General features: G+C 49.6%; 4 protein-coding genes across 4 annotated transcripts in view; 2 read left to right on the top strand and 2 right to left on the bottom strand.

Annotated features, from left to right (window-relative positions):
• Positions 1 to 597: 597 nt before the first annotated feature.
• chm (CHM Rab escort protein) lies at positions 598 to 24,624 on the bottom strand (the record flags this gene model as incomplete). The annotated part of the gene is made up of 14 exons (XM_079566746.1): positions 24,559 to 24,624; positions 22,457 to 22,523; positions 22,295 to 22,367; positions 8,763 to 8,879; positions 8,072 to 8,500; positions 7,862 to 7,978; positions 6,901 to 7,012; positions 6,073 to 6,367; positions 5,355 to 5,462; positions 5,223 to 5,286; positions 1,499 to 1,577; positions 1,282 to 1,380; positions 1,065 to 1,201; positions 598 to 987 (listed from the first exon to the last, which is right to left on the bottom strand). The coding sequence occupies exons 1-14, from the start codon at positions 24,608 to 24,610 to the stop codon at positions 598 to 600; spliced, it is 2,139 nt and encodes a 712-aa protein (XP_079422872.1). The 5' UTR covers positions 24,611 to 24,624.
• A 7,817-nt stretch (positions 24,625 to 32,441) lies between these two features.
• On the top strand, positions 32,442 to 45,087 carry LOC306970209 (deoxycytidine kinase 2-like). The gene is made up of 8 exons (XM_079566088.1): positions 32,442 to 32,645; positions 33,678 to 33,796; positions 34,602 to 34,685; positions 36,338 to 36,447; positions 41,846 to 41,993; positions 42,300 to 42,415; positions 43,565 to 43,664; positions 45,008 to 45,087. Exons 1-8 carry the CDS (start codon positions 32,567 to 32,569, stop codon positions 45,032 to 45,034), a joined length of 783 nt encoding a protein of 260 aa, XP_079422214.1. The 5' UTR covers positions 32,442 to 32,566; the 3' UTR covers positions 45,035 to 45,087.
• Positions 45,088 to 47,935: 2,848 nt separating this feature from the next.
• ncoa4 (nuclear receptor coactivator 4) lies at positions 47,936 to 59,642 on the top strand. The gene is made up of 11 exons (XM_079566747.1): positions 47,936 to 48,054; positions 51,339 to 51,447; positions 54,970 to 55,110; positions 55,244 to 55,344; positions 56,703 to 56,838; positions 56,903 to 57,010; positions 57,242 to 57,904; positions 58,072 to 58,413; positions 58,530 to 58,775; positions 58,844 to 58,933; positions 59,234 to 59,642. Exons 1-11 carry the CDS (start codon positions 48,005 to 48,007, stop codon positions 59,237 to 59,239), a joined length of 1,992 nt encoding a protein of 663 aa, XP_079422873.1. The 5' UTR covers positions 47,936 to 48,004; the 3' UTR covers positions 59,240 to 59,642.
• A 6,685-nt stretch (positions 59,643 to 66,327) lies between these two features.
• The window catches only part of LOC306970721 (A disintegrin and metalloproteinase with thrombospondin motifs 2-like), a gene marked incomplete at both ends in the record, with an annotated part of 62,748 nt that continues 57,419 nt past the window's right edge, over positions 66,328 to 71,656 (bottom strand). The window contains 5 exons of the mRNA XM_079566748.1: positions 66,328 to 67,123; positions 67,894 to 68,290; positions 68,439 to 68,513; positions 70,326 to 70,455; positions 71,130 to 71,337. Of these exons, the coding sequence (XP_079422874.1) occupies positions 66,328 to 67,123; positions 67,894 to 68,290; positions 68,439 to 68,513; positions 70,326 to 70,455; positions 71,130 to 71,337 (1,606 nt within the window). The remainder of the gene's footprint in view (positions 67,124 to 67,893; positions 68,291 to 68,438; positions 68,514 to 70,325; positions 70,456 to 71,129; positions 71,338 to 71,656) is intronic.

Consider the following 71,656-nt stretch of genomic DNA (forward strand, 5'->3'; position numbering starts at 1 on the left):
TCCTCCAAACCGTCTGCACTGCTTTATGTTAAAGTGATGATGTGATGGATCGACTCATGTTTATACGTTTGTTAAGTGTGATGTCGCGACTTCCGCTTCCGGGTCCTGGCAAACATTATGCGAGAAAAAAACATAAAAAACTCTTAAAAACATCCATCAATATGTGTGAAACTCACAGAGTTACGGAACCGACTTATTTCTCAGACTCATGAGCCAAACATGCCGCACCTGCTGCTACAAAAGTCATATTTACTAAAGTGCTTCCGGGGTTAGCGTAGCTGCTGCGTTAGCATTATCTCGCTAACCTGGATGTAGCGATGTCGGTAAATCTGACTTTTACAGCAGCAGGTTCATGTTTGGCTCATGAGTCTCTCTGTGAGTTTCACACATATTGATCGTGGTTTTAAAGAGTTTCTCGAACATCTGTGAACCAGGAAGTAGAGCTGTGACGTCACCACTTCACAAACGTATGTTAAAGTGATGATGTGATGGAGCGACTCGTGCTAGGACTGAGTCACTGAGGGTGATTTAAAGGTGACATTTACAGAATCATTTGTGGTTTTCAGTCCAGGAAATAAACATGAACCTCTTCATAAACTACTCCTCAGCTCTGAGCGTCGGGTCTGCTTCAGCCTCAGGTGTGAGGTTCTCCATGTCCTTCACGCTCTCGTCTACAGCGTCCACGTCGCTGGGGCTCTTGTTATCAGTCTCAGTGGCGGCGTTCTCTGGCTCCGCCCTCTCGTCTGCGGCGTTCTCTGGCTCCGCCCTCTTGTCTGCGGCGTTCTCTGGCTCCGCCCTCTCGTCTGCAGCGTCCTCTGGCTCCGCCCTCTCGTCTGCAGCGTTCTCTGGCTCCGCCCTCTCGTCTGCAGCGAGCTCTGGCTCCGCCCTCTCGGCGTTCTCCGGCTCTCCGTAGATGATGTCCTCGGGGTTTGGCGCTGGAGGACAGAACTCTTCTCCAGGGACGATGTTGTTGAAAATGCGCTCGGCCTGAAACGGAGACGCTCGAGTGGTTTAGTTTAGTCTCGTGGTTTGTCGACATGTGTTTCATGTTGTGAACGTCTCACCTGAGCGACTGTGGCGTCGTGGCCGAGGGCGGCGTCGGGGGCGGAGCTCAGGTGCACGTTCACGGGCAGCTCCTGACCTTCGACCTCCGGGGCAGCGGCCATGTTGAAGTACAGGCTCCAGAGAACGACGGGTCCGTCTGTGGAAACACGAGAAGAGCTGCTGAGGCTTCGTACAGAAACACGTCTACGTTAGAGACGCTCAGGTCATGTGACTCACCGCGCTCAGCTGACTCCGGGGTCACGAAGAGGCTGGTCACCACGGGGAACAGGTCGTGGTGGGCGGAGCCTGTTGACGGACAGGTGAGGTGCACCAGGTCTGTGACAGAGAGACGATGACGTTACTGCAGTATAAGTAGTAGTACTGTAGTAGTCCTGTAGTAGTCCTGTAGTAGTACTGCAGCAGTACTAGCATATACTGCAGTAGTGATACTCACAGGAGCCGCTGGGGCAGGTCATGGTGCCGGGGCTGAGCTCGATGATCCGCACTGAGGGAGGGACCGTCAGCAGAGACACCTGGAGGCAGGACCACACTGTTACTATGACGATTGACCCTAATCCATATGATCCCGATCATTTCAAACTACTGACATTTAATAACTAGTGATTTTATATAAATAATATGTAAATTACAATGATGTTCTTTAACTGGTCGACTTTATACAAATGCTAACCAGAGTTAGCTACAAGCTCCTGTTCCTCTGTGGTCCCTGTGCAGAGGCAAAGTGAGGTTTAAGAGTCCATTCCCCATATAAAGTACAGAAAGTTTAAAATGAACAGAACTGAAACTAAAATGACTCAGATCATCCTGTTTTAGCGCCGAACAATACAGTTAATTGTCCTTGTGTGGTTAGAATCGCTGCCACGCCTTCTTTTTAAATATGCAAATTTGTAACTATACTTAAAAAGTAGCCGATTAGCATCGATCCGCCAATCCCTAAGCTCCTCCTCTGGGCGTGTCCTCCATAGAAATAAAACAAGGCGTTAGATCTTTCCATATGCGGAGAGTTAGCAAGCCTTAGTACAGGAGACTTTACAGGATCCGTTAGCATTAGCATCCTCAATGTATTTTTCCTATAGCCATTAGCATTAGCATCCTCGATGTATTTTTACTATAGCCATTAGCATTAGCATCCACAATGTATTTTTACTATAGCCAGTAGCATTAGCCTGATCAGTATGTTATTCCTATAGCCATTAGCATTAGCCTGATCAGTATGTTATTCCTATAGCCATTAGCCTGATCAGTATGTTATTCCTATAGCCATTAGCATTAGCCTGATCAGTATGTTATTCCTATAGCCATTAGCCTGATCAGTATGTGTTTCCTATAGCCATTAGCATTAGCCTGATCAGTATGTTATTCCTATAGCCATTAGCATTAGCCTGATCAGTATGTTATTCCTATAGCCATTAGCATTAGCCTGATCAGTATGTTATTCCTATAGCCATTAGCATTAGCCTGATCAGTATGTTTTTCCTATAGCCATTAGCATTAGCCTGATCAGTATGTTATTCCTATATCCATTAGCATTAGCCTGATCAGTATGTTATTCCTATAGCCATTAGCATTAGCCTGATCAGTATGTTATTCCTATAGCCATTAGCATGAGCCTGATCAGTATGTTTTTCCTATAGCCATTAGCATTAGCCTGATCAGTATGTTTTTCCTATAGCCATTAGCATTAGCCTGATCAGTATGTTATTCCTATATCCATTAGCATTAGCCTGATCAGTATGTTATTCCTATAGCCATTAGCATTAGCCTGATCAGTATGTTATTCCTATAGCCATTAGCATTAGCCTGATCAGTATGTTATTCCTATAGCCATTAGCATTAGCCTGATCAGTATGTTTTTCCTATAGCCATTAGCATTAGCCTGATCAGTATGTTATTCCTATATCCATTAGCATTAGCCTGATCAGTATGTTATTCCTATAGCCATTAGCATGAGCCTGATCAGTGTATTTGTCCTATAGCCATTAGCATTAGCCTGATCAGTATGTTTTTCCTATAGCCATTAGCATTAGCCTGATCAGTATGTTTTTCCTATAGCCATTAGCATTAGCCTGATCAGTATGTTTTTCCTATATCCATTAGCATTAGCCTGATCAGTATGTTATTCCTATAGCCATTAGCCTGATCAGTATGTTTTTCCTATAGCCATTAGCATTAGCCTGATCAGTATGTGTTTCCTATAGCCATTAGCATTAGCCTGATCAGTATGTTTTTCCTATAGCCATTAGCATTAGCCTGATCAGTATATTATTCCAATAGCCATTAGCATTAGCCTGATCAGTATGTTTTTCCTATAGCCATTAGCATTAGCCTGATCAGTATGTTTTTCCTATAGCCATTAGCATTAGCCTGATCAGTATGTTTTTCCTATAGCCATTAGCATTAGCCTGATCAGTATGTTTTTCCTATAGCCATTAGCATTAGCCTGATCAGTATGTTATTCCTATAGCCATTAGCATTAGCCTGATCAGTATGTTTTTCCTATAGCCATTAGCATTAGCCTGATCAGTATGTTTTTTCCTATAGCCATTAGCATTAGCCTGATCAGTATGTTTTTTCCTATAGCCATTAGCATTAGCCTGATCAGTATGTTTTTTCCTATAGCCATTAGCATTAGCCTGATCAGTATATTATTCCAATAGCCATTAGCATTAGCCTGATCAGTATGTTTTTTCCTATAGCCATTAGCATTAGCCTGATCAGTATGTTTTTCCTATAGCCATTAGCATTAGCCTGATCAGTATGTTATTCCTGTAGCCATTAGCATTAGCCTGATCAGTATATTATTCCTATAGCCATTAGCATTAGCCTGATCAGTATGTTTGTCCTATAGCCATTAGCATTAGCCTGATCAGTATATTATTCCTATAGCCATTAGCATTAGCCTGATCAGTATGTTTTTCCTATAGCCATTAGCATTAGCCTGATCAGTATGTTTTTCCTATAGCCATTAGCATTAGCCTGATCAGTATGTTATTCCTATAGCCATTAGCATTAGCCTGATCAGTGTATTTGTCCTATAGCCATTAGCATGAGCCTGATCAGTATGTTATTCCTATAGCCATTAGCATTAGCCTGATCAGTATGTTATTCCTATAGCCATTAGCATTAGCCTGATCAGTATGTTTTTCCTATAGCCATTAGCATTAGCCTGATCAGTATGTTTTTCCTATAGCCATTAGCATGAGCCTGATCAGTATGTTTTTCCTATAGTCATTAGCATTAGCCTGATCTGTATGTTATTCCTATAGCCATTAGCATGAGCCTGATCAGTATGTTATTCCTATAGCCATTAGCATTAGCCTGATCAGTATGTTTTTCCTATAGCCATTAGCATGAGCCTGATCAGTATGTTATTCCTATAGCCATTAGCATTAGCCTGATCAGCATGTTTTTCCTATAGCCATTAGCATTAGCCTGATCAGTATGTTTTTCCTATAGCCATTAGCATTAGCCTGATCAGTATGTTATTCCTATAGCCATTAGCATTAGCCTGACCAGCATGTTTTTCCTATAGCCATTAGCATTAGCCTGATCAGTATGTTTTTCCTATAGCCATTAGCATTAGCCTGATCAGTATGTTATTCCTATAGCCATTAGCATTAGCCTGATCAGTATATTATTCCTATAGCCATTAGCATTAGCCTGATCAGTATATTATTCCTATAGCCATTAGCATTAGCCTGATCAGTATATTATTCCTATAGCCATTAGCATTAGCCTGATCAGTATGTTATTCCTATAGCCATTAGCATTAGCCTGACCAGCATGTTTTTCCTATAGCCATTAGCATTAGCCTGATCAGTATGTTTTTCCTATAGCCATTAGCATTAGCCTGATCAGTATGTTATTCCTATAGCCATTAGCATTAGCCTGATCAGTATGTTAGTCCTATAGCCATTAGCATTAGCCTGATCAGTATATTATTCCTATAGCCATTAGCATTAGCCTGATCAGTATATTATTCCTATAGCCATTAGCATTAGCCTGATCAGTATATTATTCCTATAGCCATTAGCATTAGCCTGATCAGTATGTTTTTCCTATAGCCATTAGCATTAGCCTGATCAGTGTATTCTATAGCCATTAGCATGAGCCTGATCAGCGTGCTTTTCTAAGCTCCTCCCCTGGGCGTGTCTCACCTGTTGCTCGGTCTCCGTGGGCAGCACTGATCGGTTGGTGATGAGGACGGCTCTGGAGACGCCTCTGAAACAACACAACTTTAATACATTTATGATTTAAACGCTAAGTGCTTCCTCTGCAGCGGCTCAGACCTGCTCCTGGTCCTGCTCCGGGTCTGAGGCGCGTCCCACAGTCCGGGTTCCAGGACACAGTGAGAACAGCTGATCCTCTGCCCACGGCTGTCCACCACTGCCACACACCTGGAGGTACAGAGATATATATAACACACCTGGATATACACGTGTACTTATACAACACACCTGGAGGTACAGGTATATATATAACACACCTGGAGGTACAGGTATATACGTATATACAGTACATATAACGCACCTGGATATACACATGTACATATATAACACACCTGGATGTACACAGGTACACACAGGTGAGTAACACACAGGGTCGGCTTATTCATCTTCAGTGGTTTTAAACCCGGGCGTCACATGGATGATTTCTTTGTTTATATTCCAGGCCCAGACTAAAACTCACTGCACATCACCTCCTTTTCTACCATTTAACTGTTTGCACATTTCCTGTTAGGAGGAACCTCTATGTGGGCGGAGTTAGTTACCTGTTCTCTTTAATAACCAGCCCGTGGGCGGAGTTAGCTACCTGTATGTGGGCGGAGTTAGTTACCTGTTGTCTTTAGTAACCAGCCCGTGGGCGGAGTCAGTTACCTGTATGTGGGCGGAGTCAGTTACCTGTTGTCTTTGATGACCAGCCCGTGGGCGGAGTTAGTTACCTGTTCTCTTTAGTAACCAGCCCGTGGGCGGAGTCAGTTACCTGTATGTGGGCGGAGTCAGTTACCTGTTGTCTTTGATGACCAGCCCGTGGGCGGAGTGCCGCAGACAGTACACGCCCCCGAACACGGCGCTCATGCGGCAGAAGCACTGAGGTATTTCTCCGAGGCCGTACACCGGGAACAGGAAGGGCGTGTTGCCGTAGCGACCCAGGCAGCGCAGGAAGTGCCGCGTGGACGCCAGCCCCACCTCCGTGGGCGTGTCCTCCGACGCCATAGCGATGGAGTGGAACAGGAAGTGGCGCAGCTCCACCCCCAACGACTGCTGCTCCAGGAAGTCCATGTACGGGCGTCCGGCAGAGTCTAAGGGGAAAAGATATCGGGTTAAATCTAACTTGTGATTTTGGCTCCAAATGGTTCGTCACTAAGTTAGCAGCGACTGCGTTCATGAGCGTTTCCACGACGACACAAACAACAAAATAATCATGTTTTTACATTGTTATAATAATGTGTTTGTGTCTGCAGCAACCGTTAGAGAACCATTTAGGGGGACGTGCTGTGATTGGCTCAGGCCTCTGGGACGCTGCGCTGTGATTGGTTCAGTCCTGGGGGACACTGTGCTGTGATTGGCTCAGGCCTCTGGGACGCTGCGCTGTGATTGGCTCAGGCCTGTGGGACGCTGCGCTGTGATTGGCTCAGGCCTCTGGGACGCTGTGCTGTGATTGGCTCAGGCCTGTGGGACGCTGCGCTGTGATTGGCTCAGGCCTCTGGGACGCTGTGCTGTGATTGGCTCAGGCCTGGGGGACGCTGTGCTGTGATTGGCTCAGGTTTAGAGGACGCTGTGCAGTGATTGGCTCAGGTTTAGAGGATGCTGCGCTGTGATTGGCTGCTCTCACCTGTGTAGGGGTCGTTCTCATCCAAACACGACGTGAGGAACTTCATTAACTTCCTCTTATCGACGACCGAGAGCTGCCGGCTGGAGAAGACGTCAGCTCGGCTGCAGGGGACCTTCAGAAACACACAGGCTCTTAAAGGTTCTCCAGTCTTCATCTGGACCACGGGGTCAAGGGTCAGAGCCTTTAGCATTAGCATCCACAATGTGTTTTTAAAATAGCCATTAGCATTAGCATCCACAATGTGTTTTTACTATAGCCATTAGCATTAGCATCCACAATGTGTTTTTACTGTAGCCATTAGCATTAGCATCCACAATGTGTTTTTACTGTAGCCATTAGCATTAGCATCCACAATGTGTTTTTACTGTAGCCATTAGCATTAGCATCCACAATGTGTTTTTACTGTAGCCATTAGCATTAGCATCCTCAATGTATTTTTACTATGGCCATTAGCATTAGCATCCACAATGTATTTTTACTATAGCCATTAGCATTAGCATCCTCAATGTATTTTTACTATAGCCATTAGCATTAGCATCCACAATGTATTTTTACTATAGCCATTAGCATTAGCATCCACAATGTATTTTTACTATAGCCATTAGCATTAGCATCCACAGTGTATTTTTACTATAGCCATTAGCATTAGCATCCACAGTGTATTTTTACTATACCCATTAGCATTAGCCTGATCAGTATGTTATTCCTATAGCCATTAGCATTAGCCTGATCAGTATGTTTTTCCTATAGCCATTAGCATTAGCCTGATCAGTATGTTATTCCTATAGCCATTAGCATTAGCCTGATCAGTATGTTTATTCCTATAGCCATTAGCATTAGCCTGATCAGTATGTTTATTCCTATAGCCATTAGGCTGCAGGGGACCTTCAGAGAGACACAGGTTCTTAAAGGTTCTCCAGTCTTCACCTGGACCACGGGGTCAGGGGTCAGGGGTTCGTACCTGCGTGACGTTGCCGTGGAGAACCGTGAGGATGCGGCTGACGTTCTTAAACTCCGCGTAGCGACTGACGTTTGATTGGATCAGGAGATCGACCAATGAGCCGCGAGAAAACAGCAGCTGCAGAAACACATGTTACACCAATGGAAACATCTGGAAACATCCGAAACATCTGGAAACATCTGAAACATCTGGATGGTCCTGGAGTTTCACCTTTGACACGAGGTCAATGTTGAAGCGTCTTCCGTCTCTCACCAAACCTGCCAGAGTCGGCCTCTTCCGCTCTGATTGGCTCTCTGCCTCTGCGCCGGGCTCTGATTGGCTCTCAGTCTGTGCGCCGGGTTCTGATTGGCTCTCTGCCTCATTGCCGGGCTCTGATTGGCTCTCAGCCTCTGTGCCGGGCTCTGATTGGCTCTCAGTCTGTGCGCCGGGCTCTGATTGGCTCTCGGTCTCAGCGGTGGGCTCTGATTGGCTCTCTGCCTCTGCGCCGGGCTCTGATTGGCTCTCAGCAGCTGGCGGCCCCTCCCCCTCTGTGAACTCACTCTGGAAAGAGCCAAAACAGACGTGAAAAAGAATCAGATCCATGGACGTTTCAGATTCTTCCGCCCCCAAAGGAGAGTGGGAGACGGCGCCCCCATGAGGCTAAAGACGATATGACACTCACCGAGTCCTGCTGTGGTTCAGGGGCCGTCGTCGCTTCTTCTTCTTCTTCTCTGTTGGAGAAAACAACACGCGTTTAGATTAAGAGTATTATTATATTATTATATTATTATATTATTATTATTATATTATTATATTATTATATTATTATATTATTATATTCCTCGTGTTTATCCTGTTTTGATTTAAAGTATATTTGGCGTTTTCTGATTAAACCGGTTAAAAAGGCGGAGCTTCACCTGACGTAGCAGAGCACCTGGAGGTCACTGATGGACGAATACGATTGGTTCAGAGGAACAAGCTCCTCCCCCTCCTCCAGCAGAGACGACCAATCGTGGAGCTGCTCCGGCTCTGGTCCCGCCTACGACACAGAGTTTCAACCAATCAGTTCAGACCATTTGTTTCCAACGGCTCCTCAGGGTTTCCCTCACGGCCCCCTGGTGGACAGAGACTCCGCCCCCTGGTGGACAGAGACTCTGCCCCCTGGTGGACAGAGACTCCGCCCCCTGGTGGACAGAGACTCTGCCCCCTGGTGGACAGAGACTCCGCCCCCTGGTGGACAGAGACTCTGCCCCCTGGTGGACAGAGACTCTGGTGGACAGAGACTCTGCCCCCTGGTGGACAGAGACTCTGGTGGACAGAGACACTGCCCCTGGTGGACAGAGACTCTGGTGGACAGAGACACTGCCCCCTGGTGGACAGAGACTCTGGTGGACAGAGACTCTGGTGGACAGAGACTCTGCCCCCTGGTGGACAGAGACACTGCCCTCTGGTGGACAGAGACACTGCCCTCTGGTGGACAGAGACACTGCCCTCTGGTGGACAGAGACTCTGCCCTCTGGTGGACAGAGACACTGCCCTCTGGTGGACAGAGACTCTGCCCCCTGGTGGACAGAGACACTGCCCTCTGGTGGACAGAGACACTGCCCTCTGGTGGACAGAGACTCTGCCCTCTGGTGGACAGAGACACTGCCCTCTGGTGGACAGAGACACTGCCCTCTGGTGGACAGAGACTCCGCCCCCTGGTGGACAGAGACTCTGCCCTCTGGTGGACAGAGACTCTGCCCTCTGGTGGACAGAGACTCTGGTGGACAGAGACTCTGCCCCCTGGTGGACAGAGACTCTGCCCTCTGGTGGACAGAGACACTGGTGGACAGAGACTCCGCCCCCTGGTGGACAGAGACTCTGCCCTCTGGTGGACAGAGACTCCGCCCCCTGGTGGACAGAGACTCCGCCCCCTGGTGGACAGAGACACTGCCCTCTGGTGGACAGAGACTCCGCCCCCTGGTGGACAGAGACTCCGCCCCCTGGTGGACAGAGACTCCGCCCCCTGGTGGACAGAGACACTGCCCTCTGGTGGACAGAGACTCCGCCCCCTGGTGGACAGAGACTCCGCCCCCTGGTGGACAGAGACTCTGCCCCCTGGTGGACAGAGACTCTGCCCTCTGGTGGACAGAGACTCTGCCCCCTGGTGGACAGAGACTCTGCCCTCTGGTGGACAGAGACTCCGCCCCCTGGTGGACAGAGACTCCGCCCCCTGGTGGACAGAGACACTGCCCCCTGGTGGACAGAGACTCCGCCCCCTGGTGGACAGAGACTCTGCCCTCTGGTGGACAGAGACTCCGCCCCCTGGTGGACAGAGACTCTGCCCCCTGGTGGACAGAGACTCTGCCCTCTGGTGGACAGAGACTCTGGTGGACAGAGACTCTGCCCTCTGGTGGACAGAGACTCTGCCCTCTGGTGGACAGAGACTCTGCCCTCTGGTGGACAGAGACTCTGCCCTCTGGTGGACAGAGACTCTGGTGGACAGAGACACTGCCCCCTGGTGGACAGAGACTCTGGTGGACAGAGACTCTGGTGGACAGAGACTCTGCCCTCTGGTGGACAGAGACTCTGCCCTCTGGTGGACAGAGACTCTGGTGGACAGAGACTCTGCCCTCTGGTGGACAGAGACTCTGGTGGACAGAGACACTGCCCCCTGGTGGACAGAGACTCTGGTGGACAGAGACTCTGCCCCCTGGTGGACAGAGACACTGGTGGACAGAGACTCTGGTGGACAGAGACTCTGCCCCCTGGTGGACAGAGACACTGCCCTCTGGTGGACAGAGACTCTGCCCTCTGGTGGACAGAGACTCTGGTGGACAGAGACACTGCCCTCTGGTGGACAGAGACTCTGCCCTCTGGTGGACAGAGACTCTGGTGGACAGAGACTCTGCCCCCTGGTGGACAGAGACTCTGGTGGACAGAGACTCTGGTGGACAGAGACTCTGCCCTCTGGTGGACAGAGACTCTGGTGGACAGAGACTCTGGTGGACAGAGACACTGCCCTCTGGTGGACAGAGAATCTGGTGGACAGAGACTCCGCCCCCTGGTGGACAGAGACTCTGGTGGACAGAGACTCCGCCCCCTGGTGGACAGAGACTCCGCCCCCTGGTGGACAGAGACTCCGCCCTCTGGTGGACAGAGACTCTGCCCTCTGGTGGACAGAGACTCTGGTGGACAGAGACTCTGCCCCCTGGTGGACAGAGACTCTGGTGGACAGAGACACTGCCCCCTGGTGGACAGAGACTCTGGTGGACAGAGACTCTGCCCCCTGGTGGACAGAGACTCTGGTGGACAGAGACACTGGTGGACAGAGACTCTGGTGGACAGAGACTCTGCCCCCTGGTGGACAGAGACTCTGGTGGACAGAGACACTGGTGGACAGAGACTCTGGTGGACAGAGACTCTGGTGGACAGAGACACTGGTGGACAGAGACTCTGGTGGACAGAGACACTGGTGGACAGAGACTCTGGTGGACAGAGACTCTGGTGGACAGAGACACTGGTGGACAGAGACACTGGTGGACAGAGACTCTGGTGGACAGAGACTCTGCCCCCTGGTGGACAGAGACTCTGGTGGACAGAGACACTGGTGGACAGAGACTCTGGTGGACAGAGACACTGGTGGACAGAGACTCTGGTGGACAGAGACACTGGTGGACAGAGACACTGGTGGACAGAGACTCTGGTGGACAGAGACTCTGCCCCCTGGTGGACAGAGACTCTGGTGGACAGAGACTCTGCCCCCTGGTGGACAGAGACTCTGGTGGACAGAGACTCTGCCCCCTGGTGGACAGAGACTCTGCCCTCTGGTGGACAGAGACACTGGTGGACAGAGACTCCGCCCCCTGGTGGACAGAGACTCTGCCCTCTGGTGGACAGAGACTCCGCCCCCTGGTGGACAGAGACTCCGCCCCCTGGTGGACAGAGACACTGCCCTCTGGTGGACAGAGACTCCGCCCCCTGGTGGACAGAGACTCCGCCCCCTGGTGGACAGAGACTCCGCCCCCTGGTGGACAGAGACTCCGCCCCCTGGTGGACAGAGACTCTGCCCTCTGGTGGACAGAGACTCCGCCCCCTGGTGGACAGAGACTCCGCCCCCTGGTGGACAGAGACACTGCCCTCTGGTGGACAGAGACTCCGCCCCCTGGTGGACAGAGACTCCGCCCCCTGGTGGACAGAGACACTGCCCTCTGGTGGACAGAGACTCTGCCCCCTGGTGGACAGAGACTCTGCCCTCTGGTGGACAGAGACTCTGGTGGACAGAGACTCTGCCCTCTGGTGGACAGAGACTCTGCCCTCTGGTGGACAGAGACTCTGCCCTCTGGTGGACAGAGACTCTGCCCTCTGGTGGACAGAGACTCTGGTGGACAGAGACACTGCCCCCTGGTGGACAGAGACTCTGGTGGACAGAGACTCTGCCCCCTGGTGGACAGAGACACTGGTGGACAGAGACTCTGGTGGACAGAGACTCTGCCCCCTGGTGGACAGAGACACTGCCCTCTGGTGGACAGAGACTCTGCCCTCTGGTGGACAGAGACTCTGGTGGACAGAGACACTGCCCTCTGGTGGACAGAGACTCTGCCCTCTGGTGGACAGAGACTCTGGTGGACAGAGACTCTGCCCCCTGGTGGACAGAGACTCTGGTGGACAGAGACTCTGGTGGACAGAGACTCTGCCCTCTGGTGGACAGAGACTCTGGTGGACAGAGACTCTGGTGGACAGAGACACTGCCCTCTGGTGGACAGAGAATCTGGTGGACAGAGACTCCGCCCCCTGGTGGACAGAGACTCTGGTGGACAGAGACTCCGCCCCCTGGTGGACAGAGACTCCGCCCCCTGGTGGACAGAGACTCCGCCCTCTGGTGGACAGAGACTCTGCCCTCTGGTGGACAGAGACTCTGGTGGACAGAGACTCTGCCCCCTGGTGGACAGAGACTCTGGTGGACAGAGACACTGCCCCCTGGTGGACAGAGACTCTGGTGGACAGAGACTCTGCCCCCTGGTGGACAGAGACTCTGGTGGACAGAGACACTGGTGGACAGAGACTCTGGTGGACAGAGACTCTGCCCCCTGGTGGACAGAGACTCTGGTGGACAGAGACACTGGTGGACAGAGACTCTGGTGGACAGAGACTCTGCCCCCTGGTGGACAGAGACTCTGGTGGACAGAGACTCTGGTGGACAGAGACTCTGGTGGACAGAGACACTGGTGGACAGAGACTCTGGTGGACAGAGACACTGGTGGACAGAGACTCTGGTGGACAGAGACTCTGGTGGACAGAGACTCTGGTGGACAGAGACTCTGGTGGACAGAGACTCTGCCCCCTGGTGGACAGAGACTCTGGTGGACAGAGACTCTGGTGGACAGAGACTCTGGTGGACAGAGACTCTGGTGGACAGAGACTCTGGTGGACAGAGACTCTGGTGGACAGAGACTCTGGTGGACAGAGACTCTGGTGGACAGAGACTCTGGTGGACAGAGACTCTGGTGGACAGAGACTCTGGTGGACAGAGACTCTGGTGGACAGAGACTCTGGTGGACAGAGACTCTGCCCCCTGGTGGACAGAGACTCTGGTGGACAGAGACTCTGGTGGACAGAGACTCTGGTGGACAGAGACTCTGGTGGACAGAGACTCTGGTGGACAGAGACTCTGGTGGACAGAGACACTGGTGGACAGAGACACTGGTGGACAGAGACTCTGGTGGACAGAGACTCTGCCCCCTGGTGGACAGAGACTCTGGTGGACAGAGACACTGGTGGACAGAGACTCTGGTGGACAGAGACACTGGTGGACAGAGACACTGGTGGACAGAGACACTGCCCCCTGGTGGACAGAGACACTGGTGGACAGAGACACTGGTGGACAGAGACACTGGTGGACAGAGACACTGGTGGACAGAGACACTGGTGGACAGAGACACTGGTGGACAGAGACACTGGTGGACAGAGACTCTGGTGGACAGAGACACTGGTGGACAGAGACACTGGTGGACAGAGACTCTGGTGGACAGAGACACTGCCCCCTGGTGGACAGAGACTCTGGTGGACAGAGACTCTGGTGGACAGAGACTCTGCCCCCTGGTGGACAGAGACACTGCCCTCTGGTGGACAGAGACACTGCCCTCTGGTGGACAGAGACACTGCCCTCTGGTGGACAGAGACTCTGCCCTCTGGTGGACAGAGACACTGCCCTCTGGTGGACAGAGACACTGCCCTCTGGTGGACAGAGACACTGCCCTCTGGTGGACAGAGACTCTGCCCTCTGGTGGACAGAGACACTGCCCTCTGGTGGACAGAGACTCTGCCCCCTGGTGGACAGAGACACTGCCCTCTGGTGGACAGAGACACTGCCCTCTGGTGGACAGAGACTCTGCCCTCTGGTGGACAGAGACACTGCCCTCTGGTGGACAGAGACTCTGCCCTCTGGTGGACAGAGACTCTGGTGGACAGAGACACTGCCCTCTGGTGGACAGAGACTCTGCCCTCTGGTGGACAGAGACTCCGCCCCCTGGTGGACAGAGACTCTGCCCTCTGGTGGACAGAGACTCCGCCCCCTGGTGGACAGAGACTCTGCCCTCTGGTGGACAGAGACTCTGGTGGACAGAGACTCTGCCCCCTGGTGGACAGAGACTCTGCCCTCTGGTGGACAGAGACACTGGTGGACAGAGACTCCGCCCCCTGGTGGACAGAGACTCTGCCCTCTGGTGGACAGAGACTCCGCCCCCTGGTGGACAGAGACTCCGCCCCCTGGTGGACAGAGACACTGCCCTCTGGTGGACAGAGACTCCGCCCCCTGGTGGACAGAGACTCCGCCCCCTGGTGGACAGAGACTCCGCCCCCTGGTGGACAGAGACTCCGCCCCCTGGTGGACAGAGACTCTGCCCTCTGGTGGACAGAGACTCCGCCCCCTGGTGGACAGAGACTCTGCCCCCTGGTGGACAGAGACTCTGCCCTCTGGTGGACAGAGACTCTGGTGGACAGAGACTCTGGTGGACAGAGACTCTGCCCTCTGGTGGACAGAGACTCTGCCCTCTGGTGGACAGAGACTCTGGTGGACAGAGACACTGCCCCCTGGTGGACAGAGACTCTGGTGGACAGAGACTCTGCCCCCTGGTGGACAGAGACACTGGTGGACAGAGACTCTGGTGGACAGAGACTCTGCCCCCTGGTGGACAGAGACACTGCCCTCTGGTGGACAGAGACTCTGCCCTCTGGTGGACAGAGACTCTGGTGGACAGAGACACTGCCCTCTGGTGGACAGAGACTCTGCCCTCTGGTGGACAGAGACTCTGGTGGACAGAGACTCTGCCCCCTGGTGGACAGAGACTCTGGTGGACAGAGACTCTGGTGGACAGAGACTCTGGTGGACAGAGACACTGCCCTCTGGTGGACAGAGAATCTGGTGGACAGAGACTCCGCCCCCTGGTGGACAGAGACTCTGGTGGACAGAGACTCCGCCCCCTGGTGGACAGAGACTCCGCCCCCTGGTGGACAGAGACTCCGCCCTCTGGTGGACAGAGACTCTGCCCTCTGGTGGACAGAGACTCTGGTGGACAGAGACTCTGCCCCCTGGTGGACAGAGACTCTGGTGGACAGAGACACTGCCCCCTGGTGGACAGAGACTCTGGTGGACAGAGACTCTGCCCCCTGGTGGACAGAGACTCTGGTGGACAGAGACACTGGTGGACAGAGACTCTGGTGGACAGAGACTCTGCCCCCTGGTGGACAGAGACTCTGGTGGACAGAGACACTGGTGGACAGAGACTCTGGTGGACAGAGACTCTGGTGGACAGAGACACTGGTGGACAGAGACACTGGTGGACAGAGACTCTGGTGGACAGAGACACTGGTGGACAGAGACTCTGGTGGACAGAGACTCTGGTGGACAGAGACACTGGTGGACAGAGACACTGGTGGACAGAGACTCTGGTGGACAGAGACTCTGCCCCCTGGTGGACAGAGACTCTGGTGGACAGAGACACTGGTGGACAGAGACTCTGGTGGACAGAGACACTGGTGGACAGAGACACTGGTGGACAGAGACACTGGTGGACAGAGACTCTGGTGGACAGAGACACTGGTGGACAGAGACACTGGTGGACAGAGACTCTGGTGGACAGAGACTCTGGTGGACAGAGACACTGGTGGACAGAGACACTGGTGGACAGAGACTCTGGTGGACAGAGACTCTGGTGGACAGAGACTCTGGTGGACAGAGACTCTGGTGGACAGAGACACTGGTGGACAGAGACACTGGTGGACAGAGACTCTGGTGGACAGAGACACTGGTGGACAGAGACTCTGGTGGACAGAGACTCTGGTGGACAGAGACACTGGTGGACAGAGACTCTGGTGGACAGAGACTCTGGTGGACAGAGACACTGGTGGACAGAGACTCTGGTGGACAGAGACACTGCCCCCTGGTGGACAGAGACTCTGGTGGACAGAGACACTGGTGGACAGAGACTCTGGTGGACAGAGACTCTGCCCCCTGGTGGACAGAGACACTGCCCTCTGGTGGACAGAGACTCTGCCCTCTGGTGGACAGAGACTCTGGTGGACAGAGACTCTGGTGGACAGAGACTCTGCCCCCTGGTGGACAGAGACTCTGGTGGACAGAGACTCTGGTGGACAGAGACTCTGCCCTCTGGTGGACAGAGACTCTGGTGGACAGAGACTCTGGTGGACAGAGACACTGCCCTCTGGTGGACAGAGACTCTGGTGGACAGAGACTCCGCCCCCTGGTGGACAGAGACTCTGGTGGACAGAGACTCCGCCCCCTGGTGGACAGAGACTCCGCCCCCTGGTGGACAGAGACTCCGCCCTCTGGTGGACAGAGACTCTGCCCTCTGGTGGACAGAGACTCTGGTGGACAGAGACTCCGCCCCCTGGTGGACAGAGACACTGCCCTCTGGTGGACAGAGACTCTGGTGGACAGAGACTCCGCCCCCTGGTGGACAGAGACTCTGCCCTCTGGTGGACAGAGACTCTGGTGGACAGAGACTCTGGTGGACAGAGACTCTGGTGGACAGAGACTCCGCCCCCTGGTGGACAGAGACTCTGCCCCCTGGTGGACAGAGACTCTGGTGGACAGAGACTCCGCCCCCTGGTGGACAGAGACTCCGCCCTCTGGTGGACAGAGACTCTGCCCTCTGGTGGACAGAGACTCTGCCCCCTGGTGGACAGAGACTCTGGTGGACAGAGACTCCGCCCCCTGGTGGACAGAGACACTGCCCTCTGGTGGACAGAGACTCTGGTGGACAGAGACTCCGCCCCCTGGTGGACAGAGACTCTGGTGGACAGAGACTCTGCCCTCTGGTGGACAGAGACTCTGGTGGACAGAGACTCTGCTCTCTGGTGGACAGAGACTCTGGTGGACAGAGACTCTGCCCTCTGGTGGACAGAGACTCTGCCCCCTGGTGGACAGAGACTCTGCCCCCTGGTGGACAGAGACTCCGCCCCCTGGTGGACAGAGACACTGCCCCCTGGTGGACAGAGACACTGCCCCCTGGTGGACAGAGACTCTGGTGGACAGAGACTCTGCCCCCTGGTGGACAGAGACACTGCCCCCTGGTGGACAGAGACACTGCCCCCTGGTGGACAGAGACTCTGCCCCCTGGTGGACAGAGACTCCGCCCCCTGGTGGACAGAGACTCTGCCCCCTGGTGGACAGAGACACTGCCCTCTGGTGGACAGAGACTCCGCCCCCTGGTGGACAGAGACTCTGGTGGACAGAGACTCTGGTGGACAGAGACTCTGGTGGACAGAGACTCTGGTGGACAGAGACTCTGGTGGACAGAGACTCCGCCCTCTGGTGGACAGAGACTCTGGTGGACAGAGACTCCGCCCTCTGGTGGACAGAGACTCTGGTGGACAGAGACTCTGGTGGACAGAGACTCCGCCCTCTGGTGGACAGAGACTCTGGTGGACAGAGACTCTGCCCCCTGGTGGACAGAGACTCTGGTGGACAGAGACTCTGCCCCCTGGTGGACAGAGACACTGGTGGACAGAGACTCCGCCCTCTGGTGGACAGAGACTCTGCCCCCTGGTGGACAGAGACTCCGCCCCCTGGTGGACAGAGACTCCGCCCTCTGGTGGACAGAGACTCTGCCCCCTGGTGGACAGAGACTCTGGTGGACAGAGACTCTGCCCTCTGGTGGACAGAGACTCTGCCCCCTGGTGGACAGAGACTCTGGTGGACAGAGACTCTGCCCTCTGGTGGACAGAGACACTGGTGGACAGAGACTCTGCCCTCTGGTGGACAGAGACTCTGCCCCCTGGTGGACAGAGACTCTGCCCTCTGGTGGACAGAGACTCTGCCCTCTGGTGGACAGAGACACTGGTGGACAGAGACTCTGCCCTCTGGTGGACAGAGACTCTGCCCTCTGGTGGACAGAGACTCTGCCCTCTGGTGGACAGAGACTCTGCCCCCTGGTGGACAGAGACTCCGCCCTCTGGTGGACAGAGACACTGGTGGACAGAGACTCTGCCCTCTGGTGGACAGAGACTCTGCCCTCTGGTGGACAGAGACTCTGCCCTCTGGTGGACAGAGACTCTGCCCCCTGGTGGACAGAGACTCCGCCCTCTGGTGGACAGAGACACTGGTGGACAGAGACTCTGCCCTCTGGTGGACAGAGACTCTGCCCCCTGGTGGACAGAGACTCTGCCCCCTGGTGGACAGAGACTCTGCCCTCTGGTGGACAGAGACACTGGTGGACAGAGACTCTGCCCTCTGGTGGACAGAGACACTGGTGGACAGAGACTCTGCCCCCTGGTGGACAGAGACTCTGCCCTCTGGTGGACAGAGACTCTGCCCTCTGGTGGACAGAGACTCTGCCCCCTGGTGGACAGAGACTCCGCCCTCTGGTGGACAGAGACTCCGCCCTCTGGTGGACAGAGACTCCGCCCTCTGGTGGACAGAGACTCCGCCCTCTGGTGGACAGAGACTCCGCCCCCTGGTGGACAGAGACTCTGGTGGACAGAGACTCTGCCCTCTGGTGGACAGAGACTCTGGTGGACAGAGACTCTGCCCCCTGGTGGACAGAGACTCTGGTGGACAGAGACTCTGGTGGACAGAGACTCTGGTGGACAGAGACTCCGCCCCCTGGTGGACAGAGACTCTGGTGGACAGAGACTCTGCCCTCTGGTGGACAGAGACTCTGCCCCCTGGTGGACAGAGACTCTGGTGGACAGAGACTCTGGTGGACAGAGACTCTGCCCCCTGGTGGACAGAGACTCTGGTGGACAGAGACTCTGCCCTCTGGTGGACAGAGACTCTGGTGGACAGAGACACTGCCCTCTGGTGGACAGAGACTCTGCCCTCTGGTGGACAGAGACTCTGCCCTCTGGTGGACAGAGACTCTGCCCTCTGGTGGACAGAGACTCTGCCCCCTGGTGGACAGAGACTCTGGTGGACAGAGACTCTGGTGGACAGAGACTCTGCCCTCTGGTGGACAGAGACTCTGCCCTCTGGTGGACAGAGACTCTGGTGGACAGAGACACTGCCCCCTGGTGGACAGAGACTCTGGTGGACAGAGACACTGCCCCCTGGTGGACAGAGACTCTGGTGGACAGAGACTCTGGTGGACAGAGACTCTGGTGGACAGAGACTCTGCCCTCTGGTGGACAGAGACTCTGGTGGACAGAGACTCTGGTGGACAGAGACTCTGGTGGACAGAGACACTGCCCCCTGGTGGACAGAGACTCTGGTGGACAGAGACTCTGGTGGACAGAGACTCTGGTGGACAGAGACTCTGGTGGACAGAGACTCTGGTGGACAGAGACTCTGCCCCCTGGTGGACAGAGACTCTGGTGGACAGAGACTCTGGTGGACAGAGACTCTGGTGGACAGAGACTCTGCCCCCTGGTGGACAGAGACTCTGGTGGACAGAGACTCTGGTGGACAGAGACTCTGGTGGACAGAGACTCTGGTGGACAGAGACTCTGCCCTCTGGTGGACAGAGACTCTGGTGGACAGAGACTCTGGTGGACAGAGACTCTGGTGGACAGAGACTCCGCCCTCTGGTGGACAGAGACTCTGCCCCCTGGTGGACAGAGACTCTGCCCTCTGGTGGACAGAGACACTGCCCTCTGGTGGACAGAGACTCTGCCCCCTGGTGGACAGAGACTCTGCCCTCTGGTGGACAGAGACTCTGCCCCCTGGTGGACAGAGACTCTGCCCCCTGGTGGACAGAGACTCTGGTGGACAGAGACACTGCCCTCTGGTGGACAGAGACTCTGCCCCCTGGTGGACAGAGACACTGCCCCCTGGTGGACAGAGACTCTGCCCCCTGGTGGACAGAGACTCCGCCCTCTGGTGGACAGAGACTCTGGTGGACAGAGACTCCGCCCCCTGGTGGACAGAGACACTGCCCTCTGGTGGACAGAGACTCTGCCCTCTGGTGGACAGAGACTCTGCCCCCTGGTGGACAGAGACACTGCCCTCTGGTGGACAGAGACTCTGGTGGACAGAGACTCTGCCCCCTGGTGGACAGAGACTCCGCCCCCTGGTGGACAGAGACACTGCCCCCTGGTGGACAGAGACACTGCCCCCTGGTGGACAGAGACTCTGGTGGACAGAGACTCTGCCCCCTGGTGGACAGAGACTCTGGTGGACAGAGACTCTGCCCCCTGGTGGACAGAGACTCTGGTGGACAGAGACTCCGCCCCCTGGTGGACAGAGACACTGCCCCCTGGTGGACAGAGACTCTGCCCCCTGGTGGACAGAGACACTGCCCCCTGGTGGACAGAGACTCTGCCCCCTGGTGGACAGAGACTCTGCCCCCTGGTGGACAGAGACTCTGCCCTCTGGTGGACAGAGACTCTGCCCCCTGGTGGACAGAGACTCTGCCCTCTGGTGGACAGAGACTCTGCCCCCTGGTGGACAGAGACTCTGGTGGACAGAGACTCTGCCCCCTGGTGGACAGAGACTCTGGTGGACAGAGACTCTGCCCTCTGGTGGACAGAGACTCTGCCCTCTGGTGGACAGAGACTCTGGTGGACAGAGACTCTGCCCTCTGGTGGACAGAGACTCTGGTGGACAGAGACTCTGCCCCCTGGTGGACAGAGACTCTGCCCTCTGGTGGACAGAGACACTGGTGGACAGAGACTCCGCCCTCTGGTGGACAGAGACTCTGCCCTCTGGTGGACAGAGACACTGGTGGACAGAGACTCCGCCCTCTGGTGGACAGAGACTCTGCCCTCTGGTGGACAGAGACTCTGGTGGACAGAGACACTGCCCCCTGGTGGACAGAGACTCTGGTGGACAGAGACTCTGGTGGACAGAGACTCCGCCCCCTGGTGGACAGAGACTCCGCCCCCTGGTGGACAGAGACTCTGGTGGACAGAGACTCTGCCCCCTGGTGGACAGAGACTCTGGTGGACAGAGACTCCGCCCCCTGGTGGACAGAGACACTGCCCCCTGGTGGACAGAGACACTGCCCCCTGGTGGACAGAGACACTGCCCCCTGGTGGACAGAGACTCTGGTGGACAGAGACTCTGGTGGACAGAGACTCCGCCCCCTGGTGGACAGAGACTCCGCCCCCTGGTGGACAGAGACTCTGGTGGACAGAGACTCCGCCCCCTGGTGGACAGAGACTCTGCCCCCTGGTGGACAGAGACTCTGCCCCCTGGTGGACAGAGACTCCGCCCCCTGGTGGACAGAGACTCTGCCCTCTGGTGGACAGAGACTCTGGTGGACAGAGACTCTGCCCTCTGGTGGACAGAGACTCTGGTGGACAGAGACTCCGCCCCCTGGTGGACAGAGACTCTGCCCCCTGGTGGACAGAGACTCTGCCCTCTGGTGGACAGAGACTCTGCCCCCTGGTGGACAGAGACTCCGCCCCCTGGTGGACAGAGACTCTGCCCCCTGGTGGACAGAGACTCTGCCCCCTGGTGGACAGAGACACTGCCCTCTGGTGGACAGAGACTCTGCCCTCTGGTGGACAGAGACTCTGCCCTCTGGTGGACAGAGACTCTGCCCTCTGGTGGACAGACACTCCGCCCCCTGGTGGACAGAGACTCTGCCCTCTGGTGGACAGAGACTCTGCCCCCTGGTGGACAGAGACACTGCCCTCTGGTGGACAGAGACTCTGCCCTCTGGTGGACAGAGACTCTGCCCTCTGGTGGACAGAGACTCTGCCCTCTGGTGGACAGACACTCCGCCCCCTGGTGGACAGAGACTCTGCCCCCTGGTGGACAGAGACACTGCCCCCTGGTGGACAGAGTCTCTGGTGGACAGAGACTCTGGTGGACAGAGACTCTGGTGGACAGAGACTCTGCCCCCTGGTGGACAGAGACTCTGGTGGACAGAGACTCTGGTGGACAGAGACTCTGGTGGACAGAGACTCTGGTGGACAGAGACTCTGGTGGACAGAGACTCTGGTGGACAGAGACTCTGGTGGACAGAGACTCTGGTGGACAGAGACTCCGCCCCCTGGTGGTGTTGTTACCTGCTGCTCTTTGATCCAGCTCAAAAGTCCGTTAAAGGTGAAACTGGCCCAGTCTCCGGCGTAAAAGCTCCTCCTACAGGAAACACAACAGACGCGTCACAATAAAAGCTCTGACTCCGCCCCTGCTGTAGCCCCGCCCCTGCTGTAGCCCCGCCCTCTCACCTGTCCAGGTGCAGCACCCTCTGTCCGACTCTGGAGCAGGCGGCCGCCACCACCGACTCACACAGACCTGGAACACAACAACACTGTGACATCACAGTCATGCCCTCCTGAGGTTCATCCAGGGTTATATGAACGTCCCGATCCGATATCCTGGATCAGTATCGGACCCGATCGGTTTAATGACTATTCCAGTTAATTATTGCTAAGCTAGGCTACTATGCTAACCTGCCGCTAGCACCTGCTTCTTAAAAAAACATTCTCATTTATAGCTACATAGTTCAGTTTGTTTATAAAAGCCGTTTATAAAACACACATTGGAAAAAAGTCATAGAATGATAAATAAAGTTATAAAACAGAGAGACCGGGTCAGATCGGGACAGTTCCAGTTCGTTAAAACCCAGAGACGACATAAAACAGTTATTAATATATAATTACAGATTAATCCATCAGTGATGTCGAGTTAAAGCTGCGCCAAATCAACCCAGAGATCATGTGACTAAAGATCAACCCAGAGATCATGTGACTAAAGACCAACCCAGAGATCATGTGACTAAAGACCAACCCAGAGATCATGTGACTAAAGACCAACCCAGAGATCATGTGACTAAAGGCTTATGGAAATAATGAGTTTAAGCCTAAAACTGTAAACAGGAAGTCCTTATACCTCCAAACGTAACATTCAGACCGTCAGCAGGGGGCAGCAGAGCTTCAGTTTGAGCCTGTCTGGAGACTTTGTTTACAGGTGGTGATGCCTTCATGAGCGCTCGTGATCACAGTAAATACCAGCTGCTCATGAGACAGATTATACGTTTACATGTCCGAGCTCGTCATGAAGCCGCTCCTCAAGCTCACTTTACACGTATGTTAAATATATGTGTTACACGTATGTTACTTTATTTGTTTATAGTTTATAGTGAAGTGCACTTGAACACAACACTGATCATTTACACTTCACAACTGGATCATCTTTACCAGAGCTCCTGAAGGCAACACCTCAAGCCTGTCCACACCTCCTCCTCTGTCTCCTCCTCCTCTGTCTCCTCCTCCTCTGCATCTCCACTCTCCTATGTCTGGGCTTCCTGTAGGCCTCCTCTTCTCTTCTGTTCTCTCCTCTTTTTCCTCCTCCTCCTCTGTCTCCTCTCTGTTCTGTCACTTTGACACATCATAATCATAATTATCTTTAGTTTCCGCTCAGTCTCTGCTGTTCTCCTCCTCCTCTGTACCTCCACTCTCCTCCTGTCTCCTCCTCTGTCTCCTCCTCTGTACCTCCTCTGTACCTCCTCTGTACCTCCTCTGTACCTCCTCTGTACCTCCTCTGTACCTCCACTCTCCTCCACTGTCTCCTCCTCTGTCTCCTCCTCTGTCTCCTCCTCTGTACCTCCTCTGTACCTCCTCTGTACCTCCACTCTCCTCCGGTCTCCTCATCTGTTCTCCTCCACTGTACCTCCTCTGTACCTCCTCTGTACCTCCACTCTCCTCCTGTCTCCTCCTCTGTCTCCTCCTCCTCCTGTCTCCTCCTCTGTACCTCCACTCTCCTCCTGTCTCCTCCACTCTCCTCCTCTGTCTCCTCCACTGTACCTCCTCTGTACCTCCTCTGTACCTCCACTCTCCTCCTGTCTCCTCCTCTGTACCTCCTCTGTACCTCCACTCTCCTCCTGTCTCCTCCTCTGTCTCCTCCTCTGTTCTCCTCCTCCTCTGTTCTCCTCCTCTGTACCTCCACTCTCCTCCTGTCTCCTCCTCTGTACCTCCTCTGTACCTCCACTCTCCTCCGGTCTCCTCCTCTGTTCTCCTCCTGCTTTCCGCTTCTCACATTCCCACTGAAACTGTCAAACGCGTCGCTTCATTGTAAATCCATAATTTCTCTGGTAAATAAAGAATAAAAACATGGCCGCTGTCAGTGAGCGTTAGCCGCTAGCCGCTCCCATACAGAATGGCCGTGTGTGTTAGCGCGGAGCTAACGGCCGGTATAGCGGGATTTAAGCCTGGATTTTAGCCGAAATGGACCGGGACCGGAGCCCAAACCGGAGCCTGGACCCGCAGCCACCCGTAGACCCGGGACTGAGCGAGAACCGGGCCGTAACCGGGCCGTAACCGGGCCGTACCTGTGCCTACGATCACCACCTCAAACTCCGAAGGCAGGTCCTCCGCCGCCATGTTGGATCTGACACTCACGTGACTCGGGCCGCACGAGGACGGAAACAAAACATTTAGGAATTATTTAATAAGATTTATGTAAAACGTCAACAAACCAACGAAAGGAACATGTTTCCAGGTCATTCATATTATTTAAATAACTAACTTAATTTATATACTTAAATATTTATATACTTAAATATTTATATGATTTATATGATTTATTTATTTATTTATTATTTATATGATTTACTGTGGGGGGGTCACTGAAGGGGGGGGTCACTGATGGGGGGTCACTGAGGGGGGGTCACTGAGGGGGGGTTACCGTGGGGGGGGTTACAGAGGGGGGGTCACTGAGGGGGGGTTACTGTGGGGGGGTTCTGTCTGGGTGAGAGCAGCGTCAGGTGCAGGATCTATTCCTGTCGTTCTCAGATTCACTTCAGAAACACTGAGAACATGGAGGAGCCCGGCCGCGGTGAGTACCCGGCTCTAGGAGGTACTTTAGGAGGTACTTTAGGAAGTACTTTAGGAAGTACTTTAGGAGGTACTTTAGGAAGTACTTTAGGAAGTACTGTAGGAGGTACTTTAGGAAGTACTTTAGGAAGTACTGTAGGAGGTACTTTAGGAAGTACTTTAGGAGGTACTGTAGGAAGTACTGCAGGAAGTACTTTAGGAAGTACTGTAGGAAGTACTTTAGGAGGTACTGTAGGAAGTACTGCAGGAAGTACTTTAGGAAGTACTGTAGGAAGTACTTTAGGAGGTACTTTAGGAAGTACTTTAGAAGGGGAGACAGACTGAGCTGTAGGAGACTAAATAAAGTTTCAGTTCTGTGTTATTTTTTTTCAAGTCAATTATATTTGTGGTGCAGTACTTGTGTATATTTGCAGTATCGGTGCAGTACTTGTGTGTATATTTGCAGTATCGGTGCAGTACTTGTGTATATTTGCAGTATCGGTGCAGTACTTGTGTGTATATTTGCAGTATCGGTGCAGTACTTGTGTGTATATTTGCAGTATCGGTGCAGTACTTGTGTATATTTGCAGTATCGGTGCAGTACTTGTGTATATTTGCAGTATCGGTGCAGTACTTGTGTATATATTTGCAGTATCGGTGCAGTACTTGTGTATATTTGCAGTATCGGTGCAGTACTTGTGTATATTTGCAGTATCGGTGCAGTACTTGTGCCTGTCGGACGAGGAGCTCAGCGATTGGTCGGAGGAGGATCTGTCTCTGCATTTTTCAGCCTCAGTCCTGGACTCAGAGTCCGAGTCTGAGTCTGGACCCGGACCCGGACCTGATGCGGGACTTGAGGCGGGACCTGAGGTGGACCAGACTGAGGACCAGACTGAGGACCAGAGCAGAGCACAGACACAGGTTAGTCCTGTGCTTTTATTGTGGAATATATCCCTCTTTAATTACATTATAGTGCTTTTATTTTGAAAATCCCCTTTTAATTGTATTATTGTGCTGTTATTGTGAAAATCCCTGTTTAGTTGTATTATTGTGCTTTTATTGTGAAAATTCCTGTTTAGTTGTATTATTGTGCTTTTATTGTGAAAATCCCCGTTTAATTGTATTATTGTGCTTTTATTGTGAAAATCCCTGTTTAGTTGTATTATTTTGCTTTTATTGTGAAAATCCCCGTTTAATTGTATTATTGTGCTTTTATTGTGAAAATCCCTGTTTAATTGTATTATTGTGCTTTTATTGTGAAAATCCCTGTTTAGTTGTATTATTGTGCTTTTATTGTGAAAATCCCCGTTTAATTGTATTATTGTGCTTTTATTGTGAAAATCCCTGTTTAGTTGTATTATTGTGCTTTTATTGTGAAAATCCCCGTTTAATTGTATTATTGTGCTTTTATTGTGAAAATCTCCGTTTAATTGTATTATGGTGCTTTTATTGTGAAAATCCCTGTTTAGTTGTATTATTGTGCTTTTATTGTGAAAATCCCCGTTTAATTGTATTATGGTGCTTTTATTGTGAAAATCTCCGTTTAATTGTATTATTGTGCTTTTATTGTGAAAATCCCTGTTCAGTTGTATTATTGTGCTTTTAATGTGAAAATCCCTGTTTAGTTGTATTATTGTGCTTTTATTGTGAAAATCCCTGTTCAGTTGTATTATTGTGCTTTTATTGTGAAAATCTCCGTTTAATTGTATTATTGTGCTTTTATTGTGAAAATCCTTATTTAATTGTATTATTGTCCTTTTATTGTGAAAATCCCTGTTTAGTTGTAATATTGTGCTTTTATTGTGAAAATTCCTGTTTAGTTGTATTATTGTGCTTTTATTGTGAAAATCCCTGTTTAATTGTATTATTGTGCTTTTATTGTGAAAATCCCTGTTTAGTTTTATTATTGTGCTTTTATTGTGAAAATTCCTGTTTAATTGTATTATTGTGCTTTTATTGTGAAAATTCCTGTTTAATTGTATTATTGTGCTTTTATTGTGAACATCCCTGTTTAATTGTATTATTGTGCTTTTATTGTGAAAATCCCCGTTTAGTTGTATTATTGTGCTTTTATTGTGAAAATCCCCGTTTGATTGTATTATTGTGCTTTTATTGTGAAAATCCCCGTTTGATTGTATTATTGTGCTTTTATTGTGAAAATCCCCGTTTAGTTCTATTATTGTCCTTTTATTGTGAAAATCCCCGTTTAATTGTATTATTGTGCTTTTATTGTGAAAATCCCCGTTTAATTGTATTATTGTGCTTTTATTGTGAAAATCCTTATTTAGTTGTATTATTGTGCTTTTATTGTGAAAATCCCTGTTTAGTTGTATTATTGTGCTTGAAAAGACGGTTATTTAGGTAAAATACAACTTTATTTACTTTTATTAATCTTCATTAGGTTTAAACTGTTCCTGAACTGTCAGGAATAAAAACACGTATTAGAGCGAGAGACTCTGTTCTGTTTCAGGGGCGGAATCCAGAGCCGTACCTGGATTTACCTGAGAACAAGCCACGCCCACCGCTGTTTCTACGGCAACACAGCCTACCTGAGTCCGGGGGCGGGGCCTACAAAGGTCTGATCGCAGGTGAGTCCAGGGGGCGGGGCTTACAAAGGTCAGATTGTGGTGAGTCCAGGGGGCGGGGCTTACAAAGGTCAGATCGCAGGTGAGTCCAGGGGGCGGGGCTTATAAAGGTCAGATCGTGGTGAGTCCAGGGGGCGGGGCTTACAAAGGTCAGATCGCAGGTGAGTCCAGGGGGCGGGGCTTATAAAGGTCAGATCGTGGTGAGTCCAGGGGGCGGGGCTTACAAAGGTCAGATCGCAGGTGAGTCCAGGGGGCGGGGCTTACAAAGGTCAGATCGCAGGTGAGTCCAGGGGGCGGGGCTTACAAAGGTCTGATCGCAGGTGAGTCCAGGGGGCGGGGCTTACAAAGGTCAGATCGTGGTGAGTCCAGGGGGCGGGGCTTACAAAGGTCAGATCGTGGTGAGTCCAGGGGGCGGGGCTTACAAAGGTCAGATCGCAGGTGAGTCCAGGGGCGGGGCTTACAAAGGTCAGATCGTGGTGAGTCCAGGGGGCGGGGCTTACAAAGGTCAGATTGCAGGTGAGTCCAGGGGGCGGGGCTTACAAAGGTCTGAGAGAAAACAGAACAGAAGATGAAGAAGTAACTTTCAGAGGGAAACGACACAAATAGGAAATGTAAAGAATGAGGAGGAAACAGGACACTGGGGGGTGATGTTTGTCTCTAAATCTTCTCCTCTCCGGTGTCTCAGGGACAGCTCTGCAGCCGGCGGGACACGCTGGGACACACGTCCAGAGGAAATTGCAGAAGTCTGTGTCTCTGGACGAGAGCAGAACCAAGATGGCGTCATGTCTGATCAAAAATGTCCTGTCCAAGAGGATGCAGGAGGCGCCCAAACCGTTTCAGACTGTGAAACCGGCCCCGTCCCAGGCTGTGAAACCGGCCCCGTCCCAGACTGTCAAACCGTCCCCGTCCCAGACTGTGAAACCGGCCCCGTCCCAGACTGTGAAACCGGCCCCGTCCCAGACTGTTAAACCGTCCCCGTCCCACTCCGAGCCACCGTCACTGAGCTCCAAACCGCCGTCACGCAGCCACATCAAACTGGCCGCTTTCCTCAGCCAATCACAGCGCAGAGACGAGCCCAGCCAGCCAATCACGGCCCACAATCCCCATGACCACTGTAACGTCAGCCAATCAGAGCGGACAGAGCTCCAGGCACCGCAGCCCTCGTCCTCCGACCAGGGACAGGCCTCCTCTCTGGGCCACCGTCAGCTCCACACAGACCCCCCTCTCCCCTCACGCTCCGTCCAGGGACAGGCCTCCTCTCTGGGCCACAGTCAGGCCGATCTACCCCCTCCGAGGTCCTCCTCCAGAGGGCTCCACACAGACCCCAATCTCCCGTCACGCTCCGTCCAGGGACAGGCCTCCTCTCTGGGTCACCGTCAGCTCCACACAGACCCCCCTCTCCCCTCACGCTCCGTCCAGGGACAGGCCTCATCCCTGGGCCACCGTCAGGCCGATCTACCCCCTCCAAGGTCCTCCTCCAGAGGGCTCCACACAGAGCCCCCTCTCCCCTCACGCTCTGCCCAGGGACAGGCCTCCTCTCTGGGCCACCGTCAGGCTGATCTACCCCCTCCAAGGTCCTCCTCCAGAGGGCTCCACACAGACCCCCCTCTCCCCTCACGCTCTGCCCAGGGACAGGCCTCCTCTCTGGGCCACCGTCAGCTCCACACAGACCCCCCTCTCCCCTCACGCTCTGCCCAGGGAAAGGCCTCATCCCTGGGCCACAGTCAGCTCCATGCAGACCCCCCTCTCCCCTCACGCTCTGCCCAGGGAAAGGCCTCATCCCTGGGCCACAGTCAGCTCCACACAGACCCCCCCTTCCCCTCACATTCTGGCCAGGGACAGGCCTCGTCCCTGGGCCACCGTCAGCTCCACACAGACCCCCCTCTCCCCTCACGCTCCGCCCAGGGACAGGCCTCCTCTCTGGGCCACCATAAGGCTGATGTGCCTTCCTCCTGGGTGACCTCTGAAGAACCCCCTCTCCCCTCGCCCTCCGCCCAGGGTCGGGCCTCGTCCTCGGGCCACACTCGGCCGGTCACCCACAGGTTCTCCTCCTCCAGGAAGCTGCACCAGGGGGCGCCCCGGTCCCCGCCCTCTGTCCAGGACCATGCCTTGTCTCTGGGCCACAGTCAGGCCGACCTGCCCTCTCCCTGGGTGACCTCCACAGACCCCCCTGTCTCCTCCGGCTCTGCCCAGGAGCAGAGAGCGGCGCTGGGGCAAAGACGGAGGGTGGTGGCTCCTCCCTGGTTCTCCTCGTCTCGCTCTGCCCAGGATGGAGCCTCCTCCCTGGGCTGCGTTCATGCGGTCGCTCCCTGGTCGTTTTCCTCCAGTGAGCTCCAGCGTCAGGCCCATCTCTCCACACACTCTGCCCAGGAAGAGGCTCCGTCAGTGGGCCGTGTTCGCCCGTCTCTGCCCTGGCTGTCCGTGGGGGAGCTCCAGGCCCCACACCCCTCTCTCCCAGAGCCCTCCCCAGAGACGGAGCCGAGGAAACGGGACGGCTACGCTCGTGTGAAGGTAAAAATATGTCACGAAAATGCACTCTGATATAAATAAATCCTAATATTGAAAGAACAGTTCCAGGGAAAGACTCACGACCTCTGCTCTGTCTGCCCAGGAAGAGGCTCCGTCTGTGGGCCGTGTTCGACCCGCTCTGCCCTGGCTGTCCTCCGCCGAGGCCCCTCTCCCCCCTCGCTCTGCCCAGGACGAGGGCCCCTCCCTGGGCTGCGCCGTGCCCGCTCTGGCCTGGCAGGACAGGAAGGGGGCGCTGCAGAGGAAGACTCTGTTGGATCCGGAGACTGGGCGGTTCGTTCAGGTGTTTGTGCCTGTGTCTGGCCCCGCCCCCCTGCTCCACAGCCCCGCCCCCATGTTCCCTGGCCCCGCCCCGTCCGTGCTGTCGCTAGGATACGGCCCCGGGCTCCTGGCGGTGGCTCCGAGCCCCGCCGTCCTCGTCCCCGTCCAGTCGGTCTTCACGCAGCCCTGCGTCATACTGCCCCCTATGCAGCCCTGGGTGTACTACAGGCACACGTGAGGGGGACATCATGTGCATACCCTCATCAGTGAGAGTCAGCCTGAGGGCCAGCGCTGGAAACACTAATAAACAACTGTTGGCTTTGTGTGTCTGACTCAAACATGAGCTCATAATGAGTGTTTTCAAAGTAAAACATACAGCTCTGTTTAACCTCTTACTCAACCAGTGTTCATTTTGACAACACAGATACAGACGCATCTCGTCATAGAAGGGGGCGTGGCCTCGCCGAGGGGGGGAATAGAATCTTTTGGGAAACACAAATTTTCCCTCTTTTTAGCCATTTTCTGGTGGAATAAAGTCAAGTGTAAATCGGGCCCATATGGATATTTTCTCACAGCAGATTGTTCAGAAGAAGTGAAAAAACGGCAGTTGTAGCAAGCGCGAGCTAACCGTTAGCATTAGCCCGATGCTAACATGTAGCATCATGTTAGCATCGGGCTAATGCTAACATGTAGCATCAAGTTAGCATTCTCCGTTATGTGTGTATCTATGGGCTGTTGAACCACTTTGCTCCTCCCCATGTCGTTATTTCTTTCTTTAGTAGAAACTATATTCATAATTCAGCATCTGTTAAAGTATTTTTTGAATAATTAGAGAAAGTTTAGATTTTTTTCAAAATAGTTTTCCCCCTTAACTGTTTTCAAACAAGACCATATATGGGCGACTCCAGAGATGCGTCTGTGTCTATGTCTTATTTTAGTTTTAGTCTTTTGACTAAAATGTAATTTAATTTTAGTCGAGATTTAGTAAAAAAAAACTTTTCAATTTTAGTCTAGTTTTAGTCGCCTAAGCATTTATAATATTCATTATAATCATGTTTAATCCAGGTCCTCGACTTAATGGGGCTGCTCAAAGCTCAGAGCTGATCCTTTAACAGAGAATTTACATGATCTGAGGCTCTTTCAGACGCTCAATACAAGTTTGGATGATTTTAGTCGACTCAAATATAACTTTGATTAAAATTAAGACTAAATATTTTAGTCGACGACATGAACACTGTACTCAACGCCATAATCCAGTTCAGCTTTACCCAAATCTAAAAGGTTACAGCATCGGCCAGTGTAAGGACTCATTTGAAAGCTAAGCCCAACACTTTTTTTTAAACGTTGTTTTTCTCTCTTTTCTGTAGTTATTTTTTCCTCACACATTGTAGTTGTGTTTTTGCGTTTTTGTTGTTTTTTCATCCCTGTTTTGTGTCACTATTTGAACAAAGCATCAAAATACCGTAAAAAAAAAAAAAAGCATGAAAACGCAAAAGAAACAAACAATATATATTTGTAGAGCACAAATCATGCACAAGGCCATTCAGCGTGGAGTTCGTCAGCGTGTTTAGTCCTGACTCTGGGACCACCAGGGGGCCCCTCCCTGAGATGGTTCATTCGCCTCTAACATGTCAGAGCAAAAAGACATAAAACAGCGACAAAAGAGGAGCAAAAGAGGAACAAAATCAAGTTAAAAATCAGTTTTGTCGGGCTTAGCTTTCAAATGAGGCGCTGCTCTGGCCTATACACTGTCAGCCCCGGTCGAGAAGCTTTTAGATTTGGGTAAAACTGAACTGGAGAAAATGTCACTCAAAAAAAAAAAGAGGAAAAAAAGGAAATAGATTTGAAAAATATACATTAAATAAAAGAAAATGATAAAAATGTACAAACAATAGAGAAAAAGTAAAACCCTCTTTATTATTAGTGCTCGTTTATTTGTATTTTTATGCTTTAATAACAACCCGGATGTGGCTCCTCTTTCACCGGAAGTGGCGATAACGGGAGGCGCGCGCGCGGTTTGACTTCTGTTCGCGCGCGGCACCTGAACACAAACTCACGACAAACCGGGAGGAAACCGGAGGAAAGGCGACACAGACGGAACGAGACTGTTTTTAACTTTTAAAACTTTTAAAACATTTAAAACATTTCCAACATGGCGACGCCCCCGAAGAGACTGAGACACGGCGAGTCCGCGAGGAAACACAAGAAGATCTCCATCGAGGGAAACATCGGTCAGTTCGCCTCATTTTGACTCATTTATCTGCCCTTTCCTCTCCTTTAGGGACACTTTATCTCTTTATGCTCGTGTTTAGCCCCGGATACTCCCGCGAGGAGCCGTTATTCTCCCGTAAACGCGTCACGAACGGGAGCACCGCGCGTGAGGACGAACCTGCCTGAGTTTTTCACACATTCTGAACCGAAGTGCCAAATCCCGCCGTGTTTTCGGCTCAAACTCGGTGTAAATCTCTGGGTTGGTTCTGGTTCTGGTGCGGACCGGTTCGGCAGAGGCGGAAGTGACGTCACGACCCCAAAAAGACGCGTTTAAAGCGTTTATTTTGTGTTTTCACTGACTGAGATTATTGGAGGGAAAGTTTGTTATTGTTCGATCCTGATGAGACTTTGCTCTGGAGAAGAAGAGATTTATATTTATATTATATTTATATTTATATTATATTTATATTTATATTATATTTATATTCAAACACACTGTGTAATATTCTGTTGAGCAAAGCTGGGACTTCATTGTTTCTGCGCGTTATTAAAATACTTCACATTGTCCCAGTTTCAGTGAAGCTTTTCCTGTGTTTTTAAAGTTTAAAGTGTTTTTGTTGTTTTTGTTTATGTTAAAGCCACAGTTTTTCATCTCAGTCTCTGACCCCAGTGTGACCTGGTCCATGTGTGACGTCCAGGTTATATTCATGTTAGAGTCCTGTTGTACATGTTTTAGCGGCGGGGAAGTCCACGCTCATGTTAAATATCTTTATGTTGTATCTGTATATATATATATACATATATATATATACATACATATATATATACATATATATATATACATACATATATATATACATATATATATATATATATATATAATGTGTGTTCCTGTTGTACATGTTTTAGCGGTGGGGAAGTCCACGCTCATGTTAAATATCTTTATGTTGTATCTGTATATATATTTATATATATATGTATATATATATATATATATATATATACACATATATATATATATATGTTGTGTGTTCCTGTTGTACATGTTTTAGCGGCGGGGAAGTCCACGTTCGTGCGTCTGTTGGAGAAGTCGAGTGACGAGTGGGAGGTGATTCCTGAACCCATCGCCAAGTGGTGCAACGTCCAGACGGACAAGGAGGATATTTACCAGGTACTACTGCAATACTACTGCAATACTACTGCAATACTACTGCAGTACTACTGTGATACTACTGCAATACTACTGCAATACTACTGCAGTACTACTGTGATACTACTGCAATACTACTGCAGACGGACAAGGAGGATATTTACCAGGTACTGATACTACTGCAGTAGTACTGATACTACTGCAATACTACTGCAATACTACTGATACTACTGCAATACTACTGCAATACTACTGCAATACTACTGATACTACTACTACAGAATGTTTGTCTAAAACATGGAGCGCCCTCAGCTGGTGGGTGTTGTGAGTCAGAGCTCCCCCTGGTGGTTCTGGCTGGTGATGGATCATTGTTCTGAGTCAGAGCTCCCCCTGGTGGTTCTGGCTGGTGATGGATCATTGTTCTGAGTCAGAGCTCCCCCTGGTGGTTCTGGCTGGTGATGGATCATTGTTCTGAGTCAGAGCTCCCCCTGGTGGTTCTGGCTGGTGATGGATCATTGTTCTGAGTCAGAGCTCCCCCTGGTGGTTCTGGCTGGTGATGGATCATTGTTCTGAGTCAGAGCTCCCCCTGGTGGCTCTGGCTGGTGATGGATCATTTTTAGCTTTGAACATCATAATAATATTTGATCAGATCCTTCAGTTTCAGTAGATTTGACTAAGTATAAAGTATGAAGTAAGTATAAAGTATGAAGTAAGTATAAAGTATGAAGTAAGTATAAAGTATGAAGTAAGTATAAAGTATGAAGTATAATCCAGTGTATGTTTGTACCACAATGAATATTTGTAAAGTTTGCTCTCGTTCGTCCAGGAGCTGAGCTCTTCTCAGAAAAGTGGAGGAAACCTCCTGCAGATGCTCTACAGCAAACCCACGCGCTGGTCCTACACCTTCCAGGTACAAATACTACTACTATAGTACTGCTATAGTACTGCTATAGTACTGCTATAGTACTGCTATAGTACTGCTATAGTACTGCTATAGTACTACTACTATAGTACTACTACTACAACTACTACTATAGTACTACTACTACTTGAATTGTAGCTGTTTCTCATGATGTGTGTGGAATGTTACTGTGAGATTTGAGATTGTGTCTTTGCTGCTCAGTGAGACTTTCCTGATGAATAAAGTAAAAGCGGGCCTGGATGACTGAGAGTCTTCATTAACATGATGATCGGTCCTGGATGACTGAGAGTCTTCATTAACATGATGACTGGTGTGTTCCTCCTGGATGATCGAGAGTCTTCATTAACACGTGATGGTGTGTTCCTCCTGGATGATCGAGAGTCTTCATTAACATGATGACTGGTGTGTTCCTCCTGGATGATCGAGAGTCTTCATTAACATGATGACTGGTGTGTTCCTCCTGGATGATCGAGAGTCTTCATTAACATGATGATTGGTGTGTTCCTCCTGGATGATCGAGAGTGCGGGGTTGGTGTGTTCCTCCTGGATGATCGAGAGTCTTCATTAACATGATGACTGGTGTGTTCCTCCTGGATGATCGAGAGTCTTCATTAACACGTGATGGTGTGTTCCTCCTGGATGATCGAGAGTCTTCATTAACATGATGACTGGTGTGTTCCTCCTGGATGATCGAGAGTCTTCATTAACATGATGACTGGTGTGTTCCTCCTGGATGATCGAGAGTCTTCATTAACATGATGACTGGTGTGTTCCTCCTGGATGACTGAGAGTGCGGGGTTGGTGTGTTCCTCCTGGATGACTGAGAGTGCGGGGTTGGTGTGTTCCTCCTGGATGATCGAGAGTGCGGGGTTGGTGTGTTCCTCCTGGATGATCGAGAGTGCGGGGTTGGTGTGTTCCTCCTGGATGATCGAGAGTGCGGGGTTGGTGTGTTTCTCCTGGATGATCGAGAGTGCGGGGTTGGTGTGTTCCTCCTGGATGATCGAGAGTGCGGGGATGGTGTGTTCCTCCTGGATGACTGAGAGTGCGGGGTTGGTGTGTTCCTCCTGGATGATCGAGAGTGCGGGGTTGGTGTGTTCCTCCTGGATGATCGAGAGTGCGGGGTTGGTGTGTTTCTCCTGGATGATCGAGAGTGCGGGGTTGGTGTGTTTCTCCTGGATGATCGAGAGTGCGGGGATGGTGTGTTCCTCCTGGATGACTGAGAGTGCGGGGTTGGTGTGTTCCTCCTGGATGACTGAGAGTGCGGGGTTGGTGTGTTCCTCCTGGATGACTGAGAGTGCGGGGTTGGTGTGTTCCTCCTGGATGATCGAGAGTGCGGGGTTGGTGTGTTCCTCCTGGATGATCGAGAGTGCGGGGTTGGTGTGTTCCTCCTGGATGATCGAGAGTGCGGGGTTGGTGTGTTCCTCCTGGATGATCGAGAGTGCGGGGTTGGTGTGTTCCTCCTGGATGATCGAGAGTGCGGGGTTGGTGTGTTCCTCCTGGATGACTGAGAGTGCGGGGTTGGTGTGTTCCTCCTGGATGACTGAGAGTGCGGGTTGGTGTGTTCCTCCTGGATGACTGAGAGTCTTCATTAACATGATGGTGTGTTCCTCCTGGATGATCGAGAGTCTTCTTTGTTCCAGAGTTACGCGTGTCTGAGCAGGATCCGCTCTCAGCTTCAGCCTCCGTCTGTGAAGCTGCAGGAGGCCGAGAAGCCAGTGCAGTTCTACGAGAGATCTGTGTACTCTGACAGGTACTACGAATACTACTACTACGAGAGATCTGTGTACTCTGACAGGTACTACGAATACTACTACTACGAGAGATCTGTGTACTCTGACAGGTACTACGAATACTACTACTACGAGAGATCTGTGTACTCTGACAGGTACTAATACTACTACTACTACTACGAGAGATCTGTGTACTCTGACAGGTACTAATACTACTACTACTACTACGAGAGATCTGTGTACTCTGACAGGTACTAATACTACTACTACTACTACTACTACTACTACTACTACTACTACGAGAGATCTGTGTACTCTGACAGGTACTAATACTACTACTACTACTACTACTACTACTACTACTACTACGAGAGATCTGTGTACTCTGACAGGTACTAATACTACTACTACTACTACGAGAGATCTGTGTACTCTGACAGGTACTAATACTACTACTACTACTACGAGAGATCTGTGTACTCTGACAGGTACTAATACTACTACTACTACTACTACTACTACTACTACGAGAGATCTGTGTACTCTGACAGGTACTACGAATACTACTACGAGAGATCTGTGTACTCTGACAGGTACTACGAATACTACTACTACGAGAGATCTGTGTACTCTGACAGGTACTACGAATACTACTACTACGAGAGATCTGTGTACTCTGACAGGTACTACGAATACTACTACTACGAGAGATCTGTGTACTCTGACAGGTACTACGAATACTACTACTACGAGAGATCTGTGTACTCTGACAGGTACTACGAATACTACTACTACGAGAGATCTGTGTACTCTGACAGGTACTACGAATACTACTACTACGAGAGATCTGTGTACTCTGACAGGTACTAATACTACTACTACTACTACGAGAGATCTGTGTACTCTGACAGGTACTAATACTACTACTACTACTACGAGAGATCTGTGTACTCTGACAGGTACTAATACTACTACTACTACTACGAGAGATCTGTGTACTCTGACAGGTACTACGAATACTACTACTACGAGAGATCTGTGTACTCTGACAGGTACTACGAATACTACTACTACGAGAGATCTGTGTACTCTGACAGGTACTACGAATACTACTACGAGAGATCTGTGTACTCTGACAGGTACTACGAATACTACTACTACGAGAGATCTGTGTACTCTGACAGGTACTACGAATACTACTACTACGAGAGATCTGTGTACTCTGACAGGTACTACGAATACTACTACTACGAGAGATCTGTGTACTCTGACAGGTACTAGTACTACTACTACTACTACTACGAGAGATCTGTGTACTCTGACAGGTACTACGAATACTACTACTACTACGAGAGATCTGTGTACTCTGACAGGTACTAGTACTACTACTACTACGAGAGATCTGTGTACTCTGACAGGTACTACGAATACTACTACTACTACGAGAGATCTGTGTACTCTGACAGGTACTAGTACTACTACTACTACGAGAGATCTGTGTACTCTGACAGGTACTAGTACTACTACTACTACGAGAGATCTGTGTACTCTGACAGGTACTAGTACTACTACTACTACTACTACTACGAGAGATCTGTGTACTCTGACAGGTACTACGAATACTACTACTACGAGAGATCTGTGTACTCTGACAGGTACTAGTACTACTACTACAAATACTACGAGAGATCTGTGTACTCTGACAGGTACTAGTACTACTACTACTACGAGAGATCTGTGTACTCTGACAGGTACTACGAATACTACTACTACTACGAGAGATCTGTGTACTCTGACAGGTACTACGAATACTACGAGAGATCTGTGTACTCTGACAGGTACTACGAATACTACTACTACTACTACGAGAGATCTGTGTACTCTGACAGGTACTACGAATACTACTACTACTACTACGAGAGATCTGTGTACTCTGACAAGTACTACGAATACTACTACTACTACTACTACGACTACTACGAGAGATCTGTGTACTCTGACAGGTACTACGAATACTACTACTACTACTACGAGAGATCTGTGTACTCTGACAAGTACTACGAATACTACTACTACTACTACTACGACTACTACGAGAGATCTGTGTACTCTGACAGGTACTACGAATACTACTACTACTACTACGAGAGATCTGTGTACTCTGACAAGTACTACGAATACTACTACTACTACTACTACGACTACTACGAGAGATCTGTGTACTCTGACAGGTACTACGAATACTACTACTACTACTACTACGAGAGATGTGTGTACTTTTTAACCCTTTGACAGATGTAAAAGCCTGAATCTTGAGTCTTTAACATTATTTCCTCTGAAACGCTGAGGCTGCAGCAGATTCAGATCTGGAGGAAACTCTCACAGAGGCCGACTCCTGCAGAGACACTCGGGTTTGTGCAGATAAAGACACAATGAGGACGGTTTCAGCCAGACAAACACTTCAGATTAAGAGAACAGCTGCTATAAAGCTGGAGTCTCTGAATATGAAGGTGTCGGACCCTCCAGAGGGGCTGTGTGACGTCAGTGAGGAGGGGGCGGAGTCAGCAAGGAGGGGGCGGAGTCAGTAAGGAGGGGGCGGAGTCAGTAAGGAGGGGCGGAGTCATGTGGAGAGAGCTGGTCGGCCCTTTAGGATCCCTGAAGGAGTGAAAATGACCACTTTCTTCATCTTCATCATGACAACGCACCATGTCCTGCTGTAAAGAAAATATATAACTGTAGTACTTGTATGTACTTGTACACAGGTACGTGTTTGCCTCCGCCCTGTACGAGAGCCTCTCTCTGGTACTTGTATATAACTGTAGTACTTGTATGTACTTGTACACAGGTACGTGTTTGCCTCCGCCCTGTACGAGAGCCTCTCTCTGGTACTTGTATATAACTGTAGTACTTGTATGTACTTGTACACAGGTACGTGTTTGCCTCCGCCCTGTACGAGAGCCTCTCTCTGGTACTTGTATATAACTGTAGTACTTGTATGTACTTGTACACAGGTACGTGTTTGCCTCCGCCCTGTACGAGAGCCTCTCTCTGGTACTTGTATATAACTGTAGTACTTGTATGTACTTGTACACAGGTACGTGTTTGCCTCCGCCCTGTACGAGAGCCTCTCTCTGGTACTTGTATATAACTGTAGTACTTGTATGTACTTGTACACAGGTACGTGTTTGCCTCCGCCCTGTACGAGAGCCTCTCTCTGGTACTTGTATATAACTGTAGTACTTGTATGTACTTGTACACAGGTACGTGTTTGCCTCCGCCCTGTACGAGAGCCTCTCTCTGGTACTTGTATATAACTGTAGTACTTGTATGTACTTGTACACAGGTACGTGTTTGCCTCCGCCCTGTACGAGAGCCTCTCTCTGGTACTTGTATATAACTGTAGTACTTGTATGTACTTGTACACAGGTACGTGTTTGCCTCCGCCCTGTACGAGAGCCTCTCTCTGGTACTTGTATATAACTGTAGTACTTGTATGTACTTGTACACAGGTACGTGTTTGCCTCCGCCCTGTACGAGAGCCTCTCTCTGGTACTTGTATATAACTGTAGTACTTGTATGTACTTGTACACAGGTACGTGTTTGCCTCCGCCCTGTACGAGAGCCTCTCTCTGGTACTTGTATATAACTGTAGTACTTGTATGTACTTGTACACAGGTACGTGTTTGCCTCCGCCCTGTACGAGAGCCTCTCTCTGGTACTTGTATATAACTGTAGTACTTGTATGTACTTGTACACAGGTACGTGTTTGCCTCCGCCCTGTACGAGAGCCTCTCTCTGGTACTTGTATATAACTGTAGTACTTGTATGTACTTGTACACAGGTACGTGTTTGCCTCCGCCCTGTACGAGAGCCTCTCTCTGGTACTTGTATATAACTGTAGTACTTGTATGTACTTGTACACAGGTACGTGTTCGCCTCCGCCCTGTACGAGAGCCTCTCTCTGGTACTTGTATATAACTGTAGTACTTGTATGTACTTGTACACAGGTACGTGTTCGCCTCCGCCCTGTACGAGAGCCTCTCTCTGGTACTTGTATATAACTGTAGTACTTGTATGTACTTGTACACAGGTACGTGTTTGCCTCCGCCCTGTACGAGAGCCTCTCTCTGGTACTTGTATATAACTGTAGTACTTGTATGTACTTGTACACAGGTACGTGTTTGCCTCCGCCCTGTACGAGAGCCTCTCTCTGGTACTTGTATATAACTGTAGTACTTGTATGTACTTGTACACAGGTACGTGTTTGCCTCCGCCCTGTACGAGAGCCTCTCTCTGGTACTTGTATATAACTGTAGTACTTGTATGTACTTGTACACAGGTACGTGTTTGCCTCCGCCCTGTACGAGAGCCTCTCTCTGGTACTTGTATATAACTGTAGTACTTGTATGTACTTGTACACAGGTACGTGTTTGCCTCCGCCCTGTACGAGAGCCTCTCTCTGGTACTTGTATATAACTGTAGTACTTGTATGTACTTGTACACAGGTACGTGTTTGCCTCCGCCCTGTACGAGAGCCTCTCTCTGGTACTTGTATATAACTGTAGTACTTGTATGTACTTGTACACAGGTACGTGTTTGCCTCCGCCCTGTACGAGAGCCTCTCTCTGGTACTTGTATATAACTGTAGTACTTGTATGTACTTGTACACAGGTACGTGTTCGCCTCCGCCCTGTACGAGAGCCTCTCTCTGGTACTTGTATATAACTGTAGTACTTGTATGTACTTGTACACAGGTACGTGTTTGCCTCCGCCCTGTACGAGAGCCTCTCTCTGGTACTTGTATATAACTGTAGTACTTGTATGTACTTGTACACAGGTACGTGTTTGCCTCTGCCCTGTACGAGAGCCTCTCTCTGGTACTTGTATATAACTGTAGTACTTGTATGTACTTGTACACAGGTACGTGTTTGCCTCCGCCCTGTACGAGAGCCTCTCTCTGGTACTTGTATATAACTGTAGTACTTGTATGTACTTGTACACAGGTACGTGTTTGCCTCCGCCCTGTACGAGAGCCTCTCTCTGGTACTTGTATATAACTGTAGTACTTGTATGTACTTGTACACAGGTACGTGTTTGCCTCCGCCCTGTACGAGAGCCTCTCTCTGGTACTTGTATATAACTGTAGTACTTGTATGTACTTGTACACAGGTACGTGTTTGCCTCCGCCCTGTACGAGAGCCTCTCTCTGGTACTTGTATATAACTGTAGTACTTGTATGTACTTGTACACAGGTACGTGTTTGCCTCCGCCCTGTACGAGAGCCTCTCTCTGGTACTTGTATATAACTGTAGTACTTGTATGTACTTGTACACAGGTACGTGTTCGCCTCCGCCCTGTACGAGAGCCTCTCTCTGGTACTTGTATATAACTGTAGTACTTGTATGTACTTGTACACAGGTACGTGTTTGCCTCCGCCCTGTACGAGAGCCTCTCTCTGGCTGAGACTGAGTGGTCGGTTTATCAGGATTGGCATCAGTGGATCCTGGAGCAGTTTAGCCCCGCCCTCAACCTGGACGCCATCGTGTACCTGAGGGCGGAGCCAGAGGTACGAGTACTACGAATACTACTACTACTACCATGTACCTGCGGGCGGAGCCAGAGGTACGAGTACTACTACTACTACTACTACTACTACTACTACTACTACTACTACTACCATGTACCTGAGGGCGGAGCCAGAGGTACTACTACTACATACAAGTATAGTACAAGTATAGTACAAATGTAGTACTGTGTATTTTAGTGCTGTATGCAGAGGTTACTGTATGTAGTACTTATGTAGTACTGTGTATTTTAGTGCTGTATGCAGAGGTTACTGTATGTAGTACTTATGTAGTACTGTGTACTGCAGTGCTGTATGCAGAGGTTACTGACTCGAGGCCGTGAGGAGGAGCAGGATCTTCCTCTGGATTATCTGGAACAACTTCACCACAAACACGAGGCCTGGCTTTACCAGCGGACTCTCAGGTATTTATACTATAGTACTATTACTACTACTACTACCAGCACCACAGGACTCTCAGGTATTTATACTATAGTACTATTACTACTACTAATACTACCAGCACCACAGGACTCTCAGGTATTTATACTATAGTACTATTACTACTACTAATACTACCAGCACCACAGGACTCTCAGGTATTTATACTATAGTACTATTACTACTACTACTACTAATACTACCAGCACCACAGGACTCTGAAGTATTAATACTATAGTACTACTTCAGTCACCAATCCATCATTCAGAAATGGAAAGAGTAAGACGTGGTCGTCCACCTAAACTAACAAACTGAACCAGGAGACACTGGTCAGAAACACCCCCCCCCATGATAACTCTGGAGGAGCTGTGAAGTCCTGCCGCTGAGCTGGGGGAATCTGTACATGGGACAACTATAAGTCGTATCTACACAAATCTGGCCTTCATGGACGAGTGGAAGAAGAAAGCCATTATTGAAAGGAGAACATAAGAAATCCTGTTTGAAGTTTGTAGAAGTCATATGGAGGACACAGCTCCATGTGGAAGAAGGAGCTTTGGTCAGATGAGACAAACGTTATGTATGGAGCAAACCTGACACTGCTCATGGTCCTGAGTGCACCATCCCCAGTGTCAGATATACGGGGGGGAGCATCATGCTGTGGGGCTGCTTTTCCTCAGTGGGGACTGGGGAGACTGTAAGAATAGTTGTGAAGATGGATGGAGCCAAATACAGAGACATTTTGGAGGAAAACCTGCTGGAGTCACAAGAGAACTGAGGCTGGGGCGGAGATTCACCTTCAGCAGGACAATGACCCTAAACACAAAGATAAATCTACAATGGAATGGTTCAATAAAAACATATTAATGTGTTAGAATGGCCCAGTCAAAGTCCTGACCTAAATCCTATTGAAAATCTGTGGAAAGACCTGAAAACTGCTGTTCACAAACGCTCTCCTTCTAATGTGACAGAGCTGGAGTTGTTTTGTAAAGAGGAATGGGCTCAAATGTCAGTCTCTACATGTGCTAATCTTGTAGAATCAGACCCAGAATACTGCGTACAGTCACTACTACATGAATACTGCAGTATTACAGTACTGCAGTATTACAGTACTACAGTACCTGTTGTTTGTCCAGGTCTGAGTTCTCGTACCTGAACCTCCTCCCGGTTCTGGTGCTGGACGTGAACCACGACTTCAAGAACGACAAGATCAGACAAGAGGAACTCATAGAGAAGGTACTTCAAATACTGCTACTGCAAATACTGCTACTGCAAATACTGCTGCTGCAAATACTGCTACTGCAAATACTATACTGCAAATACTGCTACTGCAAATACTGCTACTGCAAATACTGCTACTGCAAATACTGCTACTGCAAATACTACTACTGCAAATACTGCTACTGCAAATACTGCTACTGCAAATACTGCTACTGCAAATACTGCTACTGCAAATACTGCTACTGCAAATACTACTACTACAAATACTGCTACTGCAAAGACACCGTATTTTCTAAGTCTTTTTTTCCTGGTTTGCGACTCATGAATGGAACTGTGTAATGGCAGCTTGTGTCCAGCAGGGGGAGTTTGCTCATGGATGTGGTTCATGAATCCAGACTCAGACACTTCTTTATTTACATGAAGTTAACGCTGAGACCCTCAGAGCCCGGGGTCGTTTCACATGTTTGTTATTTACACACTAGAGGGCGGTAGAGGGCGGTAGAGGGCAGTAGAGAGCATTACAGGACTTTAGAGGGCAGTAGAGAGCAGTAGAGGGCAGTAGAGAGCAGTAGAGGGCAGTAGAGGGCATTACAGGACTTTAGAGGGCGGTAGAGGGCAGTAGAGGGCAGTAGAGGGCACTAGAGGGCACTAGAGGGCATTACAGGACATTAGAGGGCACTAGAGGGCATTACAGGACATTAGAGGGCACTAGAGGGCATTACAGGACACTAGAGGGCACTAGAGGGCATTACAGGACATTAGAGGGCACTAGAGGGCATTACAGGACATTAGAGGGCACTAGAGGGCATTACAGGACACTAGAGGGCAGTAGAGGGCATTACAGGACTTTAGAGGGCGGTAGAGGGCATTACAGGACATTACAGGACATTAGAGGGCACTAGAGGGCATTACAGGACACTAGAGGGCAGTAGAGGGCATTACAGGACTTTAGAGGGCGGTAGAGGGCATTACAGGACATTAGAGGGCACTAGAGGGCATTACAGGACACTAGAGGGCACTAGAGGGCATTACAGGACTTTAGAGGGCAGTAGAGGGCACTAGAGGGCATTACAGGACATTAGAGGGCACTAGAGGGCATTACAGGACACTAGAGGGCAGTAGAGGGCATTACAGGACTTTAGAGGGCGGTAGAGGGCATTACAGGACATTAGAGGGCACTAGAGGGCATTACAGGACACTAGAGGGCACTAGAGGGCATTACAGGACATTAGAGGGCAGTACTACCACCACAAATACTACAAATGCATCTCTGCTACTGCCCCAGACAGCAGGAGCAGAGATGCAGTTCCTCCTGGGCGACTGAGAGCTGTGATTGACAGGTGTCCCGTGTGTTTCAGGTGAAGGACTTCCTGGCCACGCTTTAGGAACCGTCCAATCAGAGCTGTACATGAGTGTAAATACTGCCTGTGACATCATCCCCCTGTGACATCATCCCCCTGTGACATCATCCCCCTGTGACATCATCCCCCTGTGACATCATCCCCCTGTGACATCATCCCCCTGTGACATCATCCCCTGTGACATCATCCCCCTGTGACATCATCCCCCTGTGACATCATCCCCCTGTGACATCATCCCCCTGTGACATCATCCCCTGTGACATCATCCCCCTGTGACATCATCCCCCTGTGACATCATCCCCCTGTGACATCATCCCCCTGTGACATCATCCCCCTGTGACATCATCCCCCTGTGACATCATCCCCCTGTGACATCATCCCCCTGTGACATCATCCCCAGACCCCGCCCTCAGACTGAAACCGTTTTTAAATCATTCTTTTAGTTTTGTTTGTAAAGTTTTAAAGTTTGATCCAGTGAAAAACATCATGACTGAAACATCTGTCACATCAGCTGACGAGTATCGATCCCAATGATCAAGTATCGATACCAATGATCAAGTATCGATATCGAGTTCTCGTTGTTTGTGTAAATATTTCCTTTACCTCAGAATAACCCGTTTGAGTAAAGTATCCGGTATTGTATCGGTTGAAGTAATCGGTATCGGATCGATCTTTTCCTAACTTGACTTTTTTCCAGATTTTTTTGAGTCGTTTCTGTTTTTAATGTTTTTATATTTGTGTGAATCTGTGTCTGAATAAAACGATCAATGACAAAAGTCTCCAGTGGATTTAATGAGTCAATGTGTCATCGGCATTCGGCACGCCCACTTTATATTATTATTATTATCATTATTATTATTATTATTATTATTATTATCATTATTATTATTATTATTATCATTTATTATTATTATTATTATTATCATTATTATTATCATTATCATTTATTATTATTATCATTTATTATTATTATTATACTGATGTAAAGGGTTTTTCTGATTTATTGTTTTTTTTTTACTCATTTATTGAAAGATTAAAATCCAACATTCAGCAGAAAAGTCTGATTTGTGACGTTTCGCCTCATGGAGCCGCTCAGAGTAAATAAAACCTAAAACAAAGTAAAAACACCTCAAGGTGAATAAAAGTCATGGATCGTATTTTACTGTAAAGTCTTTAATTCGGAGTGAATGGATGACCTGCAGTTCCGCTGTTTGTCCAGGAGGGGGCGCGGCCTGTATTCTGCTCTCGCGTGGTTTCGCCGCCCCACTGACGTACTGCGCGCTGACGTCACATTGACATTAGTGAAAGTGACCGGCCTCGCGCTCCACGTTTTATTCCACTTTAATCCGCCGGAACCAACCGATACCGGAGCGATACCAGAGGAGCGATACCAGAGGAGCGATACCAGAGGAGCGATACCGAGGAGCCCCACCCCCGTGCGGAGCCCCCGGGTGAGTGAGAGCCTTCAGCCGCGGGAGGAGCTCCTCAGCGCGGCCTCAGATCATCTGGAGCCGCCGGAGGGAGGGAGGGAGGGAGGGCATCCGGGGCAGTTTGTTTCTGTTTTAAACCTTTAGTCTCAGATGTTCCTTTGACTGTGGAGAAACTGTGGAAACAGGAAGTAACGAGTGAACAAGGAGCTACTCGAGTACTGTCAGTAACTGTAACGTGACAGAAAAAGACAGAAATGAATCAAAACAAGATATTTTATTTCAAACTTATAGACTCTGACTATTTACTTCACTATTATTATTATTATTATTATTATTTTTATTTTTATTTTTATTATTATTATTATTGTATCATTTTTATTATTTTTATTATTATTATTATTATTATTCGTCCAGTAAGAAGCAGACACTTCACTATAATAACAGAGTAAAGTGAGTCTGACCGACATGAGTCCATATTCTGGTGATTCTAAAGTTCAGTCGTCCTGAAACCTCTGCCCTCTTTCCTCCACTGTGGCTTTACCCAAATCTAAACGCTCCTGTGAAACAGTGTCAAAATAGAAAAACAAAAACTGGTGAAAAATAAAGAGATGAAGGAGAAGTGTCAGAAGTGACTAACATGAGGGAAACAGTTCTGTGGGTCTTAGCTTTCAAATGAAGCTCTCCAGTACAGAGGCTTTTAGATTTGGGTGAAGCCGACCCGGAGAAGTGAGAGTGAGGATTAAAGGTGACTTTGAATCTGAGTTTAGGTCGAGTTCAGTTTGTTTATCTCCAGCTGGTGTTTAGTTTGTTTATTTTGTGTTTAGTTTGTTTAGTTTGTGTTATTGCAGATGTTTTTATGAGCCTTTGTGTTGTGTGTTGTGTTTTTGTTGTGAGTTTTATCAGTGACTGGACTTTGTGACGGTGCGTTCAAGGCCTGAGTGAAAGTGTCCGTCACGAGCCTCTGCTGTAAACGAGTCATAAACGAGTCATAAACGAGTCGTAACAGAATCATAATAAATAAATAAACTCTCACCCTCTGGTCCCGCTGGGTCAGAGTCACTTTAATATCGTTAAAGATCAAACCCAAAACAACCTCAGCCGTCCTGACGTCACTGAACTCACCACAGTCCCACAAATGTTTGAATTTAGATCCAAATACTGACATTATTCTGACGTTATGAACCGTGACCACAGCCAAGCCACGGCAGAGAAATAACTGACTGAACAACACAAAACAAAAACAAACGAAAATAATTAAATATATATAATGATTTGATAATGAACCAAATGAGTAACATTTTGTATTTATTTATTTATTTTTAATATAGTTTTCTATTATTTATCAATTCGCAAAATAAAATGTGACCTAATGAAATCATAAAAATATGTAGAAGTAATAAATACATGAATAAATAACTGAAAGAATGAAAGAATGGAAGAAAACACAAAAACGTCTCTTCCGCTGAAACCACGTGGCCTGTGTCTGGGTCACGTGTCCTGCGTCGGGTCACGTGCCCGCTCAGCTGGGCTCGCGCTCGTGTACGTGCCGCTGAAGGAGAGCAAAATGGCGGATCACAGAGACAAACCGCTCCGTCTGAAGGAGAAAAACACGAGGTAAATCCGCTTTTTACTGATAACACCGACACGAAAACACCACCGGGACCCGACACCGGCACAACCGGGCCAGAAGCGGGCCGTCAGGCCGTGTTTAAGAGCTTTACCGGCAGGTTTTACCGGGAGGTTTAACCGGGAGGTCACCGCCGTTTGTTACATCAGGAAGAAGCTTCACCTGTACAGACTTTAGCCTCGGTTAACGGGTTTAACCGGGGTTTAAAGTGGGTAAACTGTGGGTTAAACCGGGACTTAACTATGGGTTAAACCGGGACTTAACTATGGGTTCAACCGGGACTAAACCGGGGTAATGCTGCCTTCATGTGTCTCGTAGTTGTGGTAAATACCAGTTGTCCAGTGGATAATTGCTCGTGAACGCCTCCTCCTGTGGGAAACACAAACACACGTGATAAACAGATCGTTTTGTTAAAAGAAGCAGATATAAAGTATTTGTTTATCGTGTGTTTACATTTCAGATTCAGAATCAGTTTCATTGTCATGATTATGAACTGGTTCAACAACTAGGACTTTCTTTCCCCGATCGATCGCGAAACATAAAACATATAAAACATATAACTTACGGTAGGCCTGGGCGATATATCGATATTTAACATATAGCAATGTATTTTTCAATGAGATGTGGCATTAAACTATATTGTGTATATCGGGATATTTCAAATTCAGATCAGCTCTTATGAACCAGGTAATCTCAAGCTGATGTTCAAACAAGTTTATCTTAAACCGAGCACTTTATTCAGTTTTCTCTGAAACAGAGTGACCTGTTGTTTTACAGGCTGTGTCATCCAGGATATTTGTTATTTACGGAGCTTTGTTGTACAGTATTTATGTTTACATTTTATAGAGTTTTCAGTAAACCTTCTCGTATTTGACTTTGACTTAACATTTCATTTCACAGCTCTCACTTTGCGACATACATATATATATATATAAACATTATAAACAAACAATATGGTTTATCCATATTCAACCTAAATATATGGGGATATGAGTGTTGGTCCATATGGCCCAGCCCTAAGTTTAGGCAAATAATAAAGACTTTACACTATAAGAGGAAGATTACATTACATACAGATGTGCACTTACAGATGTGCACTTACAGATGTGCAGGTGTTTTGAGCGTCAGCAGCAAATATGAGTGTGGACAAACACAGTGCAATGACTGGAAGCGATCTTTACCAGAGCTCATGAAGGCAGCGTAAACCCGGACTAAACCAGGACTAAACCAGGACTAAACCCAGCGTAAACCCGGACTAAACCAGGACTAAACCAGGACTAAACCCGGACTAAACCAGGTCTAAACCAGGACTAAACCAGGACTAAACCCAGCGTAAACCCGGACTAAAGAGGGAGACGTGTAAATGTTGATGTTTCAGGTGAAATAACAGACGAGTCTTTGTCCGGTTTAGAAAAGTCTGTGTTTGTGCCGTTTGTTCAGACCAAGGGAAAGTTCAGCCGTCCATAAAGAACCTGCTGGTGACCTCTGACCTCTGATAAACCCCTTCACTCTGAGGTCCGTTTGGTAAAATAATGATGCGACTCGTTAACCTGCGCCCAGTTCAGCTTCACCCAAATCTAAAAGCTTATTATAAAAGACAAGAGACCAAAACAAAAGAACCACACACACCTGACGAAAATGATCTGTTTAGATGAGTGTTGTAGGTCTTAGCTTTCAAATAGGCTGTTTTAGATTTGGGTAAAGCTGAGCCAGAGGTTTCCTAAATGATGGAATGTCTGAAAGTGTTGACGTCACGTTTCCTCGGAGCCTCAGGGCGTGACTCGTCAGCTGAGTCCTGATAAAGTCCTGATAAAGTCCTGAAGGAGCTCCACAGTCTGAGCCGGACTTTATCAGGACCTCACAGGGTCTAACAGGGTCTAACAGGGTCTAACAGGGTCTAACAGGGTCTAACAGGGTCTAACAGGGTCTAACAGGGTCTAACAGGGTCTAACAGGGTCTAGAGCTGATCCGACCCTCGGGTTCAGAGCAGTGATGAAACATCAGAGCGCCCCTCCAGCACGGGCTCATTATTCAGAGTAAAAAGCACATGTGATCTGTGTGGTCACGTATGACGCCGGTGTTTACAGTGAGCGCTCCCGGCTCCGCCTTCACCTGGAACAGCAGGAGAGTGTGATCACCTGCACAGCAAACACAGACTGAAATACAGCAAAAGAGACGTGACAATGATGTATTCTGGATGAAAACCTACTTTATATTTAAAGTGAGCGTCTGTAGTGTAAAGTACAGTGTAAAGTACATGAATATCTGTCTTTGTCTCGTCCAATCAGAGGCAGAATCAGCACAAAGAGACTCCTACAAACGTTTACTCTAAGTTTACTCCATCAGCGTGTCCTCGAGCGGCGCCACTTTAGCTTTAACATTAAAAAAATACACTTTCCATTCACCTTTCACAGCCAAGCGGTTAATCGATTAATCGTGAAAATAATCGGTAGATGAATCGATTATCAAAAAAATGGTTAGCTGCAGCCCTACAGGGAGGTCTGTGGTACCGGAATATAAACCCCAGTGTCAGAACAACACGGGTCTGAACCAGGACTAAAGCAGGACTAAAGCAGTTGATCTGTGGCTGGAGCTGCTGTCTCAGGCCTGTCCTGGCTTTACTACTGAATGAACCAAACCACTGCTGATCCCGGTTTAATCCCGGTTTAATCCTGGTTTAATCCCGGTTTAATCCTGGTTTAGTCCTGGTTTAGTCCGGGTTTAGTCCCGGGCTCGTCCCTGCGGTCGGCCCCAGACCTGAGTCAGAGTCTGGACTAAACCACAGCTAAATGTGGAGTGTGTTTAGACCTGGGTTAGTCCAGAGCAGGGCCGGCACCGTTACATTGTTCTCTATGCCGGGTCTTTAACCAAACTTGTTTTGTGTATAAATACCTGAACGATGGTGAAGTATTGAGATGTTCCTTAAATGGTCTCTTTTCGTCTTTACTTCAGCTCCTGTAGATTTTCTCGTGTGTTTGTAGTAACTTAGCGAGAAGTTACAGCGTTTTCATTGTTCTGCTGCAGCTCATTTTCCTCAATATAAACATGCTGTATGTCTTTAATCTGGATTTTCTGAGGACTTTTTAGTCGCTGGGTTAGTTTTTCAGATGAATAAAACCCTGGGCTTAAAACGGCGTCAGAATGGCCAAAACTGTTAGCCGCGAGTTAGCATCGTTAGCCTGTATGTTGTAAACACTGCAGACGCTGCAGCGAGTTAGCATCGTTAGCCTGTATGTTGTAAACACTGACCGTGTTATTAACCTGTGTGCAGTGCCAGCATGGACCTGCGGGGGCAGTGCAGCCGGGCGCAGCAGCAGCTGGAGGAGGCGGCAGGAAACATCATGAAGACAGAGAGACATCTGAGGGAGAACGCCACCGAGGTACCACCTGATATACAGGGACCACACCACACTTTACTACACACGCCACCATCACACGCCCCCCTGAGGACAGACCTGGTGCTCACGGTAAACACGGCTGAGGGAAACGCCCCGAGGTACCACTGTGGTTCAGGTCCGTCTGGTTTGTCACATTCTTCTTCTTCACTGAACTCATTTAAAATGGACTTTTCCAGCTTTCCATCATGTTATTCTGTCACTCCCTCATTAAAAACATGGCTGAAGTGTTGCCTTGGCACATTCACGTATTTCTGAGTAATCTGTAAAAACTCTGATGGCGGCCATTTTAGGGATAGGTTTGCCTGAGTCCTCCTAGGAACGCCCCCACCTCCTGGAGACGCCTCCGAGCTTTGGTCACCAGCCGAGTAACCAACCACTGCTCCTCAGCAGAACCCCCTCCCCACTGATGCCACAGACAGCGTGTGGAGGGGGCGTGTCTAAAGGCTCAGAGGCCGATTTCAAGACATTCACTACAGCCATTTTGAGAGAGACATTTTATACAAGGCAGTTATTCTAATTTACTGCATTTACAGACCAGCAGAAGGTTTGTCATCATTGTAGTGAGATATAGACTGGTGCTATGGGACTGACAAAAGAAGAACACCCCCTCTTTAAAGCAGAACACCCCCTCTTTAAAGCAGAACACCCCCTCTTTAAAGCAGAACACCCCCTCTTTAAAGCAGAACACCCCCTCTTTAAAGCAGAACACGCCCTCTTTAAAGCAGAACACCCCCTCTTTAAAGCAGAACACCCCCTCTTTAAAGCAGAACACGCCCTCTTTAAAGCAGAACACCCCCTCTTTAAAACAAAGGCAAAAGTCACTGCCTTAAAGGAACAGGCCACCGTTTTTACATACAAAGATATGTTCTTACCTAACCTTAGTGGAGTTAATATATCCCCGTCTGGTCTTTGTCCGTGCGCTCACACATACGCAGCCTCTCCCACATGTCACATAGCTCCGAAAAAGCTCACAATAGAAGCTACCAAGCTCTTCCACGTGTTCCCTATTTAAATAAAGTTACGTGAAGTGTTTTCATGCCAAGTATATTTACACAGAAATGTAACATGTGGATTTTATAAGCAGATAAAAAGGGGGACTATATTGTGAGGCGTAATGATACAGGAGCACAGCGTCCGCGCAGTAACTCCTAAAGGTTATTGACGGAAGTGAGCGGGGAAGTCTTTAGGAGTTACTGCTCCTGTATCATTACGCCTCACAATATAGTTCCCCTTTTTATCTGCTTATAAAATCCACATGTTACATTTCTGTGTAAATATACTTGGCATGAAAACACTTCACGTAACTTTATTTAAATAGGGAACACGTGGAAGAGCTTGGTAGCTTCTATCGTGAGCTTTTTTGGAGCTATGTGACATGTGGGAGAGGCTGCGTATGTGTGAGCGCACGGACAAAGACCAGACGGGGAGATATTAACTCCACTAAGGTTAGGTAAGAACATATCTTTGTATGTAAAAACGGTGGCCTATTCCTTTAAAGAACCAGCTGCGTTTATGGAAAGTTGTGGTGGTATTTCCTGGTTGTGGATGTTCTGATCAGCCTAACACATGGATCAGTCTCTCTCAGTCTGGTTCTGACTCTGTTCCTCTGATCTGAATGTTTCTCAGATGCTTTGATGAGGTTTTAGGTTCAGGTCTGAGTCCAGGATCACGCCTGGATTTCAAACCTGATGTTTGGGTTTTAGAGCGAGAGACTCGAGACTGAGACACTTTGTCTGTGGGACAAAAACAATGATCTCAGTTCTGTCTGAGTTTAGTTGGAGAAAAGACCTTCAGTCAGGCCTGGACCTTCACTCAGGACCTTCTCTCAGGCCTTTGTCAGTGCCCTCAGAGTCAGAGGAGTTCAGTTTCAGGCTCACGTTTCTGTCGGACGGAACAAACAAACCGTTTCCTGGAACAGGCCTAAAAATATCAATAATCTGGGTCAACGACTCCAGGACCGGTTTGTACAGTCGGGTCACGTGACACAGAGGAGGTCATGTGACACAGAGGAGGTCATGTGACACAGAGCAGGTCATGTGACACAGAGCAGGTCATGAGGTTTGTTTCTTGAGCTGACATACATTGAAGCTTTTAGATTTGGGTGAAGCCGGCCTGTGGAAAAGGTGCAGACGGGGGTTGAGAGGTTCATGGTCTGTGGTCGTCTGCTGTAAACATCTCCAGACTTTGTCCAGGGATCGGACCAGGATTAGGCTTCATTTAAACTATTCTGAAGTTAGTCTGAGGTCAGTGACTCAGGCTGACTCAGACGCTGCTCCTGTTCACCTGGACTTCAGCTAAAGAGGAGGAGCAGGAGGAGAGGAGGGCAGTGAGAGAGACGAGAGAGAGGAGCAGAGAGGAACGAGGAGCAGAGAGGACAGAGGAACAGAGAGGAACACAGAGGAACGAGGAGCAGAGAGGAACGAAGAGACAGAGGAACACAGAGGAACGAGGAGACAGAGGAACAAGGAGACAGAGGACAGAGGAACGAGGAACAGAGAGGACAGAGGAACGAAGAGGACAGAGGAACGAGGAGCAGAGAGGAACGAGGAGCAGAGAGGAACGAAGAGACAGAGGAACACAGAGGAACGAGGAGACAGAGGAACAAGGAGACAGAGGACAGAGGAACAGAGGAACGAAGGGACAGAGGAACAGAGAGGAACGAGGAGACGGGACAGAGGAACGAGGAGCAGTGCTGCGTCTGAATCTTCAGGTGAGCGCTGCTGATCCTCAGGAAACAGTATATTTTCTGTAGCTGTTAGTTCTTCACTTCTCAGGAACAAGGTCTTGTTTTCAGCTTGTGGACTTGACCAGTCGCTTGTGTCTTGTTCAGCTGTAAAAACTGTGGACTCAGCCCTGAGGCGTTGGTGGCTTCATAGGAAAAGGCATAATGATCTGAATTTCTGAATGAGTAAGAACTAAAGAGAAACTTCAGATCATCCTCACTGTGTCTGAGTGTAAGGACTACAGAGAAGCTTCAGAGCTCGTTGTTGACTTCAGGAGGAATCCTCAGACTGGCTTTATCCACGGGGAGGAGGTGGGAAAGGTCGACTGTTTGTCATTCCTTTCTACCATTTGATGAAAACAAACATCAGCGAGTTCACCTGACGAGGAAACTGAACTCTTTTAATGTATTTAAGTAACTTTCTTTTATGGAAAGTGTCTTAGCCTCTGAGGTTCGACCCTGTCTGTGAAAGAACCGTCTGTGTCGTCAGATTTCTGCTTTTGAAGACCTCGCCTCAGTCTCGTCCGTGCTGAACGTGGTTGTTTATGTCTCAGAGCAGCTCAGACCTGCAGGGGGCGCTGCACTGGGTTATGCTGCAGTTTATCTGTGGCTAATTCCTGAAAACATGTCTCCCAGAGGTTCATCTGAGACGTGTGTTATTCAGCATTATTACCTGTGAAGGCCAGGCCATGTGTTACTGTGTGTTAGTATGTGTTATGTGTTATGTGTTATGTGTTGTTGTGTGTTGTTATGTGTCAGTAACCCGTGTGTCCTGTGTCCAGGCGCGGGGGCAGGTGCAGAGTCTGATGAGCCGTCAGCAGGAGGCGCTGCGCTGCAGAGAGCTGTGGCTCCTGGGACAGATCGAGATCCTGGAACAAGTAAAGAGCGAGACTCTGCTCCAGCAGCTGCTGCAGATCAACAGGGTAATGAACACTTAGTTACTGTGGAATAACTGTGGAATAACTGGGATAACTGTGGAATAACTGTGGAATAACTGTTTAATAACTGTGGAATAACTGTGGAATAACATGACTTCACCTCATGTCCCGCCTCCAGCTCCGAGGACAGATGGACCTGATCTCAGAGCAGCTCCAGCAGCCAATCAGTGAGGAGCTGAGGAGTCACCTGAGCGCTCAGCTGACGGGGCTGCTGCACAGGTCAGACTCACTCTCATACTTTATGTGTTATATGTGTTTACACCATGGTCTGGGTGATACTGGACTCTGATTGGCTGGTGCATTATTTTGGTGTAACCGCACACGTAGTCCGGTAGTTAAATCACTGGGATGTCACTCCGCTGTGGCGTCGCCATAGCAACGCCTGACACAGCTGAGTCAGATAAAGGCGTAATTAGTGACTGACAGGAACGTATGAGATGGATTTAGTGTTTGCTAAATGTTTGTAGAGGAGAGTGAGCAGCTAGGTTAGCTACTGTTAATAACATATGAGCTTTACATTTCTATTGGAAACGGTTAAGGCTATTCATCATTTTCAGGCGTACATAAAATGATCCTGCATTGAAGCATCTTTGTCTGGATTAGTAAAGTCAAACAGAAAAGTTTGAGTTGGGGGGGCCCAGGTGTGAGCGACTCCACCGCAGCTGTTTCCATAAACAGTTGAGCTGGTTGAGCTAGCTAGCTTTAGCTTCAGGTTAAACCTTGTAAAAGGTAAATAACTGGTGCCCACGAGTGGCGCATATCGGTGTTTCCTTCCAGGGAAAAGTGTTTCCGGGTTAGTCCTGTTGTGTTGTGATTCTGTGCTGATGTTGTGTCGTTGAGCCTGACTGAGATCCTCGTAATAGCTGCGGAGAATGACTCGCTCTGAGACCAGCCTTCAGTGACCGGCTAATAACCCACACAAAATAGTCCCGTAGTCTGGCAGATTTAGTGACTTTAGTCAATGAAAAACACATTTATTATAAATGTTACGTTTGTGGGACCCTGGTATAAGCGGATTAAACAACGAGGAGCCGCGTTAGACGTTATAATGCAGGAGGAACAACACTGTGTCGGCCGTTAGAACCGGCTAACGCGGCTCCGAGGTGTTTAATCCTTACTTATATCTCATGTACCAGCGTCTTATATGTGTATAAATAAAAAAGTATGTATTTATGTTCATGTATTTATGTACACGTGTATATAAAGTATATACTGTATGTACGTGTGTATAAAGTACGTTTGTATAAAGTACGTGTGTATAAAATACATTTGTATAAAGTACATTTGTATAAAGTACATTTGTATAAAGTACATTTGTATAAAGTACATGTATATAAAGTACGTGTGTATAAAGTACGTGTATATAAAGTACGTGTGTATAAAGTACATTTGTATAAAGTACATTTGTATAAAGTACATTTGTATAAAGTACATTTGTATAAAGTACATGTATATAAAGTACGTGTATATAAAGTACGTGTGTATAAAGTACGTGTATATAAAGTACGTGTGTATAAAGTAAGTGTATATAAAGTACGTGTATATAAAGTATATAACGTCTCTGGTTTGCATCACAGCCTGTCGACCCTGAGCCTCAGCCCTGACGACAGCCCTGACCTCTGTTTCCACGGCGACGCCCGCTCCTTACGCTCCGCCATCACAGCTTTTGGCGCCGTGACCTCATCGTACCCTGGCCCCGCCCCTAAGAGACAGGTGAGCGCCGTGATTGGACGATTCAGAGCTGTATGTTTATACTGACCTGTGCTTCCCTGTGCAGAAGACAGAGGGCGCTCTGAGCCAGTGGCTGCTGGGGGCGGAGCCTGTCGCCACGGGAAGCCGCAGCAGCGAGCCTCAGGATTGGCTGGCGAGGAGCACACGGCCTCAGGTCTGAGTTTAAAGCGACTTCAGCTCAAATAAAGGAACATTATTTGTTTTTCTGCATAAACAATATATTTGTGCAACAAAACTCTGCTTTTCGTCGCTTTCACATGACTTTTCCTCAGAGACTCTGAGAGGAACATGTTAGAGCTTCATGATATTCTGCTCTTTTGTATCACGGACCAGGATGTAAACGTTTGTAACCCCGCCCCCTCTCTCTCTGCCCCTCCCCCCTCAGACCGTTGTCCCGGCGCCGGTGCAGTTCGACCTTTTAGCCTCTTGGGGGCAGCTGTGTGACCTGGAGGCGTGGCTTCTGAAGGAGACCGCGCCCCCCGCCCCTGACAGGAGGCGGAGCCTGAGCTGCAGCACCTCCTCGTCCTTCGAGGAGATCGACCAATCTGAGCTGACGGCGGAGGAGATGGACCAATGGGACGCGGCGCCGAGCTGGGGGGCGGTGCTACAGCCCTTTGAAGAGTGCTGGGAGAGCTCTGATTGGCTGCAGTCCCGCGGCGACTGCGCCTCCTGCAAACGGCCTCAGACGCAGACGCTGGAGATCGAGAACCTCGGAGACACGCTGGGACGTCTGCGCTGCCTCAAGACGGCCACGCCCACAGGAGAGAAGGCCACGCCCTCAGGAGAGAAGACCACGCCCACAGGAGAGACGCCCTCAGGACAGAAGACCACGCCCACAGGAGAGAAGACCACGCCCACAGGAGAGAAGACCACGCCCACAGGAGAGAAGACCACGCCCTCAGGAGAGAAGACCACGCCCTCAGGAGAGAAGACCACGCCCTCAGGAGAGAAGACCACGCCCTCAGGAGAGAAGACCACGCCCACAGAGAGTCCAGCCCAGAGTCCGGAGCGCAGCAGGGCGGAGGCGCTGGAGGCGTGGCTTCAGAAGGTCTGTATGTAAATGAGCTGGTCAGGAACACTTACCTGCGACCTCACAGAGAAGTGTCTGCGTGATGTTTGGTAAACGGCTGAATAAGCTAGTTTAAGCGGAGAACGAGGAACCTGTGTGATCATGTGATGTTCAGTGTGTTCCAGACTGATTTGTGTCTCCTGCAGGTGGCGCCGGTGCAGCGCGTGTGTCGGGCGAACGAGACGTGTGCGACGCTTCGCAGCTGCGTCAGTGACGAGAACTGCGGCCGTGACGCGCTCAGGCATTGGCTACTGCAGCGCGAGAGGCGGGACAAGAACGGAGTGAAGACCACGCCCACTGAGGAGGAGAACACGCCCACTAATGCGAAGACTACGCCCACTAATGAGAAGAACACGCCCACTAATGAGAAGAACACGCCCACTAATGAGAAGACCACGCCCACTAATGAGAAGACCACGCCCACTAATGAGAAGACCACGCCCTCGGCCAAAAAGATGCCGCTGTCTGTGGCCGAGCGAGAGCAGAAGGTCAGTTCCTCTGGTCACCTGAAGGTGGCGCTGTCCAAGGCCCTGCACTGTCGTCTTGTTCTGATTGTTTTATTTGTCCTGATGTAACGTGGGCCTGATGTTTATTCATGTTCCAGGTTCAGGCGATCCTCGAGGCCTGGCTCCACCCCCTGACATCCAGCCCCGCCCCCCAGCTGTCTAGCCCCGCCTCCTCCGTTTCCATGGAGATGGCCCAGAGCTGTCCGTTCCTGCGCCCCCTACAGGCTGAGCAGTGGGTACTGCGGCCCGAGACTCCGGCCAATCGCGCGCCAGAGCCCGGCACAGGCCCCGCCCACGGCACGTCTGAGGACAAGTGGTTGCTACGGAAACGCTCTGTTGCTCAGGTAACACCAATGAGACGAGAGTTTGTTCTTAAACGTGTGGACCGTGTGTAACGTCTCTGTGTTTCCAGAAGGGGGCGCTGCCCGTCGTCTGTGACCTGTTCTCCTGCATGAGACTCAACAAAGAGAAAGACCAGTGGCTGCACTCGGCTCCTCAGCAGGTCAGTCTTCTGTATCACTGCTGCTGTTTCCATAGAAACCACAAACAGCTGAGCCGGAGCGAGCTCCACACCCGCCATTACCGCTCCAAACATCCATATTTAAACATCTATTTTGGGGAAATATTCATAGTAGCGTCTCGCTTTGGTCCTGCACTTTTACTCCCACCCACTAGATGGCAGCCCGCGTGAGTAACACTAGAACCTAGTGCGAGTTGGAGAGTTCGACCATGGAAAAGACAGAGCTCTGAGACGCTCCTTTGTCTCTCCGTTCTGAACCCGTTTCCCTGTGTGTGTTTTCAGATGTGAGCGTCTGGACCGGGCACTTTCCGCTGCAATCGCACACTTTGCCTTTAACTGCGGCGCCTGGACGATCGAGAGCCGCAGACGAGACGAGCGCTTTATTTTATTACGTTTGGAAATTTATTTTTCTGATCAAAAATCTGAATAATCTGTGTCTGAAATGTGGAAAAACAAACTTATATTTCGGATTTCTTCCTGATCTTTTGTCTCGTTGTTTTCTGATCATGTGACTTCTATCCATAATATTTATGTAGCCTCTAACACTTCCTGTCACGTGACTCGGAGCCGAGCCGTGATTGGTGCATTTTATTGCTTTTATTTTTGAAATTTTAATTTGGGGGCGGGGCTTCTGTGTCACCTGATGATGTCACTTCCTGCCGCTGTGATTCTTTACAGTCAATAAAGACGTCAAAATAAAAGGGTTTTTATTCCTGTGTTGGGACGCCTGCAGGGGGCGCCAGAGCTCCTGTAAAGTATGAAGAACCGCTGTCAGTGAAGCCACACATTAATGAAGGAAATGTTATTTGATACTTTACCCCCATACCCCTTTACCCCCATACCCCTTTACCCCAATACCCCTTTACCCCATACCCCTTTACCCCAATACCCCATACCCCTTTACCCCATATCCCTTTACCCTATACCCCTTTACCCCAATACCCCTTTACCCTTTACCCCCATACCCCTTTACCCCATACCCCTATACCCCATACCCCTTTACCCCAATACCCCTTTACCCCAATACCCCTTTACCCTATACCCCTTTACCCCATACCCCAATACCCCATACCCCTTTACCCCATACCCCTTTACCCCATACCCCTTTACCCCAATACCCCTTTACCCCATACCCCTTTACCCCAATACCCCTTTACCCCATACCCCTTTACCCCATACCCCTTTACCCCAATACCCCTTTACCCCATACCCCATACCCCAATACCCCTTTACCCTATACCCCTTTACCCCTTTACCTCTATACCCCTTTACCCCATACCCATTTACCCCATACCCCTTTACCCCATACCCCTTTACCCCAATACCCCTTTACCCTATACCCCTTTACCCTATACCCCTTTACCCCATACCCCTTTACCCCATACCCCTTTACCCCATACCCCTTTACCCCAATACCCCTTTACCCCATACCCCTTTACCCCATACCCCAATACCCCAATACCCCTTTACCCCTTTACCTCTATACCCCTTTACCCCATACCCCTTTACCCCATACCCCTTTACCCCAATACCCCTTTACCCTATACCCCTTTACCCCATACCCCTTAACCCCATACCCATTTACCCCATACCCCTTTACCCCATACCCCTTTACCCCTATACCCCTTTACCCCATACCCATTTACCCCATACCCCTTTACCCATACCCCATACCCCTATACCCCTTTATCCCTATAACCCTATACCCCTTTACCCCATACCCCTTTACCCCTATACCCCTTTACCCCATACCCCTTTACCCCATACCCATTTACCCCATACCCCTTTACCCATACCCCTATACCCCTTTACCCTTTATCCCTATAACCCTATACCCCTTTACCTCTATACCCCTTTACCCTATACCCCTTTACCTCTATACCCCTTTACCCCATACCCCTTTACCCCATACCCCATACCCCTTTACCCCTATACCCCTTTACCCTTTATCCCTATAACCCTATACCCCTTTACCTCTATACCCCTTTACCCTATACCCCTTTACCCCATACCCCTTTACCCCTATACCCCTATACCCCTTTACCCCTATACCCCTTTACCCTATACCCCTTTACCCTATACCCATTTACCCCTTTACCCCATACCCCTTTACCCCATACCCATTTACCCCATACCCCTTTACCCCATACCCCTTTACCCCTATACCCCTTTACCCTATACCCCTTTACCTCTATACCCCTTTACCCCATACCCCTTTACCCCATACCCCTTTACCCCTATACCCCTTTACCCTTTATCCCTATAACCCTATACCCCTTTACCTCTATACCCCTTTACCCTATACCCCTTTACCTCTATACCCCTTTACCCCATAGCCCTTTACCCTATACCCCTTTACCCCATACCCCTTTACCCCATACCCCTTTACCTCTATACCCCTTTACCCCATACCCCTTTACCTCTATACCCATTTACCCCATACCCCTTTACCCCATACCCCTTTACCCCTATACCCCTTTACCCTTTATCCCTATAACCCTATACTCCTTTACCTCTATACCCCTTTACCCCATACCCCTTTACCCTATACCCCTTTACCCTATATCCCTTTACCCCTATACCCATTTACCCCATACCCCTTTACCCTATACCCCTATACCCCTTTACCTCTATACCCCTTTACCCCTATACCCCTTTACCCTATACCCCTTTACCCTATACCCCTATACCCCTATACCCCTTTACCCTATACCCCTTTACCCCTATACCCCTATACCCCTTTACCCTATACCCCTTTACCCCATACCCCTTTACCTCTATACCCCTTTACCCCATACCCATTTACCCCATACCCCTTTACCCCATACCCCTATACCCCTTTACCCCATACCCATTTACCCCATACCCCTTTACCCCATACCCCTTTACCCTTTATCCCTATAACCCTATACCCCTTTACCTCTATACCCCTTTACCCCATACCCATTTACCCCATACCCCTTTACCCCATACCCCTTTACCCCATACCCCTTTACCTCTATACCCCTTTACCCCATACCCATTTACCCCATGCCCCTTTACCTCTATACCCCTTTACCCCATACCCCTTTACCCCTATACCCCTTTACCCCTTTACCCTTATACCCCTTTACCCCATACCCCTATACCCCTTTACCCCTATACCCCTTTACCCTTTATCCCTATAACCCTATACCCCTTTACCCCATACCCATTTACCCCATACCCCTTTACCCCATACCCCTTTACCCTTCATCCCTATAACCCTATACCCCTTTACCTCTATACCCCTTTACCCCATACCCCTATACCCCTATACCCCTTTACCCTATACCCCTTTACCCTATACCCCTATACCCCTTTACCCCTTTACCCTATACCCCTATACCCCTATACCCCTTTACCCTATACCCCTTTACCCTATACCCCTTTACCCCTATACCCCATACCCCTATACCCCTTTACCCCATACCCCTATACCCCTTTACCCCTTTACCCCATACCCCTTTACCCCTATACCCCTTTACCCTATACCCCTTTACCCTATACCCCTTTACCCCTATACCCCTATACCCCTATACCCCTTTACCCTATACCCCTATACCCCTATACCCCTTTACCCCTATACCCCTTTACCCCTATACCCCTTTACCCCATACCCCTATACCCCTATACCCCTATACCCCTTTACCCCATACCCCTATAACCCTATACCCCTTTACCTCTATACCCCTTTACCCCATACCCCTATACCCCTATACCCCTTTACCCTATACCCCTTTACCCTATACCCCTATACCCCTTTACCCCTTTACCCTATACCCCTATACCCCTATACCCCTTTACCCTATACCCCTTTACCCTATACCCCTTTACCCCTATACCCCATACCCCTATACCCCTTTACCCCATACCCCTATACCCCTTTACCCCTTTACCCCATACCCCTTTACCCCTATACCCCTTTACCCTATACCCCTTTACCCCATACCCCTTTACCCCTATACCCCTTTACCCCTATACCCCTTTACCCCATACCCCTTTACCCTATACCCCTTTACCCCATACCCCTTTACCCCATACCCCTTTACCCTGTACCCCTTTACCCTATACCCCTTTACCCTGTACCCCTTTACCCCTATACCCCTTTACCCCATACCCCTATACCCCTATACCCCTTTACCCCATACCCCTTTACCCCATACCCCTTTACCCCTATACCCCTTTACCCCTATACCCCTTTACCCCATACCCCTTTACCCCTATACCCCTTTACCCCATACCCCTTTACCCTGTACCCCTTTACCCTATACCCCTTTACCCTGTACCCCTTTACCCTGTACCCCTTTACCCTATACCCCTTTACCCTGTACCCCTTTACCCTGTACCCCTTTACCCTGTACCCCTTTACCCTGTACCCCTTTACCCTATACCCCTTTACCCCTATACCCCTTTACCCCATACCCCTTTACCCTGTACCCCTTTACCCTATACCCCTTTACCCTGTACCCCTTTACCCTGTACCCCTTTACCCTGTACCCCTTTACCCCGTACCCCTTTACCCTATACCCCTTTACCCCTATACCCCTTTACCCTATACCCCTTTACCCCTATACCCCTTTACCCTATACCCCTTTACCCTGTACCCCTTTACCCTGTACCCCTTTACCCTGTACCCCTTTACCCCGTACCCCTTTACCCTATACCCCTATACCCCTTTACCCCTATACCCCTTTACCCTATACCCCTTTACCCCTATACCCCTTTACCCCATACCCCTTTACCCTGTACCCCTTTACCCTATACCCCTTTACCCTGTACCCCTTTACCCTTTACCCCTTTACCCCATACCCCTTTACCCTGTACCCCTTTACCCTATACCCCTTTACCCTTTACCCCTTTACCCCATACCCCTTTACCCTGTACCCCTTTACCCTGTACCCCTTTACCCTGTACCCCTTTACCCTGTACCCCTTTACCCTGTACCCCTTTACCCCGTACCCCTTTACCCTATACCCCTATACCCCTTTACCCCTTTACCCCTATACCCCTTTACCCTATACCCCTTTACCCCTATACCCCTTTACCCCATACCCCTTTACCCTGTACCCCTTTACCCTATACCCCTTTACCCCATACCCCTTTACCCTGTACCCCTTTACCCTGTACCCCTTTACCCTGTACCCCTTTACCCTGTACCCCTTTACCCTGTACCCCTTTACCCTGTACCCCTTTACCCTATACCCCTTTACCCTATACCCCTTTACCCTGTACCCCTTTACCCCATACCCCTTTACCCTGTACCCCTTTACCCTGTACCCCTTTACCCCATACCCCTTTACCCTGTACCCCTTTACCCTGTACCCCTTTACCCTGTACCCCTTTACCCTATACCCCTTTACCCTATACCCCTTTACCCCATAAGTGAGAAGCTTCTGAACATCCAGCCCGGTCCAGTCGACGGATGAAACACAAACTCGTGTTTTGAATTTGCTTTATTTCACACAATAACAAAACAGTTTCTGTATTTACACTTTTCACCACATCTCGCTCCGTCACAACTGCCCTAGAGGTACTCGAGTACAGGCTAGTCCTAGAGGTACTCGAGTACAGGTTAGTCCTAAAGGTACTCGAGTACAGGCTAGTCCTAAAAGTACTCGAGTACAGGCTAGTCCTAGAGGTACTCGAGTACCTCTAGGACTAGCCTGTACTCGAGTACAGGCTAGTCCTAAAAGTACTCGAGTACAGGCTAGTCCTAGAGGTACTCGAGTACAGGCTAGTCCTAAAGGTACTCGAGTACAGGCTAGTCCTAGAGGTACTCGAGTACAGGCTAGTCCTAGAGGTACTCGAGTACAGGCTAGTCCTAAAGGTACTCGAGTATAGGTTTATTCTGGAGTACTCGAGTAAAAGTACTTCATGACAAATTTGTACACACGTATACTCGAGTAAATGTACTCGAGTACATTTACTCGAGTAAATATACTCGAATAAATGTACTCGAGTGTCCAGTGACAGGACTTCTCTCCGTTGTGTTGCCCTTGTACCTCTTTCTGCTGGAGGATGAACCTATTGTACGTGTTTTAGTGGGAGTATTAACCTCAGCTCTCGATCAGTGTCCGTCCCTTTGAGATTCAGAGTCCTGGTTCAGTCCTGGTTTAGTCCTGGTTTAGTCCTGGTTTAGTCCTGGTTTAGTCCTGGTTTAGTCCTGGTTCAGTCCTGGTTCAGTCCTGGTTTAGTCCTGGTTTAGTCCTGGTTTAGTCCTGGTTTAGTCCTGGTTCAGTCCTGGTTTAGTCCTGGTTCAGTCCTGGTTTAGTCCTGGTCCCGTCTGAAATGAGCAGATTGGTCAGAGCTCTTACGCCAAACCGGATGTGCGTCATCGTCCGCCATGACAAGAAGATGCCAAATTGGGCTGTCAGTTAGGAAGGAGGGGGAGGAGCCTCAATGCTAATTATCATAGCCACTTTAGCATAGGGACCTCTGATGCTAACTATCATAGCCACTTTAGCATAGGGACCTCTAATGCTAACTATCATAGCCACTTTAACATAGGGACCTCTGATGCTAACTATCATAGCCACTTTAGCATAGGGACCTCTGGTGCTAACTATCATAGCCACTTTAGCATAGGGACCTCTGATGCTAACTATCATAGCCACTTTAGCATAGGGACCTCTGGTGCTAACTATCATAGCCACTTTAGCATAGGGACCTCTGATGCTAACTATCATAGCCACTTTAGCATAGGGACCTCTGGTGCTAACTATCATAGCCACTTTAGCATAGGGACCTCTGGTGCTAACTATCATAGCCACTTTAGCATAGGGACCTCTGGTGCTAACTATCATAGCCACTTTAGCATAGGGACCTCTGGTGCTAACTATCATAGCCACTTTAGCATAGGGACCTCTGATGCTAACTATCATAGCCACTTTAGCATAGGGACCTCTGGTGCTAACTATCATAGCCACTTTAGCATAGGGACCTCTGATGCTAACTATCATAGCCACTTTAGCATAGGGACCTCTGATGCTAGCTATCATAGCCACTTTAGCATAGGGACCTCTGATGCTAACTTAGCTAAACATAGGAGCTATGTGCCATGTGCTGGTTTAGTCCCTGTTTAGTCTGGTCCTAGTCTCAGTTATAGTCTCAGTTATAGTCCGGTTATAGTCCTGGTCCTGGTCCGGTCCCGGTCCGGTTATAGTCCGGTCTTGGTCCGGTTATAGTCCTGGTCCGGTTATAGTCCTGGTCCTAGTCTCAGTTGTAGTCCGGTTATAGTCTGGTTATAGTCCTGTTATAGTCCGGTCTTGGTCCGGTCTTGGTCCGGTCCGGTTATAGTCAGGTCTTGGTCCGGTTATAGTCCGGTCCGGTTATAGTCCGGTCTTGGTCCGGTCCGGTTATAGTCCGGCCGAGAGCCGCTGGCGTTTCTCGCGCAGCAGCTCCTCGATACGTTTGTTCTGAGTTCTTTCTCTGAATCGTGACAGTTTCTTGGGAACGAAGTCGCCGTGTGTCGCCGTGACATCATCACTGGAGGACACGCCCACCACGGCATACTGCACCTCAGGGGGCGTGGCTGCGGAGGAGAGGGCGGGGCTGCGCCTGGCGTCGGGCCGTGGCCTTGTTCTCGGCCGTTTTGTCGCAGATGTTGTTGTTTGTGTTGTTGTCGTCGCTAACGCTGTCGTCATGGCGATGGTCTCCGTCCAATCAGACGAGTCTGTTTCGAAACTGGAGTAATCGCCGTAATCATCACCGTAATCCACGTACGCAAAGTCTGTGATGTCATCAGGGGGAGGGGCCTCTGTACTGATGTCATCAGGGGGAGGGACCTCAGTGCTGATGTCATCAGGGGGAGGGGCCTCAGTACTGATGTCATCAGGGGGAGGGGCCTCAGTGCTGATGTCATCAGGGGGAGGGACCTCAGTACTGACGTCATCAGAGGGAGGGACCTCAGTGCTGATGTCATCAGAGGGAGGGGCCTCAGTGCTGATGTCATCAGGGGGAGGGGCCTCAGTGCTGACGTCATCAGGGGGAGGGGCCTCAGTACTGATGTCATCAGGGGGAGGGACCTCAGTGCTGACGTCATCTGAGGGAGGGGCCTCAGTGCTGATGTCATCAGGGGGAGGGGCCTCAGTACTGATGTCATCAGGGGGAGGGGCCTCAGTGCTGATGTCATCAGGGGGAGGAGTTGTAGAACTGTAAACAGAGATGTTTGAGTTCATGTTTCTGAGACAGTCATGTGACATCAGCGGCTCGTTGTCATGGTTACTCCGTCAGGCGTGAATGGGCGTGTCCTAAATAAGCCACAATTCCTCATTTACGAAATACGTGTAGGTCATTTTGTGCGTGCGCGCTAACCAGTGGCGTAGCAAGGGTACCAAGGGGGCCCTCTGGTGGCCGCCCTGTGTACTGCGCACTGGGAGAGAGTCTCCCATAATGCAGTTCTCTGCATACGTTTCCCTCAGAACAGATACACAATACATGCCTTTTAGTCATGTGACTTTTGTTGATATGGCGGCCATTTTGAATACCGAAGTAGAATTATGCAGTACTACAACATGTAACAGTATCTGTCCTCCGGATATAAAAGAAAGACTGAGACTTTTCATGACTCGTAATCATGGCTCACGAAGATCGGAGTAAAAACACGACCCAGAGACGCACGATTATGTGAAGAACCCAGTGAGTCAGTGACTAAGATGCTAGCATGCTACTGGTTAGCATTTAGCTTCAACAGCTCAGCTCTGACCTCTGCCCTCTCCACCAGAAAGCTGACTTTATATCAAGCGTTTGATGCACGTTTATTAAAAATGTGTCAGTTCATGGGGGCCCTGGGCTGTCGGGGGCCCTGGGCTGTTGGGGGCCCTGGGCTGGTGGGGGCCCAGGCAGCTGCCTGCCTTGCTAACGGTGAGCTACGCCTCTGGTGCTAACCTGTTTACGTAAATCACTGATCATCCACTCCTCACCTGCTGCTGGTCTCAGGTTCCACTCCGGACTCTGTTTTATGGGCCGCAGGGACAGAGCCGCGGTTTAAGGCGGACTGGTTTAAGGCGGCGTTGGCGTTGAGGCTGGCGTTGGCGTTGGAGAGGCTGGCGTTGGCGTTGGAGAGGCTGGCGTTGGCGTTGGAGAGGCTGGCGTTGGCGTTGGAGAGGCTGGCGTTGGAGAGGCTGGCGTTGGCGTTGAGGCTGGCGTTGGCGTTGAGGCTGGCGTTGCCGTTGAGGCTGGCGTTGGCGTTGAGGCCGGCGTTGGCGCTGAGGCCCGCGCAGGACACGCAGCACATGACCCTGTACCCGGGCAGAGAGCAGTAACGGCTCAGCACCTCCATCTGACAGAACACCGACCGGTCGCCGCGGCAACGCTGACCTGAACACAAACACGACACCATCCCTCAGACGGTTCCTCCAGCTGTGACTTCAAACATCTGCCAAACATCTGCAGGTTCCAGTCCACACGTGTTTAACCAGTGGTTCTAAAGATGAGGTTCTAAAGATGAGGTTCTAAAGGTTCTGACCTGACGCAGGAGTCGAGGGCGAGTCTGGGCTGGACCTGGACAACCAGCGCACGATGGAGTTCCTCTGTCCTCCTCCTGCAACAAGAGACTCCATTACCCACAATCCCCTAGAGCAGAGACTCCATTACCCACAATCCCCTAGAACAGAGACATTACCCACAATCCCCTAGAACAGAGACTACATTACCCACAATCCCCTAGAACAGAGACATTACCCACAATCCCCTAGAACAGAGACATTACCCACAATCCTCTAGAACAGAGACATTACCCACAATCCCCTAGAACAGAGACATTACCCACAATCCCCTAGAGCAGAGACTACATTACCCACAATCCCCTAGAACAGAGACATTACCCACAATCCCCTAGAGCAGAGACTACATTACCCACAATCCCCTAGAATAGAGACTACATTACCCACAATCCCCTAGAGCAGAGACTACATTACCCACAATCCCCTAGAATAGAGACTACATTACCCACAATCCCCTAGAACAGAGACTACATTACCCACAATCCCCTAGAACAGAGACTACATTACCCACAATCCCCTAGAACACAGACTACATTACCCACAATCCCCTAGAGCAGAGACTACATTACCCACAATCCCCTAGAACACAGACTACATTACCCACAATCCCCTAGAACAGAGACTACATTACCCACAATCCCCTAGAACAGAGACTACATTACCCACAATCCCCTAGAACAGAGACTACATTACCCACAATCCCCTAGAACAGAGACTACATTACCCACAATCCCCTAGAACAGAGACTACATTACCCACAATCCCCTAGAACAGTGACTACATTACCCACAATCCCCTAGAACAGAGACATTACCCACAATCCCCTAGAACAGAGACTACATTACCCACAATCCCCTAGAACAGAGACATTACCCACAATCCCCTAGAACAGAGACTACATTACCCACAATCCCCTAGAACAGTGACTACATTACCCACAATCCCCTAGAGCAGAGACTACATTACCCACAATCCCCTAGAACAGAGACATTACCCACAATCCCCTAGAACAGAGACTACATTACCCACAATCCCCTAGAACAGAGACATTACCCACAATCCCCTAGAGCAGAGACTACATCACCCACAATCCCCTAGAACAGAGACATTACCCACAATCCCCTAGAACAGAGACATTACCCACAATCCCCTAGAGCAGAGACTACATCACCCACAATCCCCTAGAACAGAGACATTACCCACAATCCCCTAGAGCAGAGACATTACCCACAATCCCCTAGAACAGAGACATTACCCACAATCCCCTAGAGCAGAGACATTACCCACAATCCCCTAGAACAGAGACATTACCCACAATCCCCTAGAACAGAGACATTACCCACAATCCCCTAGAGCAGAGACATTACCCACAATCCCCTAGAACAGAGACATTACCCACAATCCCCTAGAACAGAGACATTACCCACAATCCCCTAGAACAGAGACATTACCCACAATCCCCTAGAATAGAGACATTACCCACAATCCCCTAGAACAGAGACATTACCCACAATCCCCTAGAACAGAGACTACATTACCCACAATCCCCTAGAGCAGAGACATTACCCACAATCCCCTAGAATAGAGACATTACCCACAATCCCCTAGAACAGAGACATTACCCACAATCCCCTAGAGCAGAGACTACATTACCCACAATCCCCTAGAACAGAGACATTACCCACAATCCCCTAGAACAGAGACTACATTACCCACAATCCCCTAGAACAGAGACATTACCCACAATCCCCTAGAGCAGAGACTACATTACCCACAATCCTCCTGCAACAGTAACACAAACACAAATGAGAAACATGTGATGATGTCCCTGTGCTCTGATTGGTACGTACCGGAGCAGGGCGGGGCCAGGCAGCTCTGCGTTGTGATTGGCTGAGGAGCAGAGCAGTTTCCAGGTGAACCGTCAGGTGTGAGACACTTCACCTGCCGCTCCTGCGTCCCAGGACCACAGCTCACCGAGCACTGGACACATGTACACAGTACATGCAGTACATGTACACACAGTACATGCAGTACATGTACACACAGTACATATACAGTATATACAGTACACACCGTACATATACAGTACAGCTCACCGAGCACTGGACACATGTACACAGTACATGCAGTACATGTACACAGTACATGCAGTACATGTACACACAGTACACACCGTACATATACAGTACAGCTCACCGAGCACTGGAGACATGTACACAGTACATGCAGTACATGTACACACAGTACACACCGTACATATACAGTACAGCTCACCGAGCACTGGACACATGTACACAGTACATGCAGTACATGTACACACAGTACATGCAGTACATGTACACACAGTACACAACGTACATGTACAGTACATGTACACACAGTACACACCGTACATATACAGTACATGTACACACAGTACACACCGTACATATACAGTACATGTACATACAATACTCCTATTCATACAGTATTATTAATAGTATTATTCATACTACTATTAATAATACTATTTATACTAAAAGTACTGACCTGTAGTACACAGTACTTACAAACCCTGGCCAGACTTTCCCTTTAAGCTCAGACCTGTTTGTGTCACTGTGTGAACTTTTTAATTTAATTTAATTTAAAAAAGAGCAAATACGAAGTGCTCTCACCGGGCTCCAGGGGGCGCTCCTCCAGGCCGCAGGGCAGGCCTCGCGGTTACAGCTGCTCTTACTCTCCGGCTTCCCTCGGGAGCAGAGTTTGGAAGGAACCGAGCGCTGCCGCCCCCCACTGGACACCTGCTGACATGACACCCAGCGCCGCCGCCACCCCGACTGACCACAGGAGGCGCTACAGGGCTGCCACGGCCCCACCGCCCACCTGCAGAGAGAGGAGAGTGACCACAGGGGGCGCTACAGGCCCCACCTGCAGAGAGAGGAGAGTGACCACAGGGGGCGCTACAGGCCCCACCTGCAGAGAGAGGAGAGTGACCACAGGGGGCGCTACAGGCCCCACCTGCAGAGAGAGGAGAGTGACCACAGGGGGCGCTACAGGCCCCTCCTGCAGAGAGGAGAGTGACCACAGGGGGCACTACAGGCCCCACCTGCAGAGAGAGGAGAGTGACCACAGGGGGCGCTACAGGCCCCACCGCCCACCTGCAGAGAGAGGAGAGTGACCACAGGGGGCGCTACAGGGCTGC

This window comes from Gobius niger (assembly GCF_951799975.1).
Source record: "Gobius niger genome assembly, chromosome: 11".
Lineage (NCBI taxonomy): Eukaryota > Metazoa > Chordata > Actinopteri > Gobiiformes > Gobiidae > Gobius > Gobius niger.

Excerpts from the sequence above, each read along its gene's own strand:
- ncoa4 (XM_079566747.1), top strand. The coding sequence starts at position 48,005 with ATGGCGGATCACAGAGACAAACCGCTCCGTCTGAAGGAGAAAAACACG. Across the intron at positions 57,905-58,071 it reads TGGAGGCGTGGCTTCAGAAG|GTGGCGCCGGTGCAGCGCGT; the intron begins GTCTGTATGTAA and ends TGTCTCCTGCAG. Across the intron at positions 58,776-58,843 it reads GGAAACGCTCTGTTGCTCAG|AAGGGGGCGCTGCCCGTCGT; the intron begins GTAACACCAATG and ends CTGTGTTTCCAG.
- LOC306970209 (XM_079566088.1), top strand. The coding sequence starts at position 32,567 with ATGGCGACGCCCCCGAAGAGACTGAGACACGGCGAGTCCGCGAGGAAA. Across the intron at positions 33,797-34,601 it reads ACAAGGAGGATATTTACCAG|GAGCTGAGCTCTTCTCAGAA; the intron begins GTACTACTGCAA and ends TCGTTCGTCCAG. Across the intron at positions 43,665-45,007 it reads AAGAGGAACTCATAGAGAAG|GTGAAGGACTTCCTGGCCAC; the intron begins GTACTTCAAATA and ends CGTGTGTTTCAG.